Below are 72089 nucleotides of genomic sequence, written 5' to 3' on the forward strand. Positions count from 1 at the left end.
AACAGGGGGAGACACACAGAGAACCCTGAATTGAATTTATGGGGGTGTTTACGAAAATGGGTTAGTGGGAAACAAAGTGGAGATTCTTGCCGGTGCTTGTGAAAAGGAGATAGTTAAGGAGAGAACAGACAGTTGAGATCTTGTTGGTGTTTGTGGAAATGGGTTAAGGAAGACAAAGTTGAGATTCTTGTCGGTGTTTGGAAGAATGAGATAGAGACAGAACAGGGAGTTGAGCTTTATGTAGGTGTTCATGAAAATGGCTAGTGGGATTCTAAGTTGAGTTTTTTGTTGGTGCTAGGGAAAATGAAATAGTCAGCGAACACAGCAGTCGAGATTTTTATAAGTAAAAATGAGTTAGTAACATGGACAGTTGAGGGTTCTGTTGTGGTAGGAAATATGTGTCAGTTAACAGTTGAGTGCTTGGTCGTGGAGGGAAAAGAAAAGGGTAGCGCCCTGGGAAGTTCTCTTCTTGAAAGAATTCTTAATAGGTGGAGCGGAAAACGAGGGTAGCCCCCTATGAGTTTTTCCTTGTGAAAAGTTTTAATAAGGTGGAGGGAAAGGGAGCGAAATCCGCAGAATCAGTAACTCGAGAGAGGATCGAAAACTCGGAATTAGTAGCTCGATAAAGAAAGAGGCAGCGAATGCAAGGTAGCCCGTATAAGGTGGAGAAAGGCTGCAGAAAGAAAGATAGCAATCCCCGAAACGACGGAGTATGATCGTACCGCTAGGTGCCAGTCCAGTCCAGTCCAGCTAGAACAGTGCGATCAGCAGAGTACCAGAATTGTGACCCACACGAAAATTCCTCTAGAAATCCTGAGATGAATGCCATTGACATATGATGATGCCAGTCCCGACAAGGAGCTGAAGCCCCCAAAACAGAGACGCTCGATTCGAAGAATTAAGTAAGTGACTAGCATATAGTATTCTCATTTACCCCTAAAGGACTGTAGGAACCCTAATAGCAGATTAGTGGAAGTTTAGAAAGATACTGTGAGATATATATATGTACAAATTATACACATAAGTAAAGATAAGTTAGATAATGATTGTAATTTGACAGGTATAACTACATAAATTGAGAAAATACGGGTGTTCAATGATAGTAATGACTTTGATTATTGTATAAGTAGACATATGTAGGAAGGCAAAGGAGTGAAATTGGATATTTGTTATTAAATTATTGTCTGACATATATGTATGATATATTTTGGAAGGGAAGGGTAAAGAAACACAGAGTAAGAGATAGCCTTCTAAATGTAGCTGGGACAAGCATTAGTCCAGAAATGATTTATCCTAATTAGAGAAGTTTGTGATATTATAATCCCCAAGACAAAAAAAAGGGGCACTAAATAAATCAGAAGAGCGAAATTCCTAAATCAGTTACAGGGTAAGGATTTGATTTTTAAAAAAAGGATGTTAACTAAACCTCTTAAGTATTTATGGATCATGTGTAAAGAAGAAGAAAATATTGCAATTTTCTGTAATGATTTTGATTGTGTTGTATAGAAGGGGATAACCTTGTTTAGAGTAAAACCACTGTATTTAATTGCCATATATAACTGATACTACATAGGAAAATTTGAATAATATTAGTATGTGCTTGAGTTTGATTATTTTATCATATTGCATATATAAGTGTAAATAAACTATATTATGTTATATATTAATGTGTGTGTTGTTTGTCATTCTTGAACACTCAGCCTTTCCGAAGGGAATTATAAATAATTCCCTTCGGAATTATTTATAATTCCGAAGGGAATTCGGAATTATTCGGTCAAGACATCAAAGGCGGATATTGTTGGGATAGCAGAGACGTGGTGTCACAAAGATATAAGGAATGCAGAACTGGAATTTGGGGAGTACAATGTGTACAGAAAGGATAGACAGGACAGAAAGGGAGGAGGTGTTATGCTGTTAATTAAGAAAAACATAAAATCAAAGGAAGTGCACCCAGTTAATATAGATGAACAGTGCTCTGTTGAGTCAGTTTGGTGTGAGATAAGCATTGCAAAAGCAAAAATAAGAGTAGGAGTGTGTTATAGGCCTTGAATGAGTACAATGAACAATTGTACAGAGAAATAGAGTGGGCTAGTAAATCTGAATGTCTTATAATGGGGGATTTTAACTTCCCAGATATTGACTGGAATTTGTGGGTTGGTCACTCACACACTAGTCAGACTTTTGTGGATTTATTGGATGATTGTTTTCTGCAGCAGCATGTTCGAGAGGCAACCAGAGAAAGTAACACCCTTGATCTGGTTATCAGCAGTGATCATTCGTGTATTAAGAATTTGCAGATAAACGAACCACTAGGTGGCAGTGATCACAGTGTGCTGAAGTGGGATTTACTCAAAGAGGTAACTACCGTCAGGGGTAAAGGGAAGGGTTATTGCTTTCGTAAAGGGGAGTACAGTGGTCTCAGACAGTTTTTAAATTCTGCACGGTGGGATCAACTGACGATGTTACCAACAGTAAATTCTAAGTGGGAGGCATTCAAGGAAATAATCGTAGAAGGTACTAAACGTTTCATACATATTAAGAAATATTATTCACGATTTAGGCCTAAATGGTTATCAAATGAACTAATGAGACTCGTGACAGAGAAGAAAAATGAATGGGATGCATATAAATTATCAGGCGACGCAGAAGCCTGTGGCAGATATAAGCTAGTCTGTAATCAGGTCACAAAGGAGGTTCGGCAGGCGAAGGCGGATTACGAGAAATCTTTGGCAAAAGATGCTAAGAAAAACAGCAAGGATTTCTTTACTTATATAAACTCTAAAAAGAAGGGGATGAATCTGATTGGTCCACTTGACATCGATGGTTCGACTGTGGATGATCCTGCTCAGATAGCAAACAAACTGAATGAGTATTTTGCATCTACATTCACACGTGAGGAATTATTACAGTTTGAAAATAGAAGAAAGTTATCAAATTGTAGCAGTGTGCTTAATGATTTTGTAATAACTGAAAGCAAAGTGGAGGAGAAATCGTTGAAGTTAAACATAAGAAAGGAACCTGGGGTGGATGCGATCTATCCAGTTATTTTAAAGGAGGCGGCAAAGCAACTAAGCAAACCCTTAGCCATAATTATGAGAGCATCCTTGGATTCAGGGGAGGTTCCCACGGACTGGAGATGTGCAAATGTATCCCCAATTCACAAAGGGGGATCGAAGGGTGACACGAGCAATTACAAACCAGTTAGTTTAACTTCTGTTCCGGGTAAAATAATGGAGTCACTGGTTAAAGATGCATTTCAGGATCATCTAGACAAGACTGCAGCAATAATTCAGACACAGCATGGGTTTGTTAAGGGAAAGTCTTGTCTGACAAATTTGATAGGATATTATGATGTGGTTACAAAGGAACTGGATGCAAAAAATAATTTTGATATCATATATTTGGATTTCAGGAAAGCTTTTGACACTGTTGCGCATGGAAGACTATTGTACAAATTGGAGCAGAATGGTATTATGGGTAAGTTGCTACAATGGATAAAAGGATGGTTAAGTGGAAGAAGACAGAGGGTGGTAATCAATGGGTGCTGCTCTTCGTGGACTAATGTTATTAGTGGAGTCCCAAATGGGTTCGGTGTTAGGTCCACTGTTGTTTTGTGTATTTATCAATGATATTGATGAAGGTATATCAGGCTTAGTGTCGAAGATTGCAGATGATACAAAGGTTGGCAGGATTGTTAATGACAGTAATGGCAGGGTGCTACTGCAACAGGATCTAGATAATTTGGGCAGATGGGCTAAGAAGTGGCAACTGAAGTTTAACCTTGACAAATGCAAAGTACTGCATATGGGTAGAAGTAACCCCAGAGAAACGTACCAACTGTGTGGTACTACATTTAAGGTGGTAGAAAATGAAAAAGACCTGGGAGTAATTGTGCAGTCAGATATGAAGTTTTCTGAGCAATGCAGACAGGCTGCTAGGGCAGGTCATGGGGTTTTTTCAATGATATATAGGAATTTTGCTAGCAGGGAAAAGGAGGTGATTGTCCGTCTGTATAAGGCAATGGTCAGGCCACGCCTTGAGTACTGCGTACAGGTCTGGAGGCCTCATTTTAGGAAGGATGTAGATTTGCTTGAGCGTGTACAGAGAAGAGCTACACGATTGGTGAGAGGAATGAAGGGATCCTCTTACGAAGAGAGGCTTAAGTTCTGAAAATTGCAGTGGCTGGAGACTAGGCACCTGCGCGGTGATCTGATTGAGGTCTATAAGGCCTTGAATGGGTTGAGCACGCTGAATTCTGATGGGATCCTTCCACTTGTTCAGATTACCAACCTACGGGGACATAAGTTCAAATTAAGAAAGGATAGATGTAGAATAGATGTGCGGAAATTTGCCTTTAGCCAGCGGGTGGTTAATTGCTGGAACAAACTTCCATCTGTCGTTGTGGAAGTTGATAGGTTAAATAAATTTAAGGAGGAACTGGACAGGCATTTGGAGGGAATGGTGTGATTTTTTTTTTTTTTTTTTTTGGCTGATGCTGCATAAGCTCCTACACTTGCTTTCTTGCATCACGTGGCACTACTACTACTACTACTACTACTAATTGAGAAGTTCCCTTGATTCTGGAATTCTCCTGTAAAGCAAAGTCAGATGCGTAAGTGGGGGAAATAGGATAAATTGGACAAACACATATAAGGGAACAAAACAAAATAAGAATAAGAAACAAAGAATATTAAATTAATATTAAATAAGGAATAAATAAATATTTAATAAAGGACTTTTAAATTCCACCCCCCACAGACCATATCGAAAAGAATTAAAACCACCAAATGAAGCCAGACTGCTGGTCTTCAAAACATCCACACTGCCCACAACATAAGTCATCTGCCAGGTACGAGGGCTGCAGCAAGAACACCAATCTCTACAGAATTGTCCTTTCGAAAATGAAATGTTCATCCACATTGCGATTCATATCGGATGTTAGAAGAAGAGATGAGGATCAAATTAGCTTTCTAACCAGCATTTTTTTAGGAATGTATCATGCAGGAAGTTTAGATTAGGAACATTTGTGTAATAAGAATGGTTAGTCAGAACACAAAAGAGAAAAAAACAATTTTTTTCCTCCGAATACGTACCAGTAAAAAACAAAGTAGGAACTGCATACAAGTTATGCAAATATGATGACTAAATACACACTGAATATGAAGATTTATGTAGGAAGACAACTTTTCAAACATGTTTAGTTGTGATGAATCAACTTGTTTGCCCTATTGAAGAAATTAATCACAATATGACCCCACAACAACTGGTTTTACCATTATGCCTTCGACTACTAAATTATCATTGGGAAACAGTTTGTTGGCTCACTGAAAAAAAAAAAAAACAACGCGATCTTCCAGCTCCTACACCACCCACTTTGACAAATCTATAGATAGTAATAACAGAGGCGATAGTAGAAAGCCAGAAATTATGGTTCAATATGGAATAGACCATAGAATGAAATGTGATCTACTTCATGTCTCAGAAAATGACTTTTTGTTTTTTTCTAGGATCCTTGACATTACAGGAATAATCAATACCATAAACATTCCACAGAGCAACAATCTAGAATTGAGTTTCTCATAGAGATTGACATTAGTAGTGAAAGCCAACAACTCTACAAACGAGTAGCAAATCGGTGTTCTTCCAAAACTGCTTCGTCTAAAAGTTGCACAACTACAGTTATATTCAACCAAAAGAAGATTTCTAGGCCTTCTCAACTTTGCACACCTAAACAGGAGGATATGCTGCGTACTGGTGCACCAGGAAGACAATAAAATTAGACATCTGTATTATGTTATTCAAACTAACCTGCAAGAAACACACCGCTTCTCAAAGAATGTCTTATCACGAGTGAATTGCTGAAAATATTGTAGTAGTGACATAAATATTGCAAAATATTGACGTGTGTATATATGTACTGTGTACAATTTTTTTAATATTTATGTACATATATATAAAAAATTATGTATGCTAATATACAACAGTATAGCTATTATCATTCATCACTGTCACTCCATGCAAGATCTACAGAAATTCTCTGCGTGGTCCTCGCAGATTAGCCGTAAACATAATTTGCAGAATTTCGAAGTTTTCCGGTCCATCTTCCAAGAGCACTGATAACACCTCCCTCGCTTAGGTGGACACTGTTGAGAATGTCCAGGAATTTCTTCGGGTTGACTACAACCTAGTTTCGCACGAAGAGGTTTTGGAAGAGTTACCGTGGCAGTTCTTTTGCGGAGCTGTGGATTCACTAAACTTTTGCCAATCTCTGCGAGAAACTCGCTTCGAAAGAATTTCAATTTTAGATTGTTGCCACCGAAAACAGTCCCAGCATTCATTCCAGCAATGTCTGAAATCCTAAAAAAAGTACCATTGGCCATGTTTTAGTGTTTTTCGAGAAGTGGAATAAGTTTCGCTCATTTCATCGAAGAGATCTTTCCCACCTTTCGTCACATTGTAAAAGTAAATAATTTCCGGCTTTCTTCTGTTACCACTGTTAGAACCTATAACATCGTCGTGGTGCATGGTCGATATCGGGAGCACATTTTTGTTCTTTTTTGATACGTAGGACACAACTGCAGTGTGATCCTGGAATGCGAACAAACTACTAGTCGGTTCGCGTCCCTGCACGTTGACCAAGTCAGCTGAGAATTCACGTTTATTTTTCCCAAGTGTGCCAACAGGGTAATGGTTTTCCTAGTAATTTAGAAGCCAGAGGCACACTGGCGAACCACTTGTCTGCGGTCAAATTGTGGTTAGTTCCTTCGATTGGACGAACAAGCCGCATCACCACAACGAAGACCGCATTTGAAAACGCATATGGCCCAGGAGGTTCAGTGTGTATCGCATCGCATAACGTAGATTATTTTCAGTCCATACCTTGCGGGCTTACTTGGTATGTATTGGCGGAATGAACCACTGAACGCCACTAGCTGTTCATCGACAGTGACATACTGCGAAAGTGAATGATACCTCTGGCATCTACCCAAAAACATCGACATGAAATCACGTATGACCCGAAGAAGAAACGAGAACCTCTTTTGGGCCAGTCGTCAACAACAACTCGGAACCTAATCCATCCTTACGCCACAAATGTACCACTTTTCGTCCCCCTGCACGAGACATTCACTGTAGGATTAATATTCCAATTAAAGGTCTCATTTCCATCTCATCCGTTCTTCTAGCACCCTTCTTCGATGAATAATTAGCTGATATATGACTAATATATTCATTAGTGTGTATCACTATGTGGTTTATCATTTCATTGCCAAAAAATAAGGGAAAACAATCAGCTGGTGAATTTGCATTTCTTACCTGCAGCCTTCACACCTGGCAAACGTGTGATGATGTTTCTTTGACTGTACAAATGCTTCGACGAGGAGCAACTTTCCTCCTAATCGTGGTTTTGTCTCTCCCGATATACACATCCTCTTTGGTTCTATCATCACCTGTGTCATCTCCAGCCTCAGTGCTGCTCAAGTTGTTCACAGAAGTCACTGTCACCCTCCGATTCTGATGTTGATGATCTTTCTTCTTGAATAAGTCCTCTAAACGCCTTTGCAAAGTGGTAGTTGAACATGTCTTCAGAAGTTTGAAATGAAATTATGAACTGGAGGTTGTCATACACCCAAATAAAGTTCTCGCGTTGCGCAGAAGCCAGAAATCTGAACAATCAAGTGTGGGAAAAACAAGCTTGTTTCTTTGATGATATAAAAGTTGTGTGAAATAACCTTTTCGCAAGTTCCCACGGTAGAACAAACCAAGAGAAGGAGAGTAAATCTATTTTCCAATCTTTTCATTGCAGCTCAACAGAAATACAGACTTCGTAACAGCATACAGTACGCGCTCTGTAGATGGAATTTATAAGTTTGAGTTGGGGAGATATCTACCACAGAGGTCGCAGCCACGGTTATCGACACGCCTACGTTGCTCGTTATTGGTGCTCGTCGTTGGTTAAACCACAGTGGGACTCGGTCGAAAGTGAGCGTTGCTTTATTCTTTCACACGGGGTTGGCTTCGGAAATTCTTTCCGTGCTATCTACATTTCTGTACGGAAGGGTTTTACTCTCCATAGAACTCTGCCAGTCCGAATCGGAACCGGTGGGTAAGCAATGTTGTTTTGTTTTATTCGGTTTGGAGGCGCATAAACAAGTCGGACCTGTGTTTAACGAACTTTTTAAGTCCCAATTTCACCTCTATATATTGTAATATATTATTTTCCCTCGTACAAGTTTAGGGCATTTGCATCATTTCTGTATGAAGTCAACTACTTAAGTAGTTATCAATTGGCATCATCAGATATTGTGAATACCTTCCCAATGAGTTACCACGATATTGCACCACTTCTAATAAGTAACGCTTCACCATAGGAGAAGACTCGTTACTTATTCTCAGCGGATACCATCACCCATGCGCCACCGTTTCAGAGCTTAGTGGCTTCTCATCAGTTTACTTTGGTGTTGCAATGATGACCACCCAGTTGTGAAGTGCAACTCCACAGTATGAGAGATGCCTGATGGCGTGGAGTAATTTAGATTGCGGATTTAGATTTGTATTATTAAAATGACGTTTTCCCAAGTAATACATTTTTTATTAAATAAGGAGAGAATTACAAGGCTAGTGGGGCTATTATGATGGCTCAGAGAAACCACCATTGCTTGTGATAGGAAAACCCAAGTAACCACGCTGTTTCAAGAATGTGAAGACACTTCCACGTAAATACAGGAACAGTAAAACAGCACGAGCTCTTTTCGATGATTATTTAAGAGCTGTAGATTCACATATGGCAGGAGAGAATAGAAAAAAAATCTATTATTTGTCGACAACTGCCCTTCCATAATGTCCGTGTGGAATTCTCTGGGGATTCTCCGTCAGTTGTGCAACCAGTGGATCAGGGAGTGTTCGAAGTTTTAGAGATGCATTTTTGTAAATGTTGTAATTCTTTTCTTTTCAATAAATTAATAATTATTTACGCATCATTTTATTTTTTAATCCAAATATTTTGGGGTGGAAAGCTTTGATTTCGATTACTGGCGGCACATCGGGTCACGAGTAGAAGTATGAGTTCATGGGCTGATGAGTTCTGTACCGTCTGAAACAGTTTCGGTGTACTTCGCTACTGAGCTCGAACTGCTCTTGCAAATTACAGCTCAACGACTGGTCATACAGCGCTTGTGAGATCCGGAGTTCAAGACGAGCAACTCGTGTCCAGTTCATTAATTCTGATTGGGTCAGACACAAGGGCTACGTGAGCCGTGATGTTTCACTGGGAATATTGCAAATCAATTTCGACGACATCCATGGAACATGGCTCGGTTTTTACACAAGCGGAGAGTACAAAAAAATTAAAAAAAAACAACTATAACTGGGGACAACGAGGATCAGTTTGTCTACATGAATCAGCCTAAGAACTGATTCTGTTTTTTGTTAGGCTGACTCTGGCAGACAGATTTACTTCCCTGAGAGGAATTAAAGACGATATTAATTCATTCTTGCAACATTTAAAAACGCCTTGAATTGAGCTAGCTCCAATGAGTTATTGTTGCACATTGTCTAGTGATGAATAATCGTTATTCAGAGAGCAGTGTTTTCACTGAATATTGAGCACTTACCCGTAGGTCCTCCTTTTGTCCTCAGTACAGCAGCTATCCCACTTGGCATTCATTCAACAAGATGTCGGAAGCGTTCGGGAGGTATGGCCAACCAAGCCGTGTGTAATGCGGTCAGCAATGCAGATATGGAGGTGATTGAAATATCCAGACGCCTGATATGCCTTTCCATAGTGTCCCACAAGTACGCCATGGGATCGATATCGGCGGAGTTCGGAGGCCAATTGATATGCTGGAAGTCAGAACTGCGTTCCTCAAACCATTCCTGCACATCAAGTGTCCGATGGCTCGGCGCATTGTCATCTTGGAAGACACCATCGCCATTCGGGAAAAAGTAACATAGCGGGGTGTACACAGTCAGAAAGCAGTTGACGATAGCTGAGACCAGTGGTACGTTGTTCCACATGCACCGGGAGTCCAAGTTCCTGCCAGTGAAACATGCCCCACTCCATACAACCGCCTCCATCTGCCTGCACTTTTGATACCATGCATGATGGGCCACGGTGTAAAATAAATAACGTGACTCATACGACCAGCACACCTTCTTCCAGTCTTCTAACGTCCAACTTGCATACTGTTTACACCAGGTGAGTCTGACACTGTCATTCAGATTTAAGCTATCGTGTCATAAAGTTAGGGCGAGACTTGCCAGAAAAATCTTTGCTTTGTTCTGGAAAAGGAAGTCTTTCTCCAAGTCCCTTCTCGAAGGCTTAGTCTTCTCTGATAGCTTCCGTCTGAAAGGCTTTAGGGCCTGCGATCGGTCAGAAGACAAAATAAGAGGTCTTCAGAAGGCAACAGCAGAAGGTCAGCAGCAAAAGACTCACTGGAAGTCTCTGAAGAAAAAGTCTCACGAAGTGAGAAACTCCTAGCACAGGACAAGACCCTCCTCCTCTCTTTGTCTCTGATCTGAATATACGGGTAATTCTCGACTTTACGATTTAATTCGTTCCTAGCGCGCGCTCGTAAAGTAGGAATTTATTTTCCGTAGACATAAGGTTAAAAATAAGGGTTACGTTCTCAACAATGAAATTAGTTATCTAATTAGTTTATGACTTTACAGGCTACCTGTAAAGTCAAGCAAATTATAATAATAATAGAGAAATTATTTATCACTTACAAATGTTAAAAAATGTTTGTTTATTCTTCGTCGACTAAATGCACACTCGTTGATCACTTATTATTGGCTCGGCACTCGTTGGTTTCTTGCACAAGGGGTCGTCTTCTTCAGAAATGTTTCAAGAGGCGTTTATTTCCAAGATAATCTTATCTTTTAATAATAAATTTCACGATTGCGTTCATAAGTATTTTTTAACTGCACACAAAAATTGCAACTAACACGATTCGCGTGGAGTAACAAGTTTACGAAGCTTAAAAAAATATATTTATGTTTTTTATACGATTTGAAGATTTCAGTAAAGGGGAAACACATTTCACCATAATAACGTAAAAAACCACACAATTCCAGTTATCAGTATTTTCGGAAATGAAAGATTGAGTTTACTCCCTGTTTATAATTGCTCGCAGTAAGAGAAAAGCCCAATAAACCGGAAAGTGCAAATTGTTTTTATCGTTTTATGGTCGTGACCTCCAGAAATGTGCTTTAGAAAAATATCACGAAGGCGTTCAGAATTGATTCTCACAAATCACGCTCACAACCTTTTTATATGGCCTTAAGGTCGCGCTCGTGACTTTAAAAATAGCATTTTAGAGAGATAAATAGCTTAGTTATAGGGAAAATTTCAACTTCCGACATCTTGAAGCGAATCACCGAAAAACAATGTTTGATTGGGTTCACATTACGATATTTTTGCGATACGATGGTGTCTCTGGAACGGATTAATATCGTAAAGCGGGGTACACTGTATTGTTTAGCTATGCACATGGTTTGGAATGCGGTATTTATGAATGTTTAACATTCATTTTTTGCAGTTAATGGTCAAATTTTTGATTTTGTTGATACTTGGGGAAAACAACTCGTAAAGCGAAACTACTTCTTGTATATATAAATAAATAAATTTTCTGTTTATACTCCTGGACGATCAAACTGACAGAGGAGTTCACAGGATACATAGAATAATTAAAAATCGTAAAATTAACATGCCCCCCCTTTGACTTCTCCAATGCTTCTATTCACTAAAACGCTAATTTTGTGTGGGAGTAAGAATCCCAAGGACTTATTTTGGAGACCAGATACAGCGAAAATGGACTTATGATGAGAAAATGAGCCTTCCATCTGAATGGGGTGGAATTTCTGGACTACCCACTGGACTGAAAGTCCGATTTCCAACAAGGATTTTCACACAACAATCACTTCGCAGTTATAAGGTTCAGATTTCACCTTAAAGGCTGTTTCTTAATTGTCGTTACTCTCTCTTCTCGGACGAAGATCATTTAATTTCTCTTCGTTTTATGAATTGCATATCCACGATGTTTGTCAATATCCGATCGAGTAACGACCTCTTGCCGTGCATTGACCAGACTAATAAAGGTGGAATAGTCTCGCGACTGCAGTCTTTACCTGGCGTGGTGCCATCGAACACTCTCGAAAGAAGAGGAGCGTCGTTATGCAAGTTCTATTTTTAGTTACTCTTTTCCGGACGGACAATATACATATATAGCCATCAATATGGAACCCGGATCAAGACCCCTCTTCACCTAAATTCTTTATATTAAACTACCCGTAGAATTTTGTTGGTATTCTAGTTATTTAAAGTTTTCAATCTTAAATCTGATGTAAATAAAAGTGTCTTAATTCATTGCTCATACCTGGGTGTACAGTTGCTTAAACCTACATTTGTTTTCCGTCTCATTTTAAATGGGAAATTGTAATATGTGACACCTAAACAGATATTGTTCCTAGATACCTGACATGCCTTAACAGTTACTTCTCCAATTTCTGCCTTCACAGACTTCACGTGTCGACTGATGCGGTCCAGGTTTTCGTCTTTCATCATCTCAGCCACTTTGAATCTGGTGGGGCCAAACGGGCGGTGTTGTTCGAAGCAGCGCATTAAAATCTACCAAAAACAATTTAAGAAATTCTCTGGATTTTTGGGAAGATCATTAGACTTCATTTCCAAAATCTGAACAGTTATCCTTAGGCTGAGGAAGGCCCGAGTGCCGATAAACTTGTATAAAGTCATCGAAAGTTATCTAACCCAAAGAAGAGTGGAGATAAACGTGCAGTACCAGAAACTTACGAGAGAGGTGCACAGAGGATGTCCACAGGGGTCGGTTCTGGGGCCACTCCTCTGGAACATGGTCCTCGATGAGTTCTTAGAAATGGACCTGGGACCTGTTGGAGCGCATGCATTCGCAGATGACCTGACCTTGACAGTGGAGGTAGACTCCAGCGCCCAACTGGAGGTGTTGGCAAACCGGGCACTACAGCAGCTACAACAATGGGCTTCCAAAAACCAATTAAGAATTTCACCAGAAAAAACCTCATCGATCCTCCTCAGAGGGAAACTACAATTGCGGCGGCCCCCGCAAATAAAAATTGAAAATGTCACCATAAAATTCGCGAGCGAGCTAAAGTACTTAGGCGTAATCCTTGATAATAACTTGTCTTTCCAGCAGCACCTGAAATACATACGGAGAAAAATCAGGGGCTACTCTGTGATGGTAGCCAGGATCACAAAGAAAGACTGGGGTCTCAAAAAGAGAACTCTGTCAATATACTACAAAACAACTTTTCTACCAGCAATCACCTATGCAGCAGCGGTGTGGTTTCCCAAAGCAGCACTTATGAACATAAGAACACTTGAAACGATCCAAAGGACCAAAATACTCACAACAACGCGAACTTGCAGCACAGTAAGTACCCCAACACTGCAGGTGCTTACCGGAGTGCTCCCCATGGATCTGGAAGTTATCCAGGCAGGGTTGCTGTTCCTGCTGTCCAGGGGAGTGGCTGCCACCCACCAGGGCTACACGACTGATCCGGCGAACAGCCTAAAGAATGAAAAAGTCAGGTTACAGACCCACCTCCTAAACCTTTGGCAAAGAAGGTGGACTGAGACCGCCAAGGGAGAAGTGACAAAAAATTCCTACCGGACCTCCGCAAGATATATCCAAAACAACCGGTGTGGTACTTCCCAGGGTACCACATGACAACACTGTTAACAGGACATGGTCCCTACAATGAAAAGCTTTTCGGGCTGGGTCTCACCGACGATCCCAGCTGTACATGCGGGGAGAGCGAAAGCTGGAGCCACATAGCTTATGAATGTCTACAATATGAGGACCTCAGAGGGATTCTCATATCAAGAATCAGATACCTTCCGAAGGGATTGGAGTCCCACTTCCTGGACTCAGAGGAAGAATACAGGGCGCTCTCCCTCTTCGCGCAGGATCTATTTGCTAGGAGGAAAATGCTAATTGCAATCAACACAAGAGACTGACAAGAAACGCTACCAGATGAAACAGAAAATCGAAATTCGCGGGATACCAGACTCGACCAAATGGAACGCTGACAACTGGAAGAGGCGTTAGGACAGGGATTACCCCATGAGAGACATTGAAAACAGAGAAGAGACAAAAAGCAGCATAACTGCCAACAGACTGACGGCAACCTGAAGAGGGCACTCTAGTCCCCTTCACCTTTTATTCTCACATCCTTGGGGAGGGGGGAGGAGACGACCTTCGCTCCCTCCCCTTCTCGCCACCCTACATCTTCTACTCTGGTGGGGCATGGGCATGCCTCACTGAAAACTGGGGCTACCTACTCTATTGGTCCCATATTTCTGTCTCTCACCCCCCCCCAGTCTTCTGTCTCCTCCCCATTTCTATCTTTATGCTAACGAAAGTCCCACACAACAAAAATTAACGTGCCGCTGAAATCTCAGGAAAGTAAGCGGCAGGACCTGCCAGAGTAAAACTGAGTCTACTGGGTCCCTGGGTCTGCCTCCACGGGGCGTAAGTGGGGCAACGTTGGGCCTCAGCAGGGGTCTAGCGGCTAAATGACCAGATGAACAACGGTACACGACACTACACATGAACAAGTCCCTCACACTTTTAAATCTCTGGCATTTCCCAGTGAACTGGTTCACCCACAATGAAAGCAATGCGGAGATTGGGGAAACCCCTGGTGCCGTATTGACAATAACACACTTTACACTTTACACTTATCCTTAGGGTTGATGGTACAAGTTTTTTGAGATTCGTACAATGGCTTCTTCAACACATTGGTTGCATTGTTATCTACTGTAAGATGTCAGTCTTACAAATATAGAGATTTAGAGGTTATGGGAAAATTTGTAATTTGGGAATAATTTAATCTTTGATATGGAAAGGAATTTTGACATTTAAGAGAAGCATACGTGGGAAGAATACTAGATTTAGAAAATGAGCGATAATAGAGGTGCAAATTGAATAGCAGTCAAATGGAAGAGAAAGTAACATAAATGTAGATCGGTGAGAGAAAAAGGGGTGAAATAACAGTAAACAAAAGGCAGCTGCCCATAGCAGGGAAGGAATGGTCATTAGTGAAAGAGCGGAAAAGGGTTACTGGAAACAGAACAATGGGTCGTTGAACTGCAGGTGATTAAGAAACATTTGATCTATGCAGTAGCTGGACATAAGTCAAGATGGGCTTTTTGGTAAGTTGTCAACACTTTCACAAATGGGAAAAGACAGATGGGTATTCTGGGAGACGATGGATGGCAGACATGAATTGATTGTGCTACCCTGAGAACTAAACAAGAAATTAGCTTGGTTTGAACACAGGACAAATAGTTATGGTAAGTTTTTTTTTTTTTTTTATTCTAACGAAAAAAAAAACACAGAAAAAGAGGGAGTGTGGCTAAAGGAGTGATCGTGGAGACAAATTGAAAGAACTAAGTTGGGCAGTGCAGAAATATAGGGAGTGCAAAAAAGGGCCCTAGACAGTAACGGCTTTAAGAGTAGAAAAATAACGGGAAGGCTAAGGATTAAAAGAAAAAGGTTATGAAAGACAGTTAAGTGAACCAGGAAAGGTAACGACCTCTTGGAGAAAGATAAATCTGAATGATCCGTAGTAAAGGAGAAGTTGTGTATTCAGAGTAGCAGAAAGGATGTCAGACCTAAGCAGCCAAGAGTTCTGGAAAATTATGTGAAGCACATTTAGGAAAAAGCAGATTAGCATTAGTAGAGGCACTTGATGCAAGAAAGCAAGCTTATGCAGCATCAGACAAAAAAAAAAAAAACCACATTTACTATTCACCCCCCCCCCCTTGTTCGTTCGAAATACCTGTCCAGCTGAACCTTAAACTTATTTAGGCTATCAACTTCCATAACAAAGGATAGAAGTCTGTTCCACCAAGGAACCAACCACCCGCTGGCTAAAGGCAAATTTCCGCACGTCTATCCTACATCTGTCTTTCCTCAATTTGAATTTATGCCCTCTCAGGTGATTATTCTGAGCTAGAGGAAGAATTCCATCAGCATTGAGCATGCTTAAACCATTCAAGGCTTTATACACCTCTATCAGATCACCTCGCCGGTGCCTAGTCTCCAGACTCTGTAATTTGCAAAACTTAAGCCTTTCTTCGTAAGGGCACCCCTTTGTTCCATTCACAAACTTGTCGCCCTTCTCTGTACATTCCAGCAGCTCTACATCCTTCTTGAAATGAGGCCTCCAGACCTGTATACAGTACTCAAGGTGTGGCCTGCCCATTGCCTTATACAAGGGAATAATCACCTCCTTATCCCTGCTAGAAAAATTCCTATATATCATTGACAATACACCATGAGCTACTCTTGCAGCCCGTCTGCACTGCTCAGAGAACTTCATATCTGCCTGCACAACCACCCCTCAAGTCCCTTTCATTCTCTACCACTGTCAGTGTAGTACCACAGAGTTGATACGTTGCTCTGGGGTTGCTGTTTCCCATGTGTAGTACTTTACATTTGTCAATGTTAACCTTCGTTTGCCACCTCTCAGCCCATCCGCTCAACCTCTCCAGATCCTGTTGCAGCAGCATAGTGTCAGTAGTGTCCTTGACAACTCTGCCAACCTTCGTATCGTCTGCAAACTTGGACATTAAGCTTGATATACCATCATCAATATCATTTATAAATACAGAAAACAATAATGGACCCAACACTGAGCCCTGAGGGACTCCACTAACATTAGTCCACGATGAGCAGTGTCCATTGATTGCCACTCTCTGTCTTCTCCCACTCAACCACCCCTTTATCCATAGCAGCAATTTGCCTCCAATGTCACACTGCTCCAATTTGTGCATCAGGTTTCCATGTACAACTGTATCAAAAGCCTTTCTAAGATCCAAGTATATAATATCAAAGTTATTCCCTGCGTCCAGTTCCTTTGTGACGGCATCATAGTATCCAATCAAATTCGTCAGGCAAGACTTCCCCTTAACAAAACCATGCTGTGTCTGAGTTATAACTGAAGTCTTGTCTAGATGATCGTGCAGTGCTTCTTTAACCAGTGCCTCCATTAATTTTCCTGGAACAGAAATTAAACTCACAGGTCTATAATTACTAAAGTCAGCCTTTGATCCTCCTTTATGAACTGGGGTCACATTTGCACATCTCTAGTCTACGGGTACCTCCCGTGAGTCCAAGGAAGCTCTCATAATTATGGCTAAGGGTTTGCTTACTTCCTCTGCTGCCTCCTTTAATATAACTGGATAGATCCCATCCGCCCCGGGTGCATTTTTTATGTTTATCTTCAACAATTTCTCCTCCACTTTACTCTCAGTTATTACAAGATTCTCTAGCTTACTGCCAGAGATGAATACACCTCTGGCATTCCCCTCGCTGAATAACTCCTCATGTGTGAATGTCGATTCAAAATATTCATTCAGTTTGTTAGCTACCTGAGGAGGGTCATCAACAGTTGACCCATCGATATCAAGTGGACCAATCTGATTCATCCCCTTCCTTCTAGAGTTTACATAAGTAAAGAACTCTTTGCTGTTTTTCTTTGCATCCCTTGCCAAAGATTTCTCGTAATCTGCCTTCGCCTGCGTAACCTCCTTTGTGACTTGGTTACAGACCAACTTATATCTATCATAGGCTTCCATGTCACCCATTAATTGGTATGTATCCCATGCATTCTTCTTCTCTGCCACATGTCTCATTAGTTCATCTGACATCCATTTAGGCCTGAATCTTGAACAATATTTCTTGGTTGGTATGTAAAGCCTGGTTGCTTCCAAGATTAGTTCCTTGAATGCTTCCCATTTTGAATTTGCTGTTGGTAACATCATCAGTTGGTCCCACTGTATAGAATTTAAATACTGTCTCAGTCCATCGTAGTCGCGTTTACGAAAGCAATAACCCTTCCCTTTACCCCTAATGGTAGTTACCTCCTTGAGTAAATCCCACTTCAGCACACTGTGATCACTGCCACCTAGTGGTTCATTTATCTGCAGATTCTTAATGCATGAAGAATCACTGCTGATAATCAAATCAAGAGTATTCTTCCCTCTAGTTGCCTCCCGAACATGCTGATTTAGAAAACAATCATCCAATAAATCCACAAAAGCCTTGCTAGTGTGTGAGTGACCAACCCACAAATTGCAGTCAATATCTGGGAAATTAAAATCTCACATTATAAGACTCTGATTTACTGGCCCACTCTATTTCTTTGTACAGTTCCTTATTATACTCATCAGAGTCATCACTCCTACTCTAAATTTTGATCTCCCAATACTTATGTCACACCAAACTGACTCGACACTGCACTGTCCAGCGATGTCGACTGGTTTCACTTCCTTGGATTTTATGTATTGCTTAACTAATAGCATAACCCCTCCTCCCTTCCTATCCTGACTATCCTTTCTGTAGATGTTGTACACCCCAAATTCCAGTTCTGCATTCCTTATATCAGTGTGACACCACATCTCTGATATCCCAACAAAATCTGCCTTTGATGCTTTGCGCAATACCTCAGATTCATCAAATTTATTTACCAAACTCCTAGCATTGATGTACACACAAGTATACATGCCCCTGTTCTTTTTCTTAGCTACCCTAACACAACCCACGTGTTTACTTGTACCCCAATGATTCCCAGCAGTCTCTGAAATATCCCGCATCTTGTTTTCCAGGCTGTTGCTCATTCCAATAGAAGCAGTGCAAGAATCACTTTCACCTCTGCCAGTGGCTACTGCTAATCTATTAGTCCTTGTATTCCCCCAACTAGCAGTTTTCCGATCCACCTAACACTGCCTCGATAACATCAGCAAATATTCTTGCACCCTTTCTATTTAAGTGAAAGAAATTTAAGTTTCTATTTAAGTGAAAGAGGTGAAGGAAAGCCTTAGAAGATAGCCTGGAGAGAGCCTAAGATGGAAGCCTGAAACCTCCCTGGAGAAGAAGAGAAAGACTTGGCATTTTAGAATCTCTCTTTGATCTTCTCTGGCTTAAAATCTCTCTACCTCATTGTGTCAAATTCATCTGTTTTCTCTACCGTTCTCCCAACTCCACTAATCACTTGGAGCTCTTTGACTTCCTCTCTTTGCAACTTTACTTTCTCCAGTCCAACTTTCCTAACAGTGAGGAAATTTTCCTTGGTGATTTTAATGTTCACAACTCCAGGTGGCTTCCGTTTTCTAGTCACACCGACCCAGCAGGTCGAGATGCTGCGGCTTTTGCAATTACTAATGACCTAGCACAGATTATTCAACTACCTACAAGAATACCGGTCAATCCTAATCATACAGCCAACACGCTTGATCTTTTTCTCACAAACAACCCTTCTAAGTACACTGTCGGTGTGAGAGGTACTTTAGGCCCTTCAGATCACAACTTGGTGATTGTCTTCTCTCCAATGGAACCTTTATCTCATGGCTATCCCCAACCTCGTGTTGTTTGGCATTACAAGAATGCAAAATGGGATAACCTGAGAGACTTTTTTTCCTTGGGGGGATTACTGCGTCAAAACTTCTGATGTCAACGTTTGCTGAGATCGTGTCAGTGAAATTATTCTTGCAGGAATGGAATCCTTTATCCCACACTCCACTTTAAAATCTCGTCCTTTATCTAAACCTTGGTTTTCCAATAAATGTGCTAAGGCTGTCCAAGAGAATAATGTTGCATATCGTAATTGGCTTGTTTCTAATTCTTCAGTTTCATTTTCTGCCTACACCAAAGCTCGCAACAGTTGTAAAGCAGTTACTAATCAGTCCAAACTAGAGTTTGAACAGGCTAAGAGTAGAAAACTTGCTTCTTGCCCTAATGGTAGCCGAGCATTCTGTTCTCTTGCCAAAGCTATTGGCCGCAACTTTTGCCCATCTCTGCTCCCACCTCTGTCCAAACCAGATGGTACTGCTGTTGTCACTTCAGCCAAGGATAAAGCTGACCTCCTAGCATCCCATTTTTCTTCCAGCTCATGTATTAATGATCTTGGAAAAACACCTCCCACCATTCCCAAAATGCTCCATTCAATGCCTCCTGTGGTCTTCCGTCAAAAGGATATCAGAAGGATTTTGATGAATCTTGATGCTAAGAAAGCGCCAGGTCTTGTTGGTATTTCTCCACTTGTTCTCAAAACCTGTGCTCCTGAACTTACTCCAATTCTTTGCCGCTTTTTTCACTTTCTTATTCCAAAGGAGTTTTTCCTTCTGCTTGTAAATTTCCTCATATCCATCAAGTTCCTAAAAAGGGTGACAAATCCCTCCCATCCAATTATCGTCCCATTGCAATTACTTCTACTCTTTCTAAAGTAATGGAGAAATCAATTAACGGCCAACTCTTAAACTACCTAGAAACCTTCCGTCTGATCAACGATGGCCAGTATGGATTCCGTGAGTGTCGATTTGCTGGTGATATTCTGGCTTATGTTACTCATTTATGGACTAATTCAATGGAAAGGTTCAGTGAAACACAAATAGTTGCTCTTGACATCTCATAGGCTTTTGATTGTGTTTGGCATAAAGGTCTTATAAAAACAAGCTTCCATCTTATGGTTTTCCAACTGTTTTTAGTAATTGGTTATCCAGTTTTCTCTGTGATCGCTCACTGAGGGTGATGGTAGATATCTCTCTGTCTTCTAACTCCTCCACTAAAGCCGGTGTCCCTCAAGTTCAGTTCTTTCCCCCCACTCTTTTCCTCTTGTATATCAATGACCTTCTTCCATTGACTGGAAATCCTATCCATAGTTTTGCCGATGATAGCACATTGCATTCCACTTTCCATTTTGAGAAACCTTATCCGGCTCAATCAGCTTCAACTTGTCGAAAATATGCTACCAATTCCTTTAATGCCCATCTTCAGATAATTCTCCAGTGGGGCAAAGACAACTTAGTTGATTTCAACCCTTCTAAAACTCAGTCTTGTCTTATATCTCGCAAAAAGGATTCTTCCGCTCCTATGCTTATCTTTAGTGACACTCCGATTTCTAGACAAAATGATATGTCTCTTTTGGGGATTACCCTGACTTCTAATCTCTCTTGGCACAAGCACATTACAAATATTGCTTCCTCTGCATCTAAAAAACTTGGTTTTCTCTTTCGCTCTCGGCGTTACTTTTCTTCTAAACACCTTTTCACTCTGTACAAATCGCAAATCCCCCCCTACCATGGAATATTGTTCTCACATCTGGGGGAGGTGCCCCCAAAACCTCTCTCAGTCTTCTTGATTCCATTCAGAAGAGGGCAGTTAGGTTAATTAATGATTCACCTTTAACAAGGTCGCTCCACTCGCTGTCTCATAGACGTACTGTTTCTGCTGCATGCCTCTTCTGCAGATAATTCCCTGGGCAATGTTCTTCACAATTGGCTTCTATAATTCCCGCTCTCTCTTTCAAAACAGTCCGAACACGTCCAGCCAACATCCATTTACTGTCCAACTTGAAACTCACAGAATCAACTTTTCATCTTCCTCATTTATTCATTCAACTGCCGTTTTCTGGAACTGTATGATCCCAAATCTTCCAAATATAAATAAATGAAAAGTACAGTTAGGAGAAAGTTCCAGATGGAAGTGGGTCCGCAACCCTTGTACTTAAAGGGGGGGGGAGATGTCCAGCCATACAGCACCTGGGTAAAACAAACATTTCTGATGAAGGGCGAATTACAATAGAGATCCTGGAAGAGATGATGATTGTGATTGGTTAATAAGAAGGCTGGAGAATGGAAATAAAAAGCAAGAGCACGCCGAGAAAGTGTTTTCGGAAAAATTTGGGTTGTGAATTTCCGGGAAATAGTGTTGTAACGTCGTGTCCGAAAGAATGGTGAAGTGGAAATGTTTGATGTTAAAGGTGGGAGGAGTGATTTTTTGTTATTTGGTTTTTAGGAGCATTAGCAACTAAGGCCATATTGCTCCGGGAATATACGGTTGTCATTCCCTGACCTTTCCGCATCCTCCGTATTTGGTGGTGACGGGCTCGAATCCCGGTCTAATCAAGAAGCGTGTGCTATGCACTGCTGCTCCTTCCCACCTGGCTACAGAGGCACCGGGGAGGAGTGAAAATAGTCGCCAAAAATGAGAAGTACGTCTGATGGATGGCATGATGAATGCTTAAGAAGTCCAGTCCTCTTTATATTAGGAAAATAAACGGATGCACACCATCGCCCATAGATTTCTTGGAAGGAGATTCTCAGAAAGAAATGCCTGAATTCTGTAAGCCAGGTACAAGGAAGACGACCGCGTAAAAGGATCAGAAGTAAAAGAACAACCTACAAAAGGCTGCAACATAAAGAAAAAGGCAAGGAGAAGTAAGTTCCCAGCTATATAAGTTATATATAAGTTAATTGTTAAAATCCGCTCAGGACTGATAGTTGTTACTTTGTAGATGCATAGCTTGAGATTGGCTTAGAACACAAATAAATAGCAAGAAACTGGGTTAGATGGGAAGATAAAGAGTGAGAAAATGCTATCTATCTCTGATATAAATAGCATTATGTAAATTATATGTTTTATGTTCAGGATTATATTGTAAAATTGCTCTAGGGATGTATCCCTGAGTTGTATATGGTTGTGAAGGAGGAAAAAAAAAAAAAAAACAAAGGGGTAGATATTTGATTAATAATTGGCTAGAGGAGTAGTATTCTGTAAGGGTAAAGGGATGATGTTAAGAGAATTGTCATAGCCCAGTGGTTTTCAACCGGAGTGCTGCAACAGTATTCCGGGGGTGCCACATAATTTGGGTTTAAGTTACTTAAACTTATTATTTTTTTTAATTTATACGTTTATTTCATTATAAAACAGTATACAGTATCTTCTTTTTAATTTTGTGGTGATCTATAATTGATGTGTACTTAGTACCTCTATATAAAGAATAAAATTATTATATTCTTAGTATTAAATGAGGAAATACTGTGTAAGTTTTGATTTGGAAATAAACCTTTGTTATGTTCAGTAATTTAAATAAGTGCTTCATTATTCTAAGAGAAATATAGAAATCTTCCCTCAGGGGATCACTGCCCTAAAAAAAAAAAAAAACTTTCACTTAATCCAAACCTGTACATGGAGAATAAACATATCTTCAGTGCCCAGAATCTTCTGTGACAAAGTATAAATAAAGCAGTCAGGTAGTTCGTGAACTTTGGAAAGGTGAAGAACCAGTTGCCCTTGTATCAAAAAAAAACAATACACAACTACCTAAATTGGTTTCCAAAGTACGGGGTATATCAATCAATACGTAAGTGTATAGCTAAATAAATAAATAGTAAAGAAACCCCGGTTCCCACAGAACAACCTTCCTTCATACGTATTTCCTGAATATTACAGGGTACAGAAGTTCGAGTCAACAAATATCTTCTTTCGTTTTCTCAACCTTCAACCCAAGTACGGTACTAAGTACTAGAGGTTCTAATACCTCTCGTGTTTGAGGTTTTCATTTAAAAAAATGTAAGTTAATGGGAGTGTGTGCAACAGCAGCGTGTGGACAGCGCGTCTTTTGTTAATCCACCAGCTTCTTTCTTTAATCCCAGAGGAATTAAAATGACGTCACTCAACTGGTTCGCACCTCTGGCCTTCGGGCAATTATTAGAACTGCTGTTGCTGTAGAAAGCACGAATTCACCGAGACGTAGTAACTTAATCCAAAAATTTAAGCATGAACGGGGCTGTACTTAAGGCCCAATATGGAAAAAAAAAAAGTATCAAAATGCATTTAAATAGGAATACCATGGAGAAATTCTGGAAAGAAAAAATATTACATAATACCGTCTATTTAATTTTTTTATTGTCTTAAAGTAACAACAGTTCTTTATTTTTTTCTTATATTTATCTGTAAGGTGCTAATAAATAAGTAGAAATAGTCCGTTTTTCATTAATCGAATTAGAAACAACGTTTCTCGATTCGTTCTGATATTTTAAAAAAGCCCTTCATAACCTTCCATTCGTAACATAAATTTTGTTTCTCCAGATGATTCAAGTAGACGAAGAAAAGTAATCCAATGGCATTCCTTCGCGGTTTGAAAGAAAGGTGGGGCTAATTCATTGGAATTTTTTCCACATTTTTAGATTTGATTCGATAATTTAAAGCTATGAACCAACGGTCATATCGTTTGACCGCGAGTGTAACTACGTATTGAAATTGTTGTGGCTCCCCTCAGGGGATCCCTGAAATATATAAAACTGATTCTTCGCTTTATAAAAAAAAAACTATTAAATAAGATATCCCTACTATGTTTACGATGTATATCAGTAAAATATTTCTTAATTTAAACGTTACATTGCCAAAATATATAAAATGCTGAACATTTAAACTCATTCCTCTATCCGCCATTACAAACTTGAAGCAATTCCACTAAATGTAGCGGGAAAAGCGCTAAAGCAACCCAGTGGTCACCGTGGGATGGGGAAGTGGGGGTGCCCACGTGCAAATCGTTCGCGAATCAGCGACATCGCTCTGGTGCTCGCTCGCGCTCATGGTGGCAATTTGAACAGTCCCGTTGTCACCAACGTCTAGTAAAACCGCTTTGTGGCTCGCCCATGTGTAGGCGACCTTTAATTAAGAAGAACCACGTTAATTCTCGGTGCATGCGCATTCCTCGATTCTTTCGCATTTGAAAAGCTTCAGAAGTGTCTTGGGTAAACTCGCAACCACACGTGAGTATTTGAACTCTTTTATTTTGTTTACTCAAAGCGTACATTTATTCATTTCAATCAATCGGAAGTAAAAAAATAAATTTGATATCATATATTTGGATTTTAGGAAAGCTTTTGGCATTGTTTGAGACTACTATACAAATTGGATCTAGGGCCGTACTTAAACGTTTCACGACCTGAGGCACAAATTTATTTCGAGGCTCCTGAACTTTTTTATTGATAAAGTAGGACCATAAAAATTTTGTACTGTACTGTATTGCCAAAACACATTTTAACTATTCCGTTAAAATGTTCTTTTTCCTTACTCTTAATTTTGCAAATTTATCCATAAAGGTAAATCGGACATTTGGTGCTGTATTAAATTATTTCGTTTATCCTTTTAATGCTGAAAAAGATGGTTCACCACTTGCCTTTGTCACGGTAACAGAAAAAATATCCGATTTTCTTCTTATTATTATAATATTTAAGATTATTTAGTTATATTAATATTATTATGATACGTAAAGTTTTTATTATAATTTGTATGATTTTTTTTTTTGCAAATTTTAACTGGTAATTTTGATTATGTTAAACTGAATATTGTCAGTAATGTGGTTTTTGTGAACTGATGGTATTCTGTTAGTATTTAAATGTTAAAAATATTTCCGTTTGTTTCCTGTTTTCGTTTTCTCATATACGCTTATTATAATAATCATAAATATACAGGGTCGTTTGTAACATATGCTGTTAATATTAACTCTGTGTTAATCCCGATCTTGCCAAATGCATCAATAATTTCCAGTTTTTTCCTGGGACAAACATGGTTTAAGAAAACAGAAAATCCAGGATTAGCAAATCAGTATAGAAATAAAGACAGCCAAGGTATAAAAATGGATGCGTTATTTGTTTGGTTTGTCTTTTTTTACCTCCATATGGAATTAACGAAAACTGTTTCGTCTTTGATTTCAGGGGGAATTCAACCCAAAAGTGATCCCGCAACGAAATTGGTCGATTTTTTTTGTAGAAAATTATATAGCGAAAAAATTCCAATTTTCTGCCCAGTACATTTGAAAGAAAGATTTAAATGATTGCACATGCAATAGGATATTTAATTTTTTTCTTAAAAAAACCGAAGTTAAAACCTGTTGCGTTTGATTGCATAATTAAACGTATATTTTTTTTCCCTGTTACCATGTTAGACAGTCCTGCCCCTTTCTGTTGTTTCCCGTGGTATGGATTTTTAATTATGCTTTCTGCAGTGTTTCTCAACGTGGGGTACGCCGTGAGATCTCAAAGGTCACCAAGTTGGCAACGCTGCTACCGATTAATTTCTGAGAACTGAGTGACGATGCGCGGCGCTGTAGTTCATGTCTGTACACGTTTGTCAATCCTCCCTACCTGAGAGCCGAACATCTCCCAGTTAAAACATCCATTCTAAGTGAGTGAATGTGCCTTCTTACTGCTGTGTGTATTTGTTGTGATTTATTTCTCTTGCTGTGCTTAGTTATTTTTAGTCTTCAGTTTACTGTGAAGTTAAATGAACGTGTTTGTAAAGTGCCCTGAAACATGGACCTATATCACAGGACTAGCAGGTCGTATAAAACAAGTTGCACCAGAATGTAAGTTCACTCATAGTTGTCTTCACCGTGAAGCGCTGATAGCTAAATTTCTCCCTGATGATTTGAAAAGGAGTTCCGGATGAAAGTGTACAAATGGTTAATGTGATCAAAACCCGACCATTGAAGTGTTCTTTGCCGTTTATTTGAAAAGGAAATGTTCTTTGCCGTTTATTTGAACTCCACGATGAAGTACGCCTTTTTTTCAGAGATCACGAGCTTCGACTTTCGTTGAGACTACAAGACTTAATGGCTTCTACGGTTAGCATATTTAGCTGATATTTTTGAAAGAGTGAACATTTGGAACTTATCATTCCAAGGATACAACGTTGATGTGTTCTATGTCGAGAAGAAAACAGAGGCCATGGTAAAAAAAAATTCTCGGGAAAAACGGAATTAAAATGAACAGCTGTGACCAATTTCACCGACTAGATTCATTTCTTAAAGAAAATGAGCAAACTATTGAAGACATCGGACAACAAATAATCGTTCACTTCAGCATTCTCAAAACTCTTATTAGGCAGTATTTTCGATCCCCTGATGAAACGCAAGAATGGATTCAAGCCCTCTTCACATTTGATTTGGAAAAATGTAAGCTTCCATTGACCAATAAAGAAGACTTGACTTGATTGAGATATCTTGTTTAAAAAGCATTCATTCCAAAAAGCCATTGATTAGTTTTTGGATTGGAGTGGAGAAGGAATATCCGACTTTATAAAGAATTGCAGTCAAATATTTGTTACCTTTCACAACTTATTTATGTGAAACTGGTTTTTCATCTTTAACTGCTTTAAAAAATAAAAAAAAGGAACAGGCTGGATGTTGAAGATGACTTGCGACTCCACCTTAGCAAGATAACCCCAACCATTGAACTGTGCAAGCGTAAATAAGCGCAGATATCTCACTGATTACCCAATAAAATGTTTATATATACATGTATATATAATGTATATGTTTTATTTTATTCCATTGTTATACTATAACTATAGTTTTATCTATCTATACAAGGGGTACGTGAAGCATAAAGGGTTGAGAACCACTGATATAGTGATTATTTTGATTGCACGTACGTTAGTGGCGGTTTCAGAGGAGTAGGCATTAATACTTCCCACAGGTTTTTAAAATTTCGTAAAATGTCTGCTCTTTAACCTCCAATGCTTTGGGATGTAGATGATTCTGCCCTTGCTGAAAAAGAAACAACTAACAACCAATGCGAAGGTTGGAATCATCGTTTGATGCTTTCGTTTATTTAAATGTCTCTTTTTATCCATGTGTAGCTTTGTTCTTTTTCTTATTTGAATAAATATATAATTACAGCTGTCTTTTTTGTTGTTATTAGATATCTGTATTCAATTAGATATCAATAGATTTGCGAATTGTTCACCTTTTCGAATTTATACTATATAATATTTATCATTTTTGAAATTATGTGAAACATATTATCAGTGTCGTACCTAGAAAAAATTGGGCCCAGTGTAAAGTTTAGTGTGGGCCCTTGAAAATATTTGTTTTGATAAAAATAAAATCCAAGAATGAAAGCCACAGGCATTGGGAGAAATGTTTTCTGTTAGGGACATTATTTAGTATGGATTTCTGTGAAATAATTCCTTGAAAAAATTAAATGAAATTCATTAATTTTGAAATATCTTTTTTTCTCCCTCCCCTAAATTTTTGTAGATATGGAGAAAGTGAAAACCAGACTCTGGTTCTCATTGAAGAACACCCATCTGTGTGATGTAACCTTTGTAGTTGGAGAAGGGAAAGAGAAAATGCAAGTACATGCCCACAAATTAATACTTGCTCTTGGAAGTCCAGTGTTTGAAAAGATGTTCTATGGGTCCTTAAAGGAAGCGGACGAAATTTGTGTTCCTGACATCACACCCGAAGCATTTAATATTATGATAAAGTGAGTCAATGTTCTTTCATGCCTTATTAAGATTTGAGTAATTTCTCTTACTAATTAACAATTAGATAGTATATACCAGAGCTGTAATGCTTAATATGTGCTACATTGATATCAATATTTGTAAAATAATAAGAGGAGTTTACCTCAATATAGTACACAGAACACTTCCGTATAATACGCTCCAGAAATTAAAACGAAACAATCGAAAATCTTACATTAGAGTAACAAATAATTAAAAAACAGTTTAACACGATTAAAAATAAGAAAATTAATTAAAATAATTTAACGAAAAAATTGCAAAGCGATTTTCCTTCCCGACAACACTTTTCAACCGTTTGTTGTGATCGCAGGTATTTGAATAGTATGACGTCGCAATCTGCGACATCATACTATTCAAATACCTGTGATTCAAATACCATTACTGCAGTTGCAACTTCCTGAAGTTACTACTGCAGTAAGTATGATTGCAACAATACACATATTTGTCAACAGTTTCTTTTTTCGTCTCGCATTTTCGTTACATTCCATTGTTAGGTACCGCTAACAGCTGCGTACGTCGCTTCAACTACAAGATCGGTACATCAATCGATGTTATTTTACAGAGATATTTAGATATGTTGCACTCACAAGTATACATCCCTTACTTTAGTTATCATAAATCCATTGCATCTTGTGTCTTCCAGAAATTATGAAAATCTGTGAATGACCAATAAAATATTTAAAATAAAAAAAGCTGTTTTTATTTCTTAATAATTATATACAAATCAATATACCTAATAGAAACGCGAAAAATGTTTCGCATAAACCATCTACTGGTTTATCGGCACACGCGCAACTTTTCTTTTTTTTAACAACTAAGGAAATGGATACATTTTTTTCGTGATAAAATTTTAATATTGCGAATAATAAACAACACAAAATATTTCCCATATCACAAATAACAAAAACTATCACAATACATTCTACAATATAAAATCAGATATTATATAAAAAAAAATTTCTAGAAAAAGTACACAAAAAATCACAGATTACATAAAAAAATAATTTCACAAATATTCAAGAAAAGTTTTTATTTTTAAAAATGACCATATAGAATTTACTTCTTTATTAATATTTGTTGTTGATCTGCTTTGCTCAATAGCTGAGCGTTGATTACAGAGGAATGATTTGACGTAATGATCCAGATCAAATTGAAGCAATGGTTTTCTATTTAGATGTATGCTCATCATAATCTGCAATGTGTTTAAAATACATAACCGATCGATTGCGCCATTAAAATGCTGGGAATGGGGCACCGCTTGCCTCACTATAGTTTTGGCTCTGCATACTCAATAATTACATTCAGGATTTCATTTGTAAAATAAATGATCGTCTGAATGATGGGCTCACAAATTTAAAAAAAAAATTAACAATAGACTGTCGCAAGCCCACTATAGCTCACCACTGGTGGTAAGCAATTTTAAGTACTAACTTGTAAGTAGGGAAAGGGTCATTGCCCACCTGTATAGCACAATAGTAAGAGGATGTTTAGGTAGATGGGCACTGTATTCACTTACAGCACTTCTCTTTCTGAAGTGCATGGTATGCCAGCCATTGTATGAACTTCAGGGAATTTACTGTATTCTTTGCTACTGTCAAATACGCACACAGGACTGGTCTCCAAAAAATATTTTTCAGCAAAATATCAATATAGTAGTAATTTTTTTTTAAAAAAAGTACATTTTTTAGGGTCTGTAGTCTAATGAAGGGCCCTTATAATGTCACTCAGTTGTCTGTCTGTCACAGCATTGTATCTCTGGAACCACTCAACCTATTGACCTGAAGTTTTGCATGGGTTTGTAAATCATGTGGGCCAACATAATACCATATTGGTTGTTGTTGACAAAAATTTGTCTGAGAAATGGGGGGGGAGGGACAAAATTTTGACAAAATATTGCTTATTATACACCATTGTAAAGAGCTCAACGAGTAGGTTTAAAATATTTTTAAAATTAAAAATGGCAGTGCTAGACAGGAAAATGTGAGTAATTTGTGTTCCCCCCCACTTATATCATCCATCTCTAATGGAGCTAAAAATTTAAAAATCACATTAGCTATGTGTTATTCAATGCTTATCAAGGGAAAACTATTTCGATTGAAATCTGTCATTTACTGTTGTGTTAAAATTAAAAAAACAATTTTTTATTGCACTTTGACAGCACGCTTCTTTGTACTAAGTACAAAGAAGTAACTCTCCTTTTGGTGACAGAAAGGTTGCTAAATAATTAGTTAATAATTTTATAAAGATCATTTATAAATTTTGTGATGAGAAATATTTTTTAACAATTTTCAAAGCTGGAGTTGGCGCGGCAAGGAGGTACTCAGAGAGCCAGTCTTCAGGCGGCAATGGTCAGAAGATGCCTGCGCAGAGTCTTGCACAACCTCACCTGCCAGTCGCTTGGGGGGAGACCCCAAGACATTAATCACTTCTCCAGAAAAGTCTGAGTCGCTTCTCCCACCCTTGACATTCACAACAACTGGAAAGACTCAAATAGACAACATTTTCACTAGTTCCTCAGTATTAGGCAAAGCCAGGGTAATAGAAATTTTTTCAGTTACTACACTAATGACGATACAAAAATTCGTGATTACAGACCCTTCATCCTGAGTGCCTGGCACTCAGTAGTTAGCATTAGCAAGAGTACATGATGCAAGAAATATATAGCATCAGCCAAAAAAAAAGATAACACACATTTTGCCCATCCACTCACTCCAAATATTTGTCTAGTTCTGCCTTGAATCTGTTTAAGCTATCAACTTCTACGACAGATGGAAGTTTGTTCCAGCAATCAACCACAGATCTATCCCACAACTGTCCTTCCTCAATTTCAATTTATGCCATCTCAGGTGATTATTCTGTGCAAGAGGAAGAATCCCATCAGCATTGAGCATGCTCAAACAATTCACAGTTTTAAACATCTTAATCAAATCACCTCACAGGTGCTTAGTCTCCAGACACTGTAATTTGCAAAATTTAAGCCTTTTTTCATAAGAGCAGCCCATTATGCCATTCGCTAATCTTGTTGCCCTTCTCTGTACTTGTTCTAACAGCTCTACATTCTTCTTAAAATGAGGCTTCCAGACTCAAGGTGTGGCCTGACCATTGCCTTATACAAGGGGATATTCACCCCCTTAACCCCACTAGAAAAATTCCTGTATATCATTGACAAGACACCATGAGCTACTCTTGCTGACAGTTTACACCTAACCAGAAATCTTAATATCTGCTTGCACAATTATCCCCAGGTCCTTTTCACTCTCTACCACTGTCAGTTTAGTACCACACAATTGATACATTACTCTGGGGTTACTGCTTCCCATATGTAGTACTTTACATTTGTCAATGTTAAACTTCATTTGCCACCTCTCAGCCCAGCCCATCTGCTCAACCTTACCAGATCCTGTTGCAGCAGCATAGTGTCAGTAGTGTCCTTGACAACCCAGCCAACCTTCTTATCGTCTACAAACTTGGACATTAAGCTTGATATACCATCATCAATATCATTTATAAATATGGAAAAAATAACAATGGACCCAACACTGAACTCTGAGGAACTCCTCTAATAACATTAGTCCACGATGAGCCATGTCCATTGATTACCACTCTGTCTTCTCCCACTGAACCATCCCTTTATCCATAGCAGCAATTTGCCTCCAATGCCACACTGCTCCAATTTGTGCAGCAGTCTTCCATGTGCAACAGTATCAAAGGCCTTTCTAAGATCCAAATGTATGATATCAAAATTATTCTTTGCATCCAGTTCCTTTTTGAGTACATCATAGTATCCATTCAAATTGGTCAGACCAGGCTTCCCCTTAACAAACCCATGCTGTGTCTGAGCTATAACTGAAGTCTTGTCTAGATGATCCTGAAATGCTTCTTTAACCAGTGTCTCCATTAATTTTTCTGGATCAGAAGGTAAAAATCTCACTTGTATCAGCCTTTGATCCTCCTCCTTTGTGAATTGGGTTCACATTTGCACATCTCCAGTCTGTGGGAACCTCCCCTGAGTCCAAGGAAGCTCTCATAATTATTGCTAAGGGATACTTCCTCTTCTGCCTCCTTTAATATGACTGGATAGATTACATCCACCCCCAGGTGCTTTTCTTATGTTTATCTTCAACAATTTCTTCTTCACTTTGGTCTCAGTTATTACAAAATCATCTAGCTCACTGCCGTAGTTTAATTCACCTCTGGCATTCCCCTCACTGAATAACTCCTCATTTGCAAATGCAGATGCAAAATAATCTTTAGTTTGTTAGCCACCTGAGCAGGCTCATCAGCAGTGGGACCATCGATATCCAGTGGACCAATCTGATTCATCCCTTTCCTTCTAGAGTTTATATAGCTAAAGAACTCTTTGCTGTTTTTCTTTGCATCCTTTGCCAAAGATTTCTCGTAATCTGCCTTTGCCTGTCTAACTGTGCGGCACTAGGGAGAGGTGGGCTGGACAGTGGGGAGTATGAAAGCATTTGCAGGATTGAACCCTGTGGTAGCAAAAGCTACAAAGAGGGAGTGCCCAGTGTGGAAAATATGAATGTTTGAAGCTGATAGTGGGATGACAGGAAGTGGGGGGATTAAATTGGCAGATAGAGAAAGAGGGAGGCAGTATTAAAGGTGCCTGTAGGTAGAACAAAAGAGAATCCTCAGGGGTGGGAATTGACAGATGGCAGTGGGGTTACTCCTAGGAAAAGGGGGGAGGTGGAACAGAGGGAGTGAGAGAAGAACCAACCCAGATGGTAAAAATGAAAATTGCCTTTGTATAATGGGATAATCATCTCCATATCCTTACTGGAAAAATTCCTGTATATCATTGACCAAACTCCATGGGCTCTCCTAGCAAACCATTTGCACTGCTCAGACAATTTCATATGTGACCGCACAATTATCCCAAGATCAGATATTTTTTGTTCTCTACTATCCTCAATTGGTGTGTTAATTCCAGTAATCCCAGATTAACACACCAAACAGTTGGGTGTGTTAATCTAGGATTACTGCTACCCATATGACGCACCTTGCATTTCTCAATGGTAAACTTCAATTTCTACTTCTCAGCATATCTGTCTAATTTATTTTGTTGCAGCAGTATACCCTGATTACTTTTTATTAACCATCCTGCCAACCTACAATCTTAGACTTTAAGCTTGATATGCCTTCATCAATATCATTAATAAATATTAAAAACAATGGGCTCCCAATAAGTTATTAGTTCTCACTAGTGTTATTAGTCCATGAAGAGTGTCCATTGATAACCATTGTCTATCTCCTACTCAGTCATCCCTTTATTCAGATTAGAACCTATAGTACTTATTTATTGTTATTTGGTTTATAGGAGCATTAGCAACTAAGGTCATATTGCTCCGGGAATATGCGGTGGTCATTTCCTGACCTTTTGCATCCTCCATATTTGGTGGTGACGGGCTCGAACCCCGGTATAATCAAGAAAACATGTGCTACGCACTGCTGCACCTTCCCACCTGGCTATGGAGGCACCCTAGTACTTAGTACCTTCTGTAGGTTGACGGTTGAGAAGGTGAAAGAAGATACTTGTTGACATTTGAATTGAATTGTTTTAAATTTAATTTTCAGGAAATATTTATGAAGGGAGGTTTTTCCAGAAAAGGGAAGTTGAATGAATTAATAAGGAAGAAGAAAAGTTTTTTCTGTGAGCATGAAGTTGGTCAGTAAATGGATGTGCACTGTTGTGGCATGTGTTTCGACGGTTTTGGAAAAGAGAGAGCGAGGGAATTACAGAAGAAAACTGAGAAGAATAGTGCCTATGGATGTATTTATAGAAAAGGCATAATTAAATTTAAGAATAACATGTGATACTAAAATAGAAAAGCTATGAAAATAATAATACTACTTTATTCTGTTTCATTTGAAGGCAGTACAAACTACACTATTTTTAATTACATTATATATGCTACTTTATTTATAGTTCATTGTCTAATTATGCTTTTTTTATAGTATCTGCTAACACTTATGTTTTAAATAACACTGCTACCTTTCTACTTTGTTAGCTACAAACCGAAAAATGCTAACCTAAAACCATGAACTTTTGAACTGCTTATTTACTGCAATGAGAACACTGCAGTTACTACTTTCAGAGTAATACAGGATGCAGTCTTGCAGTAATACAATCTTTCAGTCGAAATGAAGATCTCTAAGTAGTGTGCAGACGTGCTGCCAGGACAGCACATGGGGGTTTTGGGATTGATATACTCTGCCAGCAGGGATAAAGAGTTGATTATCCCCTTGTATGAGGCAATGATTAGGCCATGTCCAGAGTACTTCATGGAAGTCTGGAAGTTTCATATTAGGAAGCATATGGATCTGTTGGAACGGGTGCAGAGAAAGGCAATAGGTTTAGTGAGGGAAACAAAAGTTTGCTCTCACCTTCAGTTCTTGGCTTCAGTTCTGAAAATTAGAGATCAACCAGAAAGCACACACAATTTACAGACATAATATATGTGGTGCAATATGGACTAATTTTCTGTTGCACCTAAAACCATAACAAACAAACAAACCTGCAAATTGCAGCATCTCGTGATGACACCTGGGAGAAGATATTGGGGTATTAAAGGATCTGAATGGATTGATTAAGCCAAATGTTCATGGCATCCATTTTTCTCATACAACGCACAAATTTAAATTGAGGACGGATTGTTGTGGGAAAGATGTGTGGACGTTTGTCTTCAGTAAGCAGGTAGTTGATTGCTGGAACAAACTTCCATCTATTGTTATTGAAGTGGATAACAATAGATGGAAGATAGTTCCATTTTTGGAAGATGGAAGATAGTTCCATTTTTGGAAGATGGAATAGATAGTTCCTTGATTTCTTGTTTAAAGAAATCAAGGAACAACTAGACACATTGGTAGTAGAGAATGATAGTGATATGAGAAGTATTTTGTTTATTAATTAATTTATTTATTTTGGCTGATGCTGTTTAAACTTGTTTTCTGGAATCATTTGCCTCTACTAATACCAACATTTTTATTTCACATCAGAGGTCTCTCGGAGTATTTGTGGGAAGAACATTTTCCACAGATTTTAGTTTAGCAATCTGTTCAGAATATTTATCTTTTTATTAGGACTTGAGGTGTGGAAGAAAGAAGTTATCCTATGTCGTCAGCTTGGGTAGAGTGTATATGCCATCAGAATTAATAAAATTTATAGGAATCGAAGTGCTGGTTAGGCGACGTAATTTCCCACAAAATAGGGAACATAAAAATACCTCATTCTTCTTTCTACTTATGTAAATTTTTTATTTTATTTATTTATTTTTTTTTTTGTACTTCATAGTTTCCATATTCCTTTGTAATATTTATATTACTTTCAGGTTTCTCTACACAGATGAAGTTTCCATCGCATCAGTGGAGACAGCCATGAAGTTGTGTTATGCTGCAGAGAAATATAAAGTTTGCTTCCTTCAGTGTACTAGCCAAAATTATCTGTTAAACAATATGTCAGTTAATACTGGTTGTGTTTTCCAAGTTTACGAATTAGCCAAATTGATGGATTTACAACTCTTGATGCAGAAAAGCCTGATGTTATTCTACAGAGGGCAGGTTAAAATTACCAACACATCTGATTTCATGGATTGTAAAAAAGACACCGTGAAGGATTTAATGCATTTCGGTTCGAATGCCTGTTCAGAATATTCTCTGTTTGTTGCTCTTTTCGAGTGGGGTGCAAATGACCTCATAAAGAAAGGTGTTGCTCCTACAAAAGGAAATTTACGTAGTCTTTTGGATGATGTATTAATCCACATCAGGTTTCATTTAATGACTGGAAGTGAACTTGTGACCATTTTAGAAACAGGGGTTTTCACACACGAAGAAATTGGTCCTATATTGTGCAAAAAAGTGAAACCCACAAGTCGTTTTAGGAATATTACTCCAGTTGGAAGCAAAGTTAAGTCTCCCAGAAATTTTCTAGATTTTGGTATCATTAGTTGCTATGAAACTGCATTTGGAAATAATGCATCTATGTCTGATGAGTGTGATTCCAGCAGTGGAGAGACAAGTGACTCTGATAGTGAAATAGAGAGCGACTCTGACAGTAAAGGAATGAATAACTCCAATTCCAAGTTATGCAACAATGTTAGTTCTACAGATGGTCTTGTTCTTACCTTGACATTGGAAATATTAGAAGGTTCCTTGCTGCTTAAAGGTGTTAGTTTTGAAATATTAACAGATGATCTGTTTGTCTATGAGGTTTCCATGAGGCCAATCTCTCCATCAGAGGAAGAAGGTAAATACAGTCAAGTTGATATTTTAAAGTTAAACTGTGAACCAGTTGTTTGTAAAAAAGGAGAGAAATTTCGAATCTATGGACAACTTAAACAAAAGGACATTGAAAGATGCTTAAATCCACCTCAATTACAGAAGGTAGCCTCTGGACAACTTAGAGGAAAGAACATCAAAAGATGTTTAAATCCACCTCAGATACAGAAGGTAGTGTGTGAAAAGAAACATTGCAAATTCAGTTTACAGTTAAATGGCAGTTGGAAAGTTCAACCCCTCAAGGTTCTGTTATGGTATTTAACCTACAAGTCAGCTGGTTCATAAATTGTCACATGATTGTTATTTAAAGAATTTCGTTGGAAATGAGCAGTGGAAATTCTTGCCAGTTTCAAACTGAAATGAGCTGTGTGTCCCAGTACATGTGATGAAAAAAAAAAAATGTTTAAAATAAATATTATCTGTTGTAATATGTTTCTTTTAATCTTTGTGATCCTATACTCTATAACCTGTTTTATATTTATGTATGTGTTGAAACTAGATTAAACTCTTCTGTATTAAAATCAGATGGTTTATGTTAAAACTAAATTGAATTCCTCTGGAGAATTATTTATCTGTTAAAATGTATTTTCAATTTAAAAATGTGAAAAAAAATCTATTCATGATAAAATAAAAAATATCTTATCATACAGTGCCATGCTGCACTAGTATGGTAAACAGAAACAAAACAAATTAAAATCACAATTGCTTTTTTTAAATAGAATATTTTATTTTAAGTTGCTTGTAGTTCTAAAAAAAAAATTTGCTGAAAAACTGTTCACAGTTCCACTATAATTTTTTAAAAATGGAATTTTCCCACAAACAAAAGCACCTGCTTATGTTAAAAACAATCCTAAAATTATATTTCATATATTTTACTTTACAATGGGTATAGTAGTATTGGCCAGGAAAATCATATAAGTTACTGCAATAGCATCATTTCTATACACAGTAAACCAACTGAAGTTGTGCAGGGGCATCATTAGAACCTTTCGTATTCTGAAGTTCTTCATGAGTTGCCTATCTCATTATACCTCAAATAATTAATGCTGATCCAGCAGAAAAAAACTACTGTTATTTTCAGTGGATACCACGACCACCGAGACAGACATTTCGGTGCTATTTGGCCCCCTCATCGGTGAGTGGGTAGGTACCCCAATGGTATAACAGATGTTAATCAGACTTTAAAAAGAGTTTACTGTCACATAAATTGCACTAATTTTTGTGACAGTAAACTGTTTTTGCAATCTGAGGATTTTAGCCCTAATCCTATCAAACTACACTCCACTTGGCATCTCTCATGTTCTGGAATTAATTCACAGCTGGGTTGTCAATTGTGAATTAATTCCATAACTTACAACCCAGTTCTTATGTCATCAGGATATCTACCAACTCACTGATGAGGACCAAATAGCCTTCTGGGTGGTGGTACCCACTTAGCATTAGTAGAGGCATACAATGGAATAAAGCAAACTTATGCAGCATCAGCCAACCCCCCCTCCCATTTCACCCCTCCGTTCATTCCAAATGCCTTTCAAGCTCAGCCTCAAATTTATTTAGGCTACTAGCTTCCACAACAAAAGATGGAAGTCTGTTCCACCAATCAACTATCCGCTGAGTAAAGGCAAATTTCTGCACATCTGGTCTACAACTGTCTTTCCTCGATTTGAATCTGTGCCCCCTCAGGTTCTTAATCTGAGCAAGAGAAAGAATCCCATCAGAATTGCGCCTGCTCAAACCATTCAAGGCTTTATATACCTCAATCAGATCACCTTGTAGGTGCCTACTCTCCAGGTGCTGCAATTTGCAGAACTTAAGCCTATCTTGGTAAGAAGATCCCTTCATTCCCCTCACTAATATTGTTGCCCTTCTTTATACTTGTTCTAGCAACTCTACATCCTTCCTAAAATGAGGCCTCCAGACCTGTACACAGTACTCTAGGTATAGCCTGGCCATTGCTTTGTATAACAGGATAATCACTTCCCTGTCCTTGCTAACAAAATTCCTATATATCATTGACAAGACTCCATAACCTGCCCTGGCAGCCCATCTGCACTTCTCAGCTTACTTCCTATTTGACTGCACAATTACCCCCCCCCAGGTCTCTTTCACTTTCCACTTCCCTGATTGTAGTACCACACAGTTGGTATGTTTCTCTTGGGTTATTGTTACCCATATACAGTACATTGCATTTGTCAATGTTAAACTTCAGTTGCCAATTCTCAGCCCATTTGTCCAACTTATCTATATCCAGTTGGAGTAGCATACTGTCATTAACAACCCTGACAACCTTTGTATCATCTGAAAACTTGGACATTAAACCTGATATACCTTCATCAATATCATTGATAAATATACAAAACAACAGTGGACCCAACACCGAACCCTGTGGGACTACACTAATAACATTTGTCCGTGAAGAGCACTGTCCATTGATTACCACTCTGTGTCTTGTCCCACTCAACCATCCCTTTATCCATTGTGGCAACTTACCCTTATTTCCCCAGCAGGGGCAATAAGGGTAAATTGCCACAATGTTGGGCCCCAGCAGGGGTCTAGCGGCAAAATGGCCAGAAGGACAACAGTACACGACATTACACATCTCAAGATCCATACATTTTTAAGTCTCTGGCCTTTACAGTGAACTGTTATACCCACAATGAAAGCAACAAGGAGATGGGGTGGAACTCCCTGGTGCTGTTAGACAAAATATTAAATTGAAAGAACAGTCTTTCCTTGGTGAATTCTCTTTTTGTCTCCAATCGGAGTTATATTCTCCCTCTGAATCGTCGGTTTTATGCTTATGCAGATCAAAGGAAAAAGTTCTTCGGGTGTGAATAGTTTTGTTTCTGAAACTTCAACCAGTTCTTTGGCAGACATGAAACGAAACTTGATGTAGACGAAAACATCTTCCAGAAAATGGCGTAATTTTTTTCCGTTGGATCAATATCTTCTTTTTCGAGATAGTTTTTACCCCACTCATAAACAGCCTGAAACAGGGAGTATTCTGAAGATATTCTTATTGCATTACGACTGGCTATGTGTAGTACAGAGTCTTTGACAATTAAGGAAATCAGTTGTCTGAATAACAGAACCTGTTTTCAACACAAATAGAGTTTGACATCAAGGCATCTAAATTCATCACTTTGGCAAATTTGAAAACTTTACAAGCACATCCACTGTTAACCGTCGTAAGATCCACCAGAAATTCTTCACCCTTTTGTTTAAGCATCGGGATTTGGTATTTGTTTGCTACGTAATATACGTTTATGGCTGTATCCACTGAAGAAATAGAAACTTCATCTGTATACAGGTATCTGTAAAGATACAAAAATCAATTCACTAAGAATTAAATACAGAGTTCGCAATAGTAACTTGACATATTTGCAAACAGGCAATATATTATCGTACCAAAGTTTTGGAACATTTGAAATTAGATAAAAATGTATGTTTATTCAAAGAAATTACTAACTTGTTATCCGCCTTTGGCCTTAATAACAGCTTTCGTGAATCAATGAAAAACTATCAGTACTTGTAGTCCTGCCCGCTTGAGTAGTACAGTGATTATAATCACTGTTCTCCCACACTGGGTGGAAATATCCTGGGTTCGAATCCATTCGATAAGCGAGGAATTCATATGAGCTCTTTTCGCAAAGTGGCTAAGTTCGTCGGTCTCATAAGAGGACTGCATGGTCTTACTTCGTGGAAATGTGAATTCTGGTTTTCGTCTAGCAATGAACAGATCTGACTGAGGTGTTTAAAACCTTGAATGGATTGGGTAAGCGGAATGTTACTGGCATTCATCCACTTGCTGAGACCACACATGACTGCGTATAAATTCAAGTTGAGGAAGGATGGTTGCGGATAGATGTGGGAAAGTCTGTCTTCAGCCAGCGGGTGGTTGATTGTTGGAACAGGCATCCATCTGTTGTTGTGGTGGTGGATGGGTTGAATAAATTCAAGGAAGAACTAGATAAATTCTTGAAGGGTATGGATGGGTGAACTGTTTTGATTGCTTATGATATACCTATATAAGCTTGCTTTTTTGCATCATTTGCCGTTACTACTGCTGCTGCTGCTACTACTACACTTACAATTTCCTACAATCAGAGAGCGAGGAATTTCTCATGACTTTTAATAGTGTAAAAACCATTCTTACAAATATTATGATAATAAAATTTTATCATTTTTTAAAAATAATTAGCGTTTTGAAACACCGCATTTGGCAATTTCTTGTGCGCTCAGAGTTTCCATTTCAATAGAGGCCAGATTAGCGTAGCAGCAGGAGGAGGACTGATCGAACGATACTATACAATGGGAAGGCCAGTTTGATGCAGTTCTTGTTGACAGGAAGTAGGGCTGTAGCGAACTTACGGTAGTAAGGGACAAAAGAATGCCCACACTCCTGGAAAAGGTTTGGACTCCAACAGGAAAGGAAGACCCAGATATTAGAACACGCCGTGGTCAGGTATCATAACAAAGTACAAATGGGCTGACACTGAAGGCACTCTCAATAATTTCAAGGGCGGTGACTTAAAGATAGAGCGTGACGGAAGAGGTAAGTGGAAGCGGTCATCCCAAGGAAAGTTCTTGAGATTTCTTAGCGCCCGGATGTTCTCGCCACAAAGAAGGGAGCTTCACCTACCAGACGTGGGTAAAAACAATGGAATAAGAAGAGAACAAATGAGAATAAACATGAGGATGGAGAAATAGCTAATGATTGGGCGAGAAAGAAGGGTGAGGATGAACAAAAAGGTGATGCATGAAAGTTCCGGAGTGCCGATCAAGGTGAGTAAGCCAGTTTGAGCTTTTAGCGGAGGGGCTAAAGAAAAGTCCTAGTGTGCGGGAAGAACGCCAGAGTGCAGCACCGGGGGCACGCCTAGCGAGTCTGCGGTGGCCAAGCGCAGAGAGGGAATCGCGGAAGAATCACAAACTCATCCAGGTGGTAGAAAAGGAGAGCAAGTAAGTTTATTTAGAATATTTGTTAACAAAAACGGTGATATAAAGAAATAAATGAAAGAAAAAGTAATGGACAGGACAGTCAGTAAAGAACTGAAACCAGATGAACACTATATCGTAAGTGATAGAAATTAGAGTCAATAACTAGAGAGAAAGAAAGTGTGCGAGTGTTACTAATCTGTGACTAGAGGTATCTGTAACATAAGGAAAGTTGTTAAACGAAAAAAAATTTTTTTTTTTTTTCGTTTAACAACTTTCCTTATGTTAAAAAAAAATAAAAAAAAATTCAAGTTAATGGATTGTATAACTGGTAATAACAATGTATATTTCAGAAAAGAACGGATTATTTTACTCTAATAAGAAGGAAATATGTGTGAAATGACTCACTTGAGCGTAATGTTGAATGCCTCGAGAGTGACGTCAGGGATCAAAATGTCTCCTTCTTCCTTTAACGGTCCATACAGCATGGCTTCAAAAACAGGACTTCCAATGGCAAGTATGACTTTGTGGGCATTCACCATTGTTTGTCCCTCTCCAACAACAAAAGCTACGTCACACAATTTTGAATCCTTCAAAGAGGACTGAAGTCCCTCTCTTACTGTTACCATGATTACCTACAAAATTCAGGGTAAAATATTTACTTACAAACACTAGTAAGTTTAATGCTTTCTGTAACCAGGATTTACATCAACAAAAACAAGGTAGTGTTGGAAACCTGAAGCTAATTGAATTTATCATTAAATGATTGAGGGCCTAGTAATATGAAAGGGATATATAGTCCATGTGTGAACTGAATTTTAACATGAAATATATGAGGTCAAAAAATATTTTGGTAAGTGATCCTTTATGAGTAGTTTGACCATATGTCCTGCCAATGTGTGTGATGAGAATGTTCCAACGTCTACGCAATTCTTTCTTGGGGTCAGCATTGGTCTTAGTTGTAATGTCTTGGAAAACAAGAGGAATGCAACATCGGATGTCCAAGGATAATCTCTTGAAGATAGGGAGGGACAGATTCACAGGAACAGGCTGTGTCCGCCCCCACCAAACTCAAGGGGCAGTTGATGGCAGGACATCGTAGCATCCCGTCTTGCTATTACAGCCAGATAGCGGTCTCTTTTTGTTAACGTAACCCTCAAGCGGCCGTGGCTAGCTCTTTTTGTCTCCTGAAATTACTTTCATATTATGGAGATGACACTGCACATTAAGGCAACGTGCCACCTCCGGCTGTTCGTCCAACTACCTGCCACCACAAAGAACTATCTAAACTTGACGACTTGGCATCGTCAGCACTGGAGATGTGGCTATCATATTGAGAAGCCAAAAAACGGGGATGAATGGATATGGGCGCAACCTGTGTTTTTATAGGCATGAATAATTTGCTTAATGTCCGGCTCTGTAAGGTGTTAGATCGATTTCTACTGGATACTTGGAATTTGCATGCCAGGATACCTGTTATATCAAATATTTATGAAAATCAATTTGTTCCCTTAGATTTTGTAGTGCAATGTACTATCTGATAAACCATACACACACACATATATATATATATATATATATATATATATATACACTGAGTGATCACTGAATTATGACCACCTACTTAATACTTCGTAGGTCCTCCTTTTTCCCTCCGTACAGCAGCTATCCGACGTGACATTGATTCAACAAGATGTCGGAAGCGTTCGGGAGGTATGGCCAATCAAGCTGGCTGTGTGTAACGAGATCAGCAATGCAGGTATGGAGATGATTGGTGTATCCAGACGCCTGATATGCCTTTCCATAGTGTCCCACAAGTGCTCTGTGGGATTGACATCGGGGGGAAGTTCAGAGACCAGTGGATCTGCTGGAAGTCAGAACTGCGTTCTTCAAACCATTCCTGCACAACAAGTGCACGATGGCTCGGCGCATTGTTATCTTGGAAGATACCATCGCCAATCTGGAAAAACTGTAACAGCGGGTGTACACAGTCAGCAACAGTTGATGATAGCGGAGACCACTGATTCGTTGTACCACATGCACCAGGGGTCCAAGTTGCTGCCAGAGAAACATGCCCCACACTATACAACTGCCTCCACCGATAGATAAAGAGTCTCATGTTGTTGACGCCAAATCCGTACACGACCATCCGCGGTGTGTAGTAAATAACATGACTCATCCCACCACCACACCTTCTTCCAATCTTCTAACGTCCAACTTGCATGCTCTTTACACCAGGCGAGTGTTTTACGCCGATGACCTTGGTTAGGAGAGAATGCCGTAGGGGTCGTCTGCTGGTATAGCCCATACGTGCGACGTATGGTCATGCAGATATTGTTTCGGGTTGGCCCATGTTGTATTGGGTAGTCAGCTCTTCAACAGTGCAGCGCCTGTTCGAGTCGTCGGACCCGGCGTTCAATTCTAACTTCAACCTTTCGCTGACCTTTGTAGTTTTGTCGTCGGTCATTGTTTGACCATTTTGATGCCAGTCCAGGTACACTTTAACTACTGCAGCTCTCGAACACCCCACCAGTTCAGCCGTTTGGGAAATCGAGCTCCCACAATCTGTCCTTTATCAAAGTCCGATAAATCTTTCATTTTACCCTTCACGCTCAGAATTTTACTACCAATTGGACCACTGACAGCTTATCTATGCTACGTAGGTCGACTATCTCGGCACTCTCATATCTCACGTAGTCAACGTGAAATATGACAGTAAACGTCAGATATGACGTACACTACTGTCTTCTTTATCCCCCCCCCGCCTATATATATATATATATTTTTTTTTTCCGTTATTGTTATGTTATGTTATTGTATTTGGTTAAGTTCTTTTTCACTCTATGGTTTTCGATGCTACTGGCAAATATCCTAATTTAATTCAGTTTATATATTAGTAATATAAAGTAAAACTGTTAAGAAACAAAATAAGCGGAAAAATAAATTTTCCCAGACTATTTATCTATTTTACAAACCATATTATATTTATATGTATGTAAATTATGAGTAATGACATTAAAAATATAATAGGTAAATAATAAAATAAAATAAATATGAAGTATTCATTAGAAGCAGTATACCTGTTTCTGATGTCTCCGTTCCAATTTTGCCTGAGATTAATTTTTAGGTGATTGTAGAGAAATTAGTAGAAATGCTAATAAACGAGGAAGATAATAAGTGGTAAATTTAAATTTTGTAAAAATATTGTCAGCATCTGCAAACTGGGATCGGCGACACAAAGCCCAAGGGGTGTATATCAGAAGAAATGAGAATAGGTTCTTCTTTCTTCTTTCTTGTACTGTGCTGGTCAGACTGCAAAAACAGAATTTGATTTTCCATCTACAGTACAACAAAAGACAGCATTTTGCGAAATCGAATTAAGCGAAAGTGATTCACCGTCTTGTAATTTTTTAGCGTAATATTCAATTAAAAAAAATTCTTCTATTATTATCTTTATCTTTTGGAAAATGAAATCTTTTTTAATTGTTCTTCTGTTTAATTTACAAATAACATCATTCTTATTTTATTATTTAAAATTTGTGGCCATTTACTGGGATCACTAAGTGAAATTAGTTGATGATGTGTACCACTATTGTGATCTTCACTTTCCTCTTCATCAGAATTTGCTTCGTCTCCACCTGCTGTTTCTTGCTAAATTGCAATTCAACATCTTGGACAGGTGGTTATTCACGTGTTTCAGTTTCTTCATCAATAGTAGTAAAGCTAGAGGAAGTCGATGGACCTGGCTGTGGTCGGATATCCAGAAACCTGGTAATCGAACTTCTAGCTTTTTCTGCGTTCATAACCAGAGAGTCGTTTCCTTCGGTCAGACATCTGAGAAATATAGAAAACAAAAGTTTTAAATTTAAATTTCATTATTTGTTAATATAAATTTTCTCTTTTAGTGTTTACAGAACATTGGTCTTTTAGTTTCTGCTGCCCTGGTGCGGTGCACCACTTGCAACCACCTTAACGACTGTCGTAGCGAAGTGGTGAAACACGAGAGTTTAGTAATACTTTACGTACCTCCTTCCAGACGTCGCTCCTGTTCTCCGGGCGGAATTCTATTTGTTTATTGAGTTGTTCTTCCTCTAGGCAGGGCAGTCGCAAGTGGGTAGGCAAGGTAAGTGTTGTGTACGGACGGCAGTTCAGCAGGACGCTAAAAAGCATTTTTGAAATATACATGCCCGACCTCTGTTTAACGAACTTCTTAATAGCGAAATTTTCTAATTAGCAGATTTTCTTTTTAGCATTAGTAGAGGGATAATGCAAGAAAGCAAGCTTATGCAGCATCAGCCAGGAAAAAAAAAAAAAAACACTTCCACTTCACCCCTCTGTTCGTTCGAAATAGCTGAGCTTTAAATTTATTTAGGCTATCAACATCCACGACAAAGGATGGAAGTCTGTTCCACCAACCAACTACCCCCTGGCTAAAGGCAAACACTCCGCACATCTATCCTACATTTGTCTTTCCTCAATCTGACTTTATGGCCTCTCAGGTGATTATTCTGAGCAAGAGGCAGTATCCCATAAGCATTAAGCATGCTCGAACCATTCGAGGCTTTGTACACCTCTATCAGATCACCATGCAGGTGCCTAGTCTCCAGACACTGTAATTTGCAAAACTCGTAAGCGCAACCCTTTGTTCCATTCACTAATCTTGTTGCCCTTCTTCTGTACTCGTTCCAGCAGCTCTACGAGAGGAATTTTTGAATTCCCTTTGGTAATTACATTTAAAATAGTTTCCGCAGAACGAAATAAACTTCCCTATAATGGACGGATTACGAGAGACTTCAGTAGGAACGCATTTCTCGCGCCTTGGCCCTTGAGGCAATTTAGTGCCGCTGCTAAGCAAGAGGTAAGAGCCAAAGGATTATCATTCTGCCACTTCGCGGTACACGTAGAGGCTATCCAATCACCTGTCCCACATACCCAGAACTCGCTCTGGTCATCTGATTGATCGTTTACCAGTATAATTCATTTGAAATACAGTGCGTGATATTGAACTTACGTTAATTTGTTAATTATCTGGATCTGTGTTTCATATTTATATTTCGTGTACAAAATATATATTTAAATTTTTTCTCGAGGTAAGTATTTTTTATAATGAAAATATAATGTGAACCTTATTTTTTAGCATATTACTTACTTACTATCAGTTTATTAACAGAACGTTCACCCCCCTGTACAGCAAGTGGGCTAGGAGGGTGTAGAGAAATTTTAAAATATACATTATACGCTTTTGTACAAATTTTCAGATCTTTACAATATAAATATTGTATAATAATAACTATTAAATAGATACATACATTTGCTTAATTGTGTTCCCTTATCACTTATTCTCTATACAATTTCAATTTTTTAGTATTGATTTTTTGGATATAACGTCCAATGTAAGTCATGTTAAGCAGATGACACTGACACTTAGATTTGTATTTAGAGATTCAAGCCCTGAGAACGTTGGAATACCCGAACACGTTCTTGGAGTTTGTCCTGTGGGTGATTCTACCGGACAGGGATTGTTTGAATATATCCAATCTACTTATTGAGTATATCTAAATATTCAGAATTCACATTACGATAATGGCTTCAATATGCGCCGAAAACGCAAAGGTTTATTAAAGAAAAATAGTTGAAGTAAATTGTGGAGCATTTTTCATTTTGTTTCGGAATTGTTCAAGAATTGCATTTTTTAATATTTTAAAGGAAATGGAACGGAGGAAGCATTCCAAAAAATTCTCGTGATAATATGGCTACTGTCATTGGCGTCAATGCCAAACAAAATTTCAAAATCAATTTTTTTTCTTTCAAATTATGGACGCCACAATTTTCCGGTTAACTGAAAGGTTTACAAAAACAAAACAAAAAAAAAAAAATCATGTAGAAATATTTACATATTAAATTAAGACTGATTGATTGTAATATGTCTGATATTGACAGTCTGATAATAAAGACAAGATAATTCCATTCAAAGTGTTACAATATATTTTTATAAACGAATTTACAGATACTATTCCTAATGTAGCAGTTGGGTAAGAATTTTTTCAAACTTTACCAGTTTCAGTTAACTCGGGTGAACGGAGGTTTTCAAAATTAAAATAAATCAAAAATTATTTACGATCGGCAATGTCTCAACAACGACTAATTTGGAAGTAATTTCAATAGAAAAATGACCTTTTGGGACAAATAACCATAAATGAAATAATTAATAAATTCGCAACTCCAAGGAAACATAAATTTGTTTATTTTATTTTATTTTATTTTATTTAACATTATAAATTTCTTTTTATTTTATTATTGTGAGAGTACGATTACTGTTATTTCGAATTTAAAGTTTAATTTCAGAATGATTTTGTTATTTTTGTTTACAGTTTCATTATATTATATCTGAGATATGTTGTAATTGTTTTCTTTTTCAATAAAATAGTAATTATTATTTACACCTTATTTTAATCCAAATATTTTGAGATGTCAAATTTGATTTCGCTTTACTGGCAGCACATAGTCGCAGCGACCCTGTCTCTAGGGCCGCTGCGATTCTGTGTGAATATTACTGCTTTTGATGTTTTAGTCCCTTAACCTTTCATATCCCTTTCTTTTTTTTTTTTTTTTTTTTTTTTATTATTATTCCTGACACAGTATTTTTGACCTGCGATGGCAAAGGATTTCTGGCATTTATATGTGTAAAACTATCCCTTATAGATTAGTATTTAAAATTAGTATTAGCAATGGCGATGTGGTGCTATGAATTATGCTGCACCATCCAAAAACAAAAATAAAATAATAAGAATTAAATAAAATAACAGAAAATAAATAAAATAAGATAATAAGAAAATATTATTAATAAGAAGAAAAAAAAAAACATAAATAAAATAATAATTAATAAGAGAAAAAGAAACGAACAACCTATGCGTTTCCCCGTAGGTAATTATCCAGATGACCTTTGAAATTTCCCAAAATGTCAGCCTCTACCACCCACTTAGGTAACTTATTCCAGTAATTTATAACTCGCTGGCTAAAATAAAACTTCCTGCAGTCTAATCTAAACACCCCCCCCCCCGTAACTTGAATTTATGTCCCCTAGTTCTAGCATCATTTATAATCTTGAAAATTTCGTCCTCATTCATTTTACTGATGCCTCTCAGAGCCTTAAACACCTCAATCAAATCTCCTCTAAGGTGTCTAGTTTCCAAACTCTGCAACCCACATATTCGAAGTCTTTCCTCATATGGACGCCCTTTTGCCGATCTCACCAGGCGAGTTACCCGTCTTTGGACCCTTTCAAGGAGCAGAATGTCTTTCTTTCGGTGCAGTCTCCATACTTGAGCACAGTATTTCAAGTGTGGTCTAACAAAAGCCTTATATAATGGGATTATGACGTCCTTATCTCTACTAGCAATTGTTCGATAAATCATCGATAGGACACCGTGGACCTTCCTTGCAACCAGTCTACAATGCTCGGAAAACTTCATGTCTGACCATATCGTAACACCCAAGTCCCTTTCCTCCACTACTGGTTTAAGTTGAACTCCGCCAAGTGTATAAGTTATTTTGGGGTTACTGTTCCCCAGGTGCAACATTTTACACTTTGCTGGATTAAAGCATAGTTGCCATTTTCTGGCCAACACTGAAGTCTATCTAGGTCACTCTGAAGAAGCTCTGCTTGTCGGTGATCATTAACTACTTTACCAATCTGCATCATCTGTAAATTTACACATCACGCCCTCTATCCCCTTCATCGATGTCATTTATGGAAATCAAAAAGAACGGTGGTCCTAATACTGATCCTTGGGGAACCCCAATTCTTACATCCAACCAATCTGAAGAATAACCATTTATCACAACCTCCTGCCCTGAAGCCATCTATCTATCCATCTAAGGATTTTCCCAGTGATTCCAACCTGTTCCAGCTTATAAAGCAACCGCTCATGTGGGACTGATTCAAATGATTTGCTGAAATCTGAATGAACAATATCGAAATTATTTCTTAAGTTCAGCTCTTGAGTACCCCTGTCAAAATAGCTAACCACATTAGTTAAACATGATTTTCCCTTTACAAAACCATGCTGAGTATCCTTCAGAATTCCATTTCTATCTAAATGATCCTGAATCAATCCCACCCTTGATCATTGTCTGCATGATTAAGGTGGGTTCTGTCTTATTTTCGTGTAATTCAGTACAAGAAGCAGTCACCTCTTTGTGGGCAGGATGAGTATGCCTTGAAGCAGCTTTCCTGGCCATCGCTGTTCCTTGACAGCAAAGTGGCTAGCAGACAAAACACTTTTAACCTTATAGTATTCACTCCAATAATCGCAAAACTTTACAAATTTCATCCCCCCGCATACACTACCCTTTTTGCAGAGCTTTTTATCATAACAGAGAACGAAAGAGGCGTTTAATTAACGTTCAGAGTGCTGACACACATCATATTCTCTTTACTCGTGAATAATACGATTTACATCCTGATCAGGCGGCGCATCAAATTTGCTAATATTTGTTCGTAAATATATACTGTATATTTTTTTTTCTCGAATTTTTTAGGTAATGATGATAACAGTGAGAGAGAGACTTCAGTCCTCGCTGAAGAATTCGAAATTATGTGACGTAACTTTCGTTGTTGGAAAGGATCAAGTACGAGTGAACGCCCATAAATTCATACTTGCCATTGGAAGTCCTGTGTTTCAAAACATGTTGTACGGCCCTTTGAAGGAAGAAGGAAACATTTTGATCCCCGACGTGACTCCCGAGGCATTCAACATTATGCTCACGTGAGTAGTCATTTCATACGTCTTTGTTCTTATCGAGTGATGTAATCCGTTCTTTTTTGAAATATTATAAACTGTTCAATGGTTTTTAGAAATTAATTAACTGATCAGCAGTTGAAGTTCTCAAAGTTATTTTATTTTTAATTGTATTCAGTTTATGGGAAGGTGAAAAAGCATTGGTTCTATTCCCTAGGAGTGAGTCATATTCAAGCCTTTTTTTCACACTACAAATGAGGCTTGCGTGGCTTTGAATTCCAGAAAAACGAGGCACACCAACCATCCCTGTGGAACATATTTATTACCTCACGCATTCCATGTCCTGAAGCCTTGAGACCGTATTGATTGTGAAACGAGGTGCTACTTTCTACTGTATCAGGTGGATGCAATTAATAAACTGGCTACCCAGTTTGTCAAAATTACTTTTCGACAATCAATGGCCAGCATAGAAGTTCATTAGCATATCGGATTTCATTCTAGGAAGTGTAAGAGAAAACATGACGGATATTTGACAAGGGATAGAATGGTTATGAAGAATTCGGTAAAAATTGGAATGTTTTGCTTAAAATGTTTTGTTTACGAACCTGCTTGACTGGTACAATCATAACTAAAACTGCACAGAGACATGCTGTTATTTAAGAACAGCACAGGGACTTTTTTAAGACTTATGATTTATCTAAATAATACCGGCAACATAAATAGTCAACAAAATAAAAGATTCTCGTTTATTATTTATTTTTCCTTATAGTATACTAGTCTGTGAAAAGTAATGGAGTTCCTCACTTTCTAATTCTACGAAATTTTACACATCTTTTGGAAATTGTACTTGACCGACGATGATCAGTATACCTTGGTTTATATACTTGATAACCTTAGCCTAAATTGATTTCTTGTCTGAAATCAGTTCTGGAACTGAATTCAATTGAGCTACGTTCGTCCAATTGGAAACCTCTACAATTGTCTCCACATTGGAATAACAGCTGTATGCTATTAATTTTTACGAAAACCTGCCTACCACAACTATTTTGGTTTCGATGTGTTTTTAATACCATGGCAACTAAGATTGGGGTGCATCATTCTGTTGCATCCGTAATTGTATTTTTGCGGTTGGTTTGCTAGATCCGAGTTTCCAGGTGGTAAAACCATCTAGTCCTAGCCTAAGACCGAAGAATATTTGGGGAAAAAAAAAGGAGAAAACGAAGAACGGATTCAAAAAATGCTAAAAATGAATAAAATGATCAGGTTATGAAATATAAATGGCACACTATGCTCACGTGGAACACTAGTTCAACTACCAAATGTATTATGTTCATAGACTGCGTGTGTTCCTCTGTGGTCGATTTGCCCGTTGTGCTGGACGAAACATTTGAGTTTTCTGGGAGGAAAATGTTGCTATTTATGTTTGAGACCGACTAACTCAGCCACGGAGTGAAAAGAGCCTATAAAAGTGCTTCGCGTAATTAATGGAATTCGAACCCGGACCTTTTTCACGCCAATGTGCTGCGCACAGACGAGTATCAGTGTTTGTGTAGGTGTACGCTGTCACTTAATACTTGACCTTCACTGCGACTTCCACATCTTCAACTGAAACAGTTACTTGGGGGTGACTAAACCCGAGATAAGAATCTTGCCGCTCAACCGTGACAAATACTTGGATATCACTAAACCACAGAAACTTGGTCTCCCAACCATGATCTGCACATCTTCAATTGAAACAGTTAATTGGACATTAATAAACCACAAGAAAGGCCCTTGCCTCTGGACTATGAAAAATGCCTAGACATGACTAAGCCTAGGACTTGGTCTGCCAATTGCGACCTGCATATCTTCAATTGTGACAGTTACTTGGACATGACTAAACCACAGAAAAGGACCTTGCCTCTTGACCATGATTTGTGTGCCAAGTGGCGATCAATACCAGACTCTCTTGTCTGGTATCTTTTGACTCCCATTCCCTTCCCCCACTGTACTAGTGCAGTTTACTCCACCGAATAATTTTGAGGACGCCTTCATCTACGCCTCAATATTTCTTACTATTGTATTTCCCTTCTACTTGATTTTCCTATTCCCCACTCTCTATCTGTGTTTTTTGATATAGGTCCTGTCACTTAATGCTCAGGCAATTAGGTGGCAGTACCTGCCAGACAATGGGCAGCCTGGCTGATCTCCTAGCGGTGTGTACGGGTAACTTGGGGTCCCATTGGGGGTCCTGCGGCCAATACTAATGAATGTTCTGCAATATGTGTTGTGAGTTTGAGTCCTTTTTGTCACCAGGAAGCGGCAATCACCTGGACAACTGGTGCCAGTGCCTTTCTCCTGTACGTGGAGCTGGACCTGTTTTCCCGTCTTTATTTGCATCCACCCGTTATTTATTTTTATAAATTTGCTTTAAAATATTTGTTGTTTGTTGACTTCCACTACTGCAACTGAATTCAACTGCAGTCACGGGTAGACACAAATCGCAACTCCGACTGCAATTCTCAGAAAATTTCCAATTCTTGGGCGTGTAAAGCGATAAGTTAGCAGAACATGAAGACGACGATACCAATTTTCATAAATAACAAACTTTTAATAAAGCATTATATAAAAAATTTATGAAACAAAATTTACATATATAGGAACCATGATACAAGACGATTCACCATCTCACACACATCAACTATTCTCAAATATTCCTCAGGTGTATATAAAATTTACTTTGGTAACACAACCCTTCCTTTCCTTTCCTCTTTCCTTCCTTTCCAATTTTGCGCACAAAATTTTATTTTGTGTGCAAAATTGACTTGGCAGAACCAAATAAATTACAGATAGGAAACAGTACATAAGAATTGTACAAGTTCGTCTGTTTGCGTTAAAATTGAAGAAATAAAAAGTGCAGTATATACACCAGTGTAATTAATTAATCAAATAAAATCTTAAGTATATGTGAATAATTTATAGCACACTGTTCATAAATATTCCTTTTTCAGGTTGTCTTTTAATAATATGTCAGATTATGTGCATTTCATCCCGAGTTGAAGTGTTGCTGCTTTTTCTTGCAGGTTCCTGTACACAGATTTGATCTCAATTCTCTCAGTGGACTCGGCCATCGATGTGTGCTACTGCGCGGACAAATATCAAATTCCCACGCTTAAACTGAAGTGTGAAGAATATCTGGTGGACCACATGACTGTTGACAACGGGCGCGCCTGCCAAGTTTACGAATTTGCGACACTCATGAATTTAGATGAACTATTATATAAATGTGTTCTGATGTTCGCTCACGAGTCAGAAGCCATTTTGAAGTCTCCCGATTTCTTGAATTGCCAGAAAAGCACAGTGCAGAGGATAGCAAATAGGGATGATTTGAGAATTGACTCGGAGTATTCCCTGTTTCAGGCTGTTCACGAGTGGGGTAAAAATCGTCTCAGAAAGGAAGGTGTTGTGCCAACGTCAGAAAAATTACGAAATCTTCTGGAAAATGTTTTCGTCGACATCAGGTTTCGTTTAATGTCTGCCAAAGAACTCGTTCGGGTTGCGGAAACAAAATTATTGAAACCTGAAGAACTTGTGTGGCTGTTCTGCCATAATGCAAATCCTGAGACCGAAATCACGAACGTCCCTTTTATCGTAGGCCGAAACAGTTCTCCGAGGAAAAAGACTTTGAACGCAATTATTTGCTATTTTATTACACACGAGGAACGGTTCTTAATTGAGAGTGTTAAGTGCTCAAAAAATGAGGAGGGTTCACCCAATTCCTGCAACCCTGCTTCAAAACCAGGGAGCGCTGTTTCTGTTACGTTAGAAATAATGGAGGGTTCTTTAACCCTCTCGGATATTGAGATGGACTTGTTTATTAATGGCGTTACGGTCAAAGTCAATGACTTTTCCCTGAAACCGCTTTCTGGATATTCAAAAGAAGTGGCATTTTCCAGAGATTTACCCGAGGAGAATACGACTGTTGAGTGTTGCGAAGGAGAGAAATTTCAAATAACGGGCGACATTAAAGGTCAAAACGTCGAGAGATATTCGCACCCGGCGGCTGTTGAGAAGAAGGTGTACGAAGTGTGCGGCTGCAAATTGAGCGTCGAATTAGAAAATAAATGGAAGGTGGAAGCTGTCCATGTTAACATACATTACAACATCGATTAGCAGAGACTGAGTTCATTTGTCAATCTTCGGAGGCGATTTTGGTTATGGTAATATCGCAGTTGCAGCTTTCTTTGTCTAAGAATTGCTGCTGAATGCGGAATATTCCGTCGTATAGGTCGACTCCCCTTTTAAATAGTCATGTCACGCAAAAAAATAAAATCTGCATTGAAATGGTTTTGCTTTTTGAACTTGATTCTTTGTTACTTTAATAAGTTTTGAACATTATATTACGATGCATAATAAACTGTAAATAAAGTTGTAAATATTCACACTGAGTGGCCTCTCTGTTAGATACCCTTACCCTTGTAATTAAATGGAGTATACCTTTAGAATCTTCATCAGGAATTCGCTCGTGCGATGAAAAACAGGCACGTGGATACGTAAGCACCCCGTATGCGTTCAGTTTCATGCTGGCTGGGCTGGATGAAACATTGAAGTACAGGTAGTTCTCGACTTTACGAGTTAATTCGTTCGTATATTATCTAATTAGTTTGTGTTTAAACAATGATTGATTTATCGAAAGAAATGAAAACATAGCCTGTAAATTCAAGCAAATTATAATAACAGAGAAATTATTTACGACTTACAAATGCTAAAGAATGTTTATTCTTCATCATCATCGACTAAAAGCACACTCGTTGATCACTCATTATTGGCTCGGTACTTGTTGGTTTGTTGTACAAGGAGGAGTCCTCTTCAGAAATGTTTCAAGAGGCGTTTGTTTCCAAGATAATCTTCTCTTTTCTTTATAAATTTCAATAGATGAGTAAGCATTTTTTAATGGCACACAAATTGCAACTAACTCGATTCGCGTGGAGTAACAAGCTTACTAAGCTTAAAGGAATGAAGAGAAGATTCTGAAAATACATTTGTTTTTTAAACGATTGAAGATTTCAGTAAAGGGGAAACACATTTCACCATAATAACGTAAAAAAAACCACACAATTCAGGCTATCTGTATTTTCGCAAATGCAAGAAAATCGGTTTTACTCCCTGTTTATAATTGCTTGCAGTAACAGAAAAGCCCAATAAACCGGAAAGTGCCAATTCTTTTTATCGTTTTATGGTAGTGACCTCCAGAAATGTGCTTTAGAAAAATATCACGAAGGCGTTTAACATTGATTCTTATAAGGGAACATATGATAACGATGAAAGGGTAGTGCACTTTAAAAGGTCACGTTCGTGACTTTAAAAATGACATTTTAGAGAGATAAATAGCTGAGTTATACAGCGAAAATTTCAACTTCCGAGATCTTGAAACGAATTACCAAAAAACAGTTTTATTGGGTTCACATTACGAAATTTTAACGATACGATGGAGTCTCTGGAACTGATTAATATAGTAAATCGGGGGTACACTGTATTGTATAGCTACGCACGTGGTTTGGAATGTGGTATTTATGAATGTTTAACATTTATTTTTTTGCAATTAATGTTCACATTTTCGATTTTGTTGATACTTGGGGTGGGGGGGGGAACTCGTGAAGCGAGAACTGCCTGTAATTTGAATGTAACATGTTATTCGGCACAGGGCGCACCGGTATGAAAATCCCAGAAACTGAAATTCCTTTAGGGCATTCTCGTAATACTGAAGTGTATTGAGTCTGTCATGAGTCTCAGGTGTACTTTGATCTAATAATCAAATAACATACAAATAGCAGCGATACTATGATCGGAAAGTAAAACGAAGGTAGCCGAAGAAGCATTTCAGAACTCATGACTCGTTGTGCATTGTCGTTGATTGGGTATTACAGCCGATGATTGAACTGGGATCCACTCCTGTCAACTGAAGACCAAGTTACGGTTACAGTGGACCCAGGATCAGCGGGTGACCGAAAAAACAGCTTGGTCTGAAAAACTCCGCTCTTCCTTTTTCAGTCTAATGGGAGTACCATAATATGGGAAAAACAGTGTGAGTCCTTGGATATACTGCAGTCGTGGTGGTACTTTTTCAATTACTAGGTTAGATGATCAGGATTTTCCCTTAACAAAACCATAATATGGTTTTGTTAGGGAGAAATCTGATATCCATTTACGCCTAATAGAAGTCAAATGAACTAAGGAAACTTGTGGCAGAGAACAGAAATGCATGGGTTGCATATAAATTATCAGGTGACACAGAAGCCTATGGTAGATATAAGCTGGTGTGTAATCAAGTCACAAATTAAGTTAGGCAAGCGAATGCAGATTACGAGAAATCTTTGGCAAAGGATACTAAGAAAAACAACAAGGACTTTTTAACTTATATAAACTCTGGCAGGAAGAGTTTTTGAATCAGAAGGTCTCCTGGATATTAATGATTCGACTGTTGATGATCCTGTTCAGATAACTTACAAACTGAACGAGTATTTCGCATCTGCATTTAAACATGATCAATTCTACAGGGAAGTGGAAGAAGCTTATTAAACTCTAACAGAGATCTAAATGATTTTCAAATAACAGAGCAAATTGGAGGGAAAATTGTTGAAGTTCCACATAAGAAAGGCACCTGGGGAGGATGGGATCTATCCAATTATATTAGAGGAGGAGGAGTCAGAGGAAGTCTTCTCTGATCAATTTCAGTGCATACTCATGTAGTCACAAAGGAACAGAATGCAAAAAATAATTTTGAAATCATATACTTGGATTTCAGGAAAGCTTTTGATACTGTTGGACATGGAAGACTACTGTACAAATGGGGCCATTTTGGCATTCAGAGCAAGTTGCTACAATGGATAAAAGGATGGTTGAGTGGGAGAAGACAGAGTGAAAATCAATGAACACTGCTCTTCATAGACTAATGTAATTAGAGGAGTCCCACAGGGTTCGGAGTTGAATGCATTTTTGTTTTCCATATTTATCAATGATATTGATGAAGGTATATCAGGCTTAATGACCAAGTTTGCAGATGATAGAAAGGCTGGCAGGGTTGTTAATGACAGTAATGGCAGTGGGTTACTGCAGCAGGATCTAGATAATTTGGGCAGATGGGCTGGGAAGTAGCAACTGAAATTTAACATTGACAAATGCATGTACTGCATATGAGTAGCAGTAATCCCCAGAGAGATACCAACCTCGTGGTAGTATAGTCAGGATGGTTGAGAATGAAAAATACAGGAAAATTATGCAGTCAGATATGAAGTTTTCTGACAGTGCAGACAGGCTGCCAGACACATCATGGAGTATTGTCAATGATATACAGGAACTTTATTAGTAGGGATACGGAGGTGATTATTCCCTTGTATAAGTCAATGGTCAGGCCACACCTTGAGTACTGTATACAGCTCTGGAGGACTAATTTCAAGAAGGATGTAGAGCTGCTGGAATGAGTATGAGAAGGGCAACAAGATTAGTGAATGGAACAAAGGGGTGCTCTTATGAAGAAAGGATTAAGTTCTGCAAATTGTAGCGCCTGGAGACTAGGCACCTGCAAGGTGATCTGATTGAGGTGTATAAAGCCTTGAATGGTTTGAGCATGCTCAATGCTGATGGGATTCTTCCTCTTGCTCAGATTACGAAATTGAGGGGCATAAATTCAATTTGAAAAGACAGTTGTAGAATCGATGTGTGGCAATTTGTCTTTAGCCAGATGTTAGTTGATTGCTTGAAAAAACTTCCATCTGTTGTTGTAGAAGTTGATAGGTTAGATAAATTAAAGGCAGAACTAGACGAACATTTGGAATGAATGGATCAGTGAAATGGGAAGCGTTTTTTTTTTTTTTTGGTGGCTGATACTGTATGAGTTTTCTTTTTCATTATATGCCTCTGCTAATTGTAATGTTGTACTTCATTCAGAATGTCATTTCTATCTGAATGTTCCTGGATTGTACTCTCTTTTTTAATCTTTGCTCCTAATATGTTCTCTATCAGTGAAGTTAGATTAACCGGACTGTAGTTTTTCGTAGCCATTCTTTCTCATACTCAGCCTTGGCCTCGCTAAAGTTATCTGTGGTACCTTTATGTGGTACTATATTTTAGATATTTTAGCTGTTCTTATTTATTTGTCGGCACTATCATCAGGTCAGTGGACTTTACAATAAATTATTAATACCAAAATTAATTATTTAGCATTCACGGGCTTGATTCCTTGTCCACTCAAAGACCGCGTGCTACTGCACCCTCTTTCCTAACCACTCGACTACGTCCCTTTTCATTAGCCTGTAACTTTCCTATAATAATCAGAGACGTGGTGTCACACAGATATAAGGAATGCAGAACTGGAATTTTGGGAGTACAACGTCTACTGGAAGGATAGACAGGATAGGAAGGGAGGAGGGGTTATGCTATTAGTTAAGAAATACATAAAATCCAAGGAAGTGAAGCCAGTGGACATCGCTGGACAGTGCAGTGTTGAGTCAGTTTGGTGTGACATAAGCATTGGGAGATCAAAATTGAGAGTAGGAGTGTGCTATAGGCCTAATGACTCTGATGAGTATAATAAGAAACTGTACGGGGGAAATAGAGTGGGCCAGTAAATCAGAGAGTCTTATAAGGGGGATTTTAAAATTTGTAGGTTGGTCACTCACACACTAGCAAGGCTTTTTTGAATTTATTGGATGATTATTTTCTACATCAACTAGAGGGAGTAATACTCTTGATTTGATTATCAGTAGTGATTCTTCATGCATTAAGAATCTGCAGATAAAGGAACCATTAGGTGGCAGTGAACACAGTGTACTGATGTGGGATTTACTTAAAGATTTAATTACCATCAAGGGTAAAGGGAAGGGTTATTGCTTTCGTAAAGGTGACTACGGCGGCCTCAGAGTATTTAAATTCAATACGGTGGGACCAACTGATGATGTTACCACAGCAAATTCTAAGTGAAGGTTTCGCTTAGTGAAGCCCAACGGCAACCCCTAGCAATAAGTGAAGTCCTAAAGAAGCCTTCAAGGAATTAATTTTGAAGGCTAGTAAGCTTTTGATAACAACTAAGAAATGCTGTTCAAGGTTCGGGCCTAAATGGATGTCAGATGAACTGATGAAACTCGCGGCAGGAAAGAAATATGCATGGGGTGCGTATAAATTATGAGGCGACAGTGAAGTCTATGGCAGATATAAGCTAGTGTGTAATCAAGTCACAAAGAAGATTAGGCAGTCAAAGGCAGATTGCGATCATTGGAAAAGGATGCATGGAAAAACAGCAAATACTTAAAAAGAATTCTGTGTGGAAGTGGAGGCCAGAAGTTTATCAGACTCTAACAGGAAGTTAAATGATTTTGAAATAACTGAGAGCAAAGTGGAGGAGGAACACAAGAAAGGTACTTGGGATGGATGAGATCTACCCAGTTATATTAAAGGAGGCAGCAAAGGAAGTTAGAAAAGCCTTAGTCATAATTGTTAGAGCATCCTTGGATTCAGGGAAAGTTCCCACTGACAGGCGATGTGCAAATGTGACCCCAATTCACAGAAGAATCAATGGAAACATCACAACAATTACAGTAATTATACACTTCTTAGTTGATCTTAGGTTACGGTTAATATAATGGTGTCACTGATTGAAGAATCATTGCAGGATAATCTAGAGAAAACTGCAGTTATAACTCAGTCTGAACATGGGTTTGTTAAGGGAAGTCTTATCTGACCAGTTTGACTGGACACTAATGTGGTCACAACGGAACTGGATGCGAAATATATATATTTTTTATATGATATACCCGATGGTTATAAATTGAGTTTCCCTATTCAGGAGACTCCGATTTCAAAACGGTTATAAATAGCGCTGTGAAAATCGATGGGTATGTCATTTAGAGTATAGGGAAGCGATTTGTAGAAAAAAAAAAAGTTAGAATTTCCGCCACCAGGGGAAAACGGCGCTGCACATATCTAAAAGTTGTCATTTACTTCGAGACAAGCGGCTTACGCAAATGACATCCTGTTAGATGAAAGGCCAACGCCAACTTTAATAACCATTATGGCCCTTACGAAAAAGGTCTGCGTAAAGGACCTTTGACCTTGTCAGTGGGACTTCGAAAACTAATAAAAAATTTGAAGCGACCGACAGGGGAGTTAAGTGCAAATCCAGGCAGGGGACTGGACGAACACTTATTGGAACGGAGGTACTGGATGAAGTGGCGGTTGCAATGGTCCCAATGCGAAACACTAGCAGTCAGTTGTGCCTGCAAGAGGTGTGTGTCAAGAGGCTTGACCCTTCCTTGGTCTACTACATGTAAAGTGCTTCGAATAATTTGACGCTGATTCTCGTACAAGATTCGCGTATTGCAAGAACTAGCCTCGTGATCAGCAACAACGAATAGACTTTGCTCTACGATTTCTGCCTCGTATGGAACTTGACGACACATGGGCTCGAATGATCTTGTGGTCTGATGAGGCACATTTCTCTCTTCATGGGGCTGTAAATGCACAAGACTGCCGAATGATCTCTTTCATCTGCTGTGCAAGAAAGACCACTACAAAGTCTATACGTTACAAGGTTACAGTATGGTGTCAATTCACAGTAGAGTTTATAATTGGAAAATTTTTTTTTGGAGAGTCTAAACCTCGTGCCACCCCCCTCCTGTAAGGTGTACAGTAACTAGTGCACGGTACTGCGCCCTTTTAAGAGATCACATTCCCGCTCTGCAAGAAAAATGATTGGAGACCGTAGTGTTCGTGCAAGATGGTGCCCCTCACCACGTTGGTTGACAAGTGAAGGAAATGCTTCGTTGAACATTCGGAACTGATTGCATAATTTCTAGAGACCCTTTCAAGGAGCAGAAAGTCTTTCTTTAGGTGCGGTCTCCATACCTGAACACAGTCTTCCAAGTGTGGACTAACAAAAGACTTCTATAATGGGATTATGACATTCTTATCTGTACTTTCCGCAGTTCTGGCCAGCTTAATCAGCAGATCTCAATCCCTGTGCTTCCTGGCTATGAAGGATAACTGAAAGACAGAGTTTACCGTGGGGGCATGCAGACGCTTGTCGATTTGAAAGCGACCATTAAACAGAATGTAGCCAACATCCCCAAATGAGATGCTACTCGAAACTGTGTCGCACACAGTCCTTCGTTTTCAGAATCTGATCTAAAGGGAAGGATAGCACGTAGCAGAATATCTGTGGATTTCTAAGTTCTGATATTAAAATCTAATCCTAAGTTAAATTTTCTAGCTCATGTTTACAGCGCCAAAATCTCCTTTGGTGGCAGAAATTTGAAATAACATTTTTGTTCTACAAATCGCCTCACCATACCCTAAATGACATACTCACCGATTTTCACAGCGCTAACTCTAACTGTTTCGACACTAGGGTCGTCTAAATAGGGAAACTTATTTTATCCACTCGGTACTTGAATTTCACGAAAGCTTTTCATCCAGTTGCTCACGGAAGATTCTGTACAAATTGCAGCAGTATGGCATTAAAGGCAGGTTATTGCGATGGATAAAGGAATCAACGGACGCTGCTCTTTGTGGATTTAGTGGAATCCCCCAGGGTTGGTGTTGGGCCCATTGTTGTTTTATATATTTATCAATGACATTGACGAAGATGTATTAGGCCTAATGTCCAAGTTTGTAGAAGATAGTACGAAGATTGGCAGGGTTGTTAATGACAGTACGCTACTGAAACAGGATCTAGAACAGTTGGGCAGATGTGCTGAGAGGTGACAAATGGGGTTTAAGATAGACAAATGCAAAAATACTGCATATTGGTAAAAGTAGCCAGAGAATAACGTACCAACTCTGCGGTACTACCCTCAGAGTAGTGGAAAATGAAAAAGAACTGGTGGTAATTGTGCAGTCAGATATGAAGCTTTCAGAGCAGCTCATGGGGTCTTGTCAATGATATTCAGTCACTTTGCTAGCAGGAATAAGGAGGTCATTCTCCCTTTGTAAAATGCAATGGTCAAATCGCACCTTGGGTACTGCATACGGCCAGTGGTGAGTTGTGAATATTTTAACAATGGGCTTTCAGTTTTTCCGACTTTCTACCAAGAATCCTCAGGGGCTTACATCTGGTAAGTACGGAATTGGCACACCCAGGGTTCTGAGCTGGATATCATTATTCTACTCTCTCTCTGAGGGTAACTCGGATATTCTTTTTAGCTGGTGCAGCATAAGTTTCAGGCTTGCTTGCATTATGTGGCTAGTAATAACAATAATAATAAATTTGATGTGTCACGGAAGTGACGTGGTCCTCAGCTTCCACGGAAAGCGCTTCCCACGCTCGCACTACTCGTAGTGTATTTTGAGCGTACGTGACGCATTTTTCCTTAATTACCTTCCTTGACCTTGTATTTAATCTTTGTTTATTATTCTTCAAACAGGCCTCTGAGGTTGGGTATATTCATATTGTAGTTTTAAATGTTTTTCACCAACCTTATGTAGAAAAAAAACACAACGAAAACGAAAACTGGAATCTTGATAACTATGTGTATTTATAATAAATTATAATTGCCTGTATTTACAATAAATATATTTAACTTTACAACTCAAATATGTGAAATATACATATAAAATATACATTAAAATATACTGGGTTAAGAACAATAAAATACATTAAAATATACTAAATTAAAAGCGATAAAACCATAGCTTTCGAAGGCTCCTGCCTTCTTCTTCAGCGGTATTTTCTTTGTTCTGCGGTGCGTCTTTAAATACCAGCAGGTTCACGGTACTCAATTTGGTGCACTGATGGAACAATTTGAGTCCCTGAAAAAACGAGTGCTTGCCCTCGAAAATAATGCTTCTGGGAGCTCGTCAGGGACTCAAAACTCCAGCAATCTACCAAGTGATGCACACCCGATTCGAGCCTCAAAACAGAAAAACCAAGTGCAAACTACCCTGGTTAAAAAGGACATTGTTTTATTAGGAGACTCCATTGTCAGGGAAACGGGGAATATTTTTTGTAATAAAGATAGGTGGAGCAGGACCAGGGTATGTCTGCCGGGAGCAACTATTGATGATGTCACCAACAGACTGCCAGATTTTAAAGGGGGTAAAGAAAATATTATTATTCATGTGGGAACAAATAATATTAAACGTACACGATCTGACGATTTGTTGGAAAAATACAGGACCATGCTGAGGAAATGTCGCGAGCTAGGCCATAATGTCTATGTGTCTGCAATTCTGCCCAGACACGATAGGAGGGATTATATGTTAAGAGCCTTGTGGATTAACTCAAGACTTGAAGGAATCTGCAAGGCTTTAGGGGGTAAATTTCTATCAGCATGGCCCACACTTGTAGGTAGAAGGAATTTGTTTTGTAGAGACGGGATACACTTAAACAAAGGTGGTGTAAAAGTTTTTGCCAGTATTATTGAGGATACCTTAAAGGTTCAGGGAAACTGCTAGTTAGGGGGGGATGTGGGTAATACTGACACGCGTTTATCTGATAATATTGGTCAATGTAACTCTTGCACATACCTTAAGAGTTCTTATCTGTTACCCCAACTCGACGTATTATCTAGATGTTCTGGGGGCAAAGACGTTTCACGTGAGCGGGTAGCTAATATCAGGGAAGAGAGCCTAAAAAACTTCAAGGGTTGTGTTAGGGTTGTTAAATATACAAGAACAGTAAATCTTAATTGTTTATACAGTAACGTCAGAAGTGTCGTCAATAAAATGAGCGAATTCGAACTGCTGGTTAAAACAAGTAACGCGGACATAATAGGGCTTACAGAGACGTGGTGCCACCCGGAAATTGGCGATGATGAGTTTCAGTACGGCTTGTATAATGTATTTAGGAAGGATAGAGTAGATAGAAGGGGTGGTGGAGTAATGCTTCTTATCAGAAGCAGCCTGAGTGCGACGATAGCTTTCCCGGATTCAGACATTTCACATGCTAGTATAGAGTCTGTATGGTGTGAGATAGTTGGAAACAAAGGTACAATGCGAGTAGGAGTAATCTACAGACCAGGTGATTGTGAAGACTATGACAAAAGCCTCTACATGCAAATGGAATGGGCAAGTAAGCGTCAATGTCTTATTATGGGTGATTTCAATTTGCCTCTAATTGATTGGAGTAAATGGGAAGGAAACTCGACATGGGGAACAAAATTTTTAAATCAACTAGATGACTTATTTGTATCAACATGTCAGGGAAAGTACTAGAGAAAAGAATATCCTAGACCTCATCATCACACATGAATCAGATGACATAACAGGGCTGACAGTAGAGGAACCAGTAGCAGGAAGTGATCATGGAGTTCTACGGTGGATGATGACGAGAGAGGTAGCAGAAGTAAAAGGCAAAGGAATGGGTTTTAATTTCAGAAAAGGAAATTACGATGCCTTAAGGTACTACATGGCCTCTATTAACTGGGTAGATATCGCGCAGAGAATGAATACAATTGAACTGTGGTACGCTTTTAAAACATTAATCACAGATGCCTTGAATGCGTATATACCATTAAAAAAATACTCCACGAGGAGGGTTCCAAGTTGGATGAATAGTGAAGTTGCCACATTACTTGAGCAGAAAAAGGTGGCATGGAAAGGTTACAGAGCAATAAAAAGTACTGAAGCCTATAACAGCTACAAGGTGATGTGTAATAGAGCCACAGAAAAGGTTCGACAGGCAAAGGCAGTTTATGAGAAATCACTAGCAAACAGAGCAAAGAGGGGGGATAAAGAATTCTTCACATATATGAATGCCAAGAAGAGCAGGACAAACCAGATCGGACCTTTACGTAAGGGAAAGGGGATAGTAATAAATACACCAGCTGCCGTTGCAGATGAACTCAACAGTTATTTTGCATCGATATTTACAAATGAAAAGCCTTTTGTGGCAATGGGAAATTGTGGGACCGAAGTTAAAAAATATGTAATTAATGATATTGAAATTTCGCAAGATTATTTAATGAAAAAACTTTCAAGCCTACAGACCAGTAAGGCTCCTGGAGTTGATGGAATATACCCTATAATCTTGAGAGAGGCGGCAAGCGAGTGCATTGAACCACTGAGGCTGGTTATGCGAGCATCACTAGACTCTGGGAAGATTCCCTTGGATTGGAAAAGTGCAAATGTATCTCCCATACATAAGGGTGGCTCTAAAAGTGAAGTGGGAAATTATCGACCTGTCAGTCTGACTTCAGTAGTAGGGAAAATCATGGAGGCAATGATCAAGGGTGGAATTCAGGATCATTTGGATCGAATTGAAATTCTCAAGGATACTCAGCATGGTTTTGTAAAGGGAAAATCATGTTTAACAAATCTGGTTCGCTATTTCGAAAGGGTCACTCACGAGCTGGATTTAGGGAATAATTTCGACATTGTTTATTTAGATTTCAGCAAAGCTTTTGACTTAGTCCCACATGAGCGGTTGCTTTATAAGCTGGAACAGGTTGGAATCACTGGGAAAATCCTTAGATGGATAGAAGGATGGCTTCAGGGCAGGAGGCAGAGGGTTGTGATAAATGGCTATTCCTCAGATTGGGTTGATGTAAGAAGTGGGGTTCCCCAAGGATCAGTATTAGGACCACTGTTGTTTTTAATTTTCATAAACGACATTGATGAAGGGATAGAGGGCGTGATGTCTAAATTTGCAGATGTTAAAATTGGTAGAGTAGTTAATGATCACTGTCAAGCTGAGCTTCTTCAGAGAGACCTAGATAGACTTCAAGAATGGTCAGAAAAATGGCAGCTGTGCTTTAATCCAACAAAGTGTAAGGTATTACACCTGGGAAACAGTAATCCCAAAATAACTTATTCACTTGGTGGAGTTCAACTAAACCCAGTACTGGAGGAAAGGGACTTGGGTGTTACGATACGGTCAGACATGAAATTCTCTGAGCATTGTAAACAGGTTGCAAGGAAGGCCCATGGTGTCCTATCGATGATCTATCGAACTTTTGCAAGTAGAGATAGGGACGTGATAATCCCATTATATAAGGCTTATGTTAGACCACACCTAAAGAAAGACATCGAGCTTCTTGAAAGGGTGCAAAGAAGGGTAACTCGCCTGGTGAGATCGGCAAAAGGGCGTCCTTATGAAGAAAGACTTCGAATATGTGGGTTGCAGAGTTTGGAAACTAGACACCTTAGAGGAGATTTGATTGAGGTGTTTAAGGCTCTGAGAGGCATCAGTAAAATGAATGAGGACAAAATTTTCAAGATTATAAATGATGCTAGAACTAGGGGACATAAATACAAGTTACGGGGGGAAATGTTTAGATTGGATTGCAGGAAGTTCTATTTTAGCCAGCGAGTTATAAATTACTGGAATAAGTTGCCTTCATGGGTGGTAGAGGCCGACAGTTTGGGGAAATTCAAAGGTCATCTGGATAGTACTTTCGGGTAAGGGAAGCGCATAGGATGATAGGTTTAATTTCCCTTTTTTTTTTTTTTTTTTTTTATTAATTATTATTATTTAGTTTTTTATTTTTATTTTTGTTTTGTTTTTATCATTGTTTTGTTCGGATTTTTTTTTTTTTTTTTTTTGGCTGGTGCAGCATAAGCCATAGGCTTTCTTGCACCATACGGCCGTTACTAATACTAATACTCATCACGTGTTTCATTCCCACGTGTGCCGTTCTCTTGTGTTATGGAATCGGAAGTGGCTCGAGAGTGGGTCATGTGGAACCGTTCATCCCTTCTGAGGATAGTAGCCTCAAAGAGGGGATGGATCCGCATTCCTCTATCTCTATTAATGCTCACTGTGGAACAGATCCGCAAACTCTCAAGCCACTTGCGGTCCCAGAACTTATTCGCCCGATCGGTGATGATAGCCTCGTCCGGGGAGTTCTGGTGCTGCTTCTCCCAAAAATGCTCGGCCACGGCGGACTTACCATAGTCCGCACTTCTTATTGCCTTAGTGTGCTCCCCCAGACGGTCTTTGAGACGGCGTTTTGTTTCTCCTACATAACACTCACCACAATCCGGGCATCTAATACTATATACGACCCCACTTGCATTCTCTTTTTGAATGGGGTCCTTTACTTGTGACACGATTGTGTGCAGCCTCCGCCCCGGAAGCTGCACACAACGCGTCTGATAATTTCTTAGTATTCTAGTTATATGCTCGGTTAGACCCGGATAGTAGGGAATGTATGCAGTGGATACTGGCGTAAAAGATTCGCCTCTCCTGTGATTTCCTTTAATATATTTTTCTATACTCCTCTGGGGGTAGCCACATTTGTGTGGCTACCCCCAGTAGAATACTAAGAAATTATCAGACGCGTTGTGTGCAGCTTCCGGGGCGGAGGCTGCACACAATCGTGTCACAAGTAAAGGACCCCATTCAAAAAGAGAATGCAAGTGGGGTCGTATATAGTATTAGATGCCCGGATTGTGGTGAGTGTTATGTAGGAGAAACAAAACGCCGTCTCAAAGACCGTCTGGGGGAGCACACTAAGGCAATAAGAAGTGCGGACTATGGTAAGTCCGCCGTGGCCGAGCATTTTTGGGAGAAGCAGCACCAGAACTCCCCGGACGAGGCTATCATCACCGATCGGGCGAATAAGTTCTGGGACCGCAAGTGGCTTGAGAGTTTGCGGATCTGTTCCACAGTGAGCATTAATAGAGATAGAGGAATGCGGATCCATCCCCTCTTTGAGGCTACTATCCTCAGAAGGGATGAACGGTTCCACATGACCTACTCTCGAGCCACTTCCGATTCCATAACACAAGAGAACGGCACACGTGGGAATGAAACACGTGATGAGTACCGTGAACCTGCTGGTATTTAAAGACGCACCGCAGAACAAAGAAAATACCGCTGAAGAAGAAGGCAGGAGCCTTCGAAAGCTATGGTTTTATCGATTTTAATTTAGTATATTTTGATGTATTTTATTGTTCTTAACCCAGTATATTTTAAATGTATATTTCATATATTTTAGTTGTAAAGTTAAATATAATTTATTGTAAGTAGAGGCAAATATAATTTATTATAAATACATACTTATCAAGATTCCAGTTTTCGTTTTCTTTGTGTTTTATTTCTACATAAGGTTGGTAAAAACATTTAAAACCACAATATTTGTTTATTATTATTATTATTATTTTTTTTTATATTTATGTTAATTTGGGAAATTTAACGAGATTGCTTGCATTGTTTACTTTGAAACCTCAAAGTATCATCATCAGTGTTTACCTCAATCTGTTGAGGTTAATCTTAAGCGCTGTATTTAATTTTTGTAGAGTTGTATAAGATTCTTTCTTTTTTAAAATACAGGACTCAGCAGAAATAGGCAGATTCTTCTGGCCATTTCTGCAGAATCCAATATTTTAAATGAGAAACGAGGCGGAGATGAACTATCGTTCCACGTGCCTCCCTACACAAATACATACATAACATTCTCGAGTCAGGAGGGTGGACAGATGGGCTTATTACCCCCTTAACCATGCGTATGTGTATAATGTTCCTAGGTCTATCTAAAAAGAAACTTTAAAACATGGTCGTCATGGCTCCCCTTACGATGGCACCCGGATACGATAGTGTGTGGAGTTCTAACTTTTGGAATTTTTGAAGAGTATGACGTCACAATCACACTTCCTGAAGTTACTACTGCAGTAAACATGATTGCAACAATAGAAACATTTCTCATATGACTATGATAATACAAGTGATTATCATATGACTGCAACAATACAAATATTAGTCCATCTGGGTGGGGGAATGATTTCCAATTTCAGTCTGAATGATACTGTCTAGGATGTTATTTACAGAATCAGCCTTACGCAGGATTGGGGTTACATCTGATTTGAGAATAGTTTCCAAGACATCTGCCCTTGGCAGCTTGTTGGTTACCATTCTGTAGACAACTCACCAAGGGTTACTGTTTCCAGTGATTCCCATCAAGTGCCTCCAGCATTTTTTGCTGTTTTTGTTAAAATGTTTGTCATAGTCAGTGCTTGCTCGTCCGGGCTACAGTTGCCTGATGTAGACCACTCAATTTCCTGGTTTTGCAGCTCAGCTGCTGTATGTTCTGCGAAAATCTGCCAGTTTGCCTCTTTTAAGTTTATACCTTTTGATATCCAACAAGAAGTGATGGGGTGTTTGTAATTGCATGTTTAGTTTGAACGTGATGGCCCTGTGAACTGATATGGTCTAGACTGTCTAGACACACCAGTCTGGGATTTTAGAAGCTATTGAATTGGTGACAAGAGTAACATCAATGTCACTCTCCCACATGGTACTATTAAAAGTTCGGAGGTTATTTGGTTGGTTTAGCACTTTAAAGGGTGATGCAGCTAAATAGTCTGAAAGTATCTGGCCGTTGTGGGTGTGCCACCCTGTCTTCCGTACGGCTATGCCATAAGGATGACCGGCAGCTGACATCAGCCCTCACGATATGAAATTGCTGTCCGTAGCGGGTCTGTGACTTCAGAGTTGAATTGACGTCTAGGGATCGTCCAACATAAGACACATCGCGTGTCCATGATCATGTCTCGCGGGATTATCGGACGTTACAGATTCAACGGCACTATTACTGGGGGAGATTTATATAACTGGTGCAGCTCCCACAATGATGACTTTTTGAAATTGCGCGATATCTTTACTACGTCCCAAAACTGCTACTTTTATGACTGGCACTTGCATGACCAGATGCTAATTAGTACTGCTGTAGTGTACGAAGCTGTTTGGCTTTTTATACTGCGGGCCGTTCGGCAAAGTCCATTTACGAATGGATAGTCGTAATTTAGTAATCAGAGTGTTGCTATCCTTAATTACTTTTTGCCAAAATGCAGTAAAAAAAATATAAAAGACAGAATTTGAAGGCTAAAATAAATTATTCTTTAAAATCCCTTTGAATGCAAACGGAAATGAAAAAAATAACACAAAATGTAGCAACGAAAGCAAAGAATGGTCCACCAGAGTCTTATCAATATCCACAAAGGAGCATCTGACATCCCTAAGTTAAGGAGGAATTAAAAGAAAATTCAATGCGACTTACGTAATTGAGTGGTGAAGCGAAAATAGAGGATTACAGGAGTAGTTGGTCGTTATTCGAATCCACGACACTCCACGATATAGTTAATGGTATTATCCTTGTCAAATCTGCAGCCATAAACTGAGCTGATATATTTGGTTGTGCAGTATTATAAACTGACCTTGCAAACAAACAAACAAATTAACCCTCTGTCTACTCTGGAACAAAGCCACTCGACACTATTGAAGGTATACCTTATAGAGAAATCTACGATACGATAGAGGGCACTGTTACTTCGTCCTTGGCAGTAGTGGCAAAATAAAAACAATATTCATTGAATATTTCCAATGACAAATGAAACAAAAACAAATTAAAATAGCGAATCACAACTATTAGAAATATCCTTTAGTATCACGATTAAAAATAGAGAAAAAAAGTTTATTATTATTATTATAAATTTAAAACAACAGTATTAACGGGTCCTCGGCAATTTTCATCAGTAAAAGCAGAGGACTTGTTCTTGATATGGGCGACTGACACCATAGTGCACTGCTCAACAAAATTAACAGAACACGTTGAAAACGTGGAGAAACTGGTGTAGCATGGATGAAGCGGGTAAACATTTGATACGGTGGTGTGCCATAGAATAACGATGAACTCAAGAGACAGAGAAATGTCGGACAGATATAAGAGATATTTGTTACGGTTTTATTACACTGGTCTGCAAAACTTAAGGAACAGTAGCTTCTCATAGGAGTGGCCTGGATATGGGAAAAGCATACCAAAGTAACCTCGTGAGGTACAGAAATGAAGGAAACAACACCGACACAACAACGGAAACAAAACGGTACAGAAGGACTTTATTTAAAAAATGGCAACATAGCACTGAACACCATAATACAGATGCATCACTGCTAAAAATGGAACAAAGGGAAGAGGTGATCCTCAGTAGGAGATATGGCACCTCTAATGTCGGTGCAGGCTTTGCACCGCCTGTCCATACTTATAACAATGTTTTTGATAAGTTCTTGTGGGAACATCGTCCATTCCTCTGTCAGCGGCATCTTCAGCTGGTGAACATTTTCTAGTGGGTGTGGACGTGTCGCTAGACGTCTCCCCCAGAGCGTTCCATAATGTGATCGATGGGATTTCGAACGCAGGAATGGGCAGGCCAATCCATACGAACAATGTCCTCACTTTCCAAAAGCATATCAACAGCTGCAGTGCGATCGGGTGTGGCGTTATCATCCGTAAACACGAACTCAGGGCCAATGCCACCTCAGAACAGACTCACGTGGGGAAGGATTACCTCAGTACAGTAGCGTGCACCGGTTACAGTACCACCTTCTAGTATCCGGAGTCGTGTACGTCCATCCAAGATAACACCTCCCAAGACGAGAACAACTCGACCACCACATCGATCCCTTTCAGTGATGTTTGCGGGGTGATACCGTGTGCCATCCTCTCTCCAGATTAGCTGACGTCCAGAATCGCTACTGAGACTGAATCTACTCTCATCCGTAAAGAGTAGCTAACCCCATTGCGCTGTTGTCCAGTCCTTATGTTCGATGCACCACTGTAAGTGGTGTCTCCGATGGGAAGATGTTAAGGGACCCAGCCTTACTGGCCGTCGGGCAACAGTCCACCTTTGTGAAGTCACCTGGCCACAGTAGACCGTCGTCCTGTGCAGATGGTTTGCAATGGATCCCGCTGTCTTGTGCCGGTCCTTCTTGGCCCGTAGGAGTATATAGCGTTCTGTGGGGGGGGTGAAATATTTTGTTTAGTGGTTATACATATGTCTTTACTCTTCTTTAAATTTTATTTTGAAAATGTATAATAGTCATGCTTTATTAAATATTTCTTATTGTTCTGTTGTTCCCTTATAACTATATAGACCTCTATTTCTTACACTCCCACGTACACATCTGACTTTACTTCACAGGAGAATTCCAGATTCGTGGGAACTTCTCTATTATGTATAATTCCCTTCGGAAAGGCTGAGTGTTCAGGAATAACAAACTCAC

At 38.9% G+C, this 72089-nt stretch overlaps 2 protein-coding genes across 2 annotated transcripts; one reads left to right on the forward strand and one right to left on the reverse strand.

Moving 5' to 3' along the window:
- Positions 1 to 39516: 39516 nt before the first annotated feature.
- On the reverse strand, positions 39517 to 42010 carry LOC150079985 (BTB/POZ domain-containing protein 6-B-like). Its single transcript, XM_090383303.1, has 2 exons — positions 41790 to 42010; positions 39517 to 39760 (listed from the first exon to the last, which is right to left on the reverse strand). The coding sequence occupies exons 1-2, from the start codon at positions 42008 to 42010 to the stop codon at positions 39517 to 39519; spliced, it is 465 nt and encodes a 154-aa protein (XP_090239429.1).
- Positions 42011 to 42204: 194 nt separating this feature from the next.
- Positions 42205 to 54274, forward strand: LOC150079986 (BTB/POZ domain-containing protein 2-like). The gene is made up of 4 exons (XM_090383304.1): positions 42205 to 42234; positions 45287 to 45391; positions 49923 to 50149; positions 53185 to 54274. The coding sequence occupies exons 1-4, from the start codon at positions 42205 to 42207 to the stop codon at positions 54272 to 54274; spliced, it is 1452 nt and encodes a 483-aa protein (XP_090239430.1).
- The last annotated feature ends 17815 nt before the right edge of the window (positions 54275 to 72089 follow it).

Source organism: Mastigoproctus giganteus, chromosome 10 (assembly GCF_048544385.1).
Source record: "Mastigoproctus giganteus isolate SK-2022 chromosome 10, ASM4854438v1, whole genome shotgun sequence".
NCBI lineage: Eukaryota > Metazoa > Arthropoda > Arachnida > Uropygi > Thelyphonidae > Mastigoproctus > Mastigoproctus giganteus.

Bases quoted from the DNA above. Each gene is read 5' to 3' on its own strand.
- LOC150079985 (XM_090383303.1), bottom strand. From the start codon at position 42,010: ATGGTAACAGTAAGAGAGGGACTTCAGTCCTCTTTGAAGGATTCAAAA. The intron at 39,761-41,789 runs GTGAGTCATTTC...GTATCTTTACAG, and splicing joins GCATTCAACATTACGCTCAA to ATACCTGTATACAGATGAAG.
- LOC150079986 (XM_090383304.1), top strand. From the start codon at position 42,205: ATGAAATATATGAGGTCAAAAAATATTTTG. The intron at 42,235-45,286 runs GTAAGTGATCCT...TTTCTCTTTTAG, and splicing joins TGAGGTCAAAAAATATTTTG to TGTTTACAGAACATTGGTCT. The intron at 50,150-53,184 runs GTGAGTAGTCAT...TTTTTCTTGCAG, and splicing joins GCATTCAACATTATGCTCAC to GTTCCTGTACACAGATTTGA.